At 38.8% G+C, this 72089-nt stretch overlaps 1 protein-coding gene across 1 annotated transcript; it reads right to left on the reverse strand.

Moving 5' to 3' along the window:
* Positions 1 to 38916: 38916 nt before the first annotated feature.
* Positions 38917 to 39666, reverse strand: LOC114210810 (uncharacterized). The gene is made up of 2 exons (XM_028105211.2): positions 39247 to 39666; positions 38917 to 39003 (listed from the first exon to the last, which is right to left on the reverse strand). Exons 1-2 carry the CDS (start codon positions 39526 to 39528, stop codon positions 38956 to 38958), a joined length of 330 nt encoding a protein of 109 aa, XP_027961012.1. The 5' UTR covers positions 39529 to 39666; the 3' UTR covers positions 38917 to 38955.
* Positions 39667 to 72089: the final 32423 nt, after the last annotated feature.

The raw sequence follows: 72089 nt of genomic DNA on the forward strand, positions 1-72089 counted from the left end.
CTCTCTGATTTCCTCCCCTTCATTCTTCCCCTCCTGCTATCTTCTTCTTCTTCTTCTTTTTTTTTTAACATATAATGTATTATTTGCTTCAGAGGTACAGATCTGTGATTCAACAGTCTTGCACACTTCATAGCACTCACCATAGCACATACCCTCCCCAATGTCTATCACCCAGCCACCCCATCCCTCTCAACCCCCACCACTCCAGCAACCCTCAGTTTGTTTCCTGAGATTAAGAATTCCTCATATCAGTGAGGTCATATGATACATATCTTTCTCTGACTGACTTATTTCGCTCAGCATAATACCCTCCAGTTCCATCCATGTTTTTGCAAATGGCAAGATCTCATTCTTTCTGATGGCTGCATAATATTCCATTGTGTATATATATATATATATATATATATATACCACATCTTCTTTATCCATTCATCTGTCGATGGACATCTTGGCTCTTTCCACAGTTTGGCTATTGTGGACATTGCTGCTATAAACATTGGTGTGCACATACCCCTTTGGATCCCTACATTTGTATCTTTGGGGTAAATACCCAGTAGTGCAATTGCTGTATCATAGGGTAGCTCTATTTTCAACTGTTTGAGGAACCTCCATACTGTTTTCCAGAGTGGCTGCACCAGCTTGCATTCCCACCAACAGTGGAGGAGGGTTCCCCTTTCTCCACATCCCCGCCAACAACTGTCGTTTCCTGGCTTGTTAATTTTAGCCATTCTGACTGGTGTGAGGTGATATCTCATTGAGGTTTTGATTTGGATTTCCCTGATGCCGAGCGATGTGGAGCACTTTTTCATGTGTCTGTTGGCCATTTGGGTGTCTTCTTTGGAAAAATGTCTGTTCATGTCTTCTGCCCTTTTCTTGATTGGATCATTTGTTCTTTGGGTGTTGAGTTTAAGGTGTTTTTTATAGATTTTGGATACTAGCCCTTTATCTGATATGTCATTTGCAAATATCTTCTCCCATTCTGTTGGTTGTCTTTTGGTTTTGTTGACTGTTTCCTTTGCTGTGCAAAAGCTTTTTATCTTGATGAGGTCCCAACAGTTCATTTTTGCCCTTGCTTCCCTTGCCTTTCGTGATGTTTCTAGGAAGAAGTTGCTGCGGCTGAGGTCGAAGAGGTTGCTGCCTGTGTTCTCCTTTAGGATGTTGATGGACTCCTGGCTCACATTTAGGTCTCTCAACCATTTGGAGTCTATTTTTGTGTGTGGTGTAAGGAAATGGTCCAGTTTCATTCTTCTGCATGTGGCTGTCCAATTTTCCCAACACCATTTGTTGAAGAGACTGTCTTTTTTCCATTGGACATTCTTTCCTGCTTTGTCAAAGATGAGTTGACCATAGAGTTGAGGGTCCATTTCTGGGCTCTCAATTCTGTTCCATTGATCTATGTGTCTGTTTTTGTGCCACTACCATACTGTCTTGATGATGACAGCTTTGTAATAGAGCTTGAAGTTCGGAATTGTGATGCCGCCAGCTTTGCTTTTCTTTTTAACATTCCTCTGGCTATTTGGGGTCTTTTCTGGTTCCATACAAATTTTAGAATTATTTGTTCCATTTCTTTGAAAAAAGTGGATGGTATTTTGATGGGGATTGCATTAAATGTGTAGATTGCTCTAGGTAGCATTGACATCTTCACAATATTTGTTCTTTCAATCTATGACCATGGAGCGTTTTTCCATTTCTTTGTGTCTTCCTCAATTTCTTTCATGAGTATTTTATAGTTTTCTGAGTACAAATTCTTTGCCTCTTTGGTTAGATTTATTCCTAGGTATCTTATGGTTTTGGGTGCAATTGTAAATGGGATCAACTCCTTAATTTCTCTTTCTTCTATCTTGTTGTTGGTGTACAGAAAGGCAACCAATTTCTGTGCATTGATTTTATATCCTGCCACTTTACTGAATTCCTGTATGAGTTCTACCAGTTTTGGGGTGGAGTCTTTTGGGTTTTCCACATAAAGTATCATATCATCTGCAAAGAGTGAGAGTTTGACTTCCTCTTTGCCGAATTGGATGCCTTTGATTTCTTTTGTTGTCTGATTGCTGTGGCTAGGACTTCTAATACTATGTCGAATAGCAGTGGTGATACTCCTAGTTTCGTTGATCTGTTCTACTGTTCTTTTGGTTTCTATTTCATTGATTTCTGCTCTGATCTTTATTATTTCTCTTCTCTTGCTGGGTTTAGGCTTTATTTGCTGTTTTTCTCTAGCTCCTTTGGGTGTAGGGTTAGGTTGTGTATTTGAGACCTTTCTTGTTTCTTGAGAAAGGCTGGTATTGCTATAAACTTTCCTGTCAGGACTGCCTTTGCTGGATCCCAAAGATTTTGAACAGTTGTGTTTTCATTTTCATTTGTTTCCATGAATTTTTTTAATTTCCTGGTTGATCCATTCATTCTTTAGGAGCATGCTCTTTAGCCTCCATGTATTTGAGTTCTTTTTGACTTTCCTCTTGTGATTGAGTTCTAGTTTCAAAGCATTGTGGTCTGAAAATATTCAGGGAATGATCCCAATCTTTTGGTAATGGTTGAGACCTGATTTGTGCCTTGGATGTGATCTATTCTGGAGAATGTTTCATGGGCACTAGAGAAGAATGTGTGTGTATTCTGTTGTTTTGGGATGGAATGTTCTGAATATATCTGTGAAGTCCATTTGGTCCAGTGTGTCATTTAAAGTCTTTATTTCCTTGTTGATGTTTTGCTTAGATGATCTGTCCATTTCAGTGAGGGGGGTGTTAAAATCCCCCACTATTATTGTATTGTTGATGTGTTTCTTTGCTTTTGTTATTAATTGCCTCATATAATTGGCTGCTCCCATGTTCGGGGCATAGATATGTACAATTGTTAGATCTTCTTGTTGGATAGATCCTTTAAGTAGGATATAGTGTCCTTCCTCATCTCTTATTACAGTCTTTGGTTTAAAATCTAATTTGTCTGATATAAGGATTGCCACCCCAGCTTTCTTTTGGTGTCCATTAGTATGGTAAATAGTTTTCCACCCCTTCACTTTCAATCTGGGTGTGTCTTTGGGTCTAAAATGAGTCTCTTGGTGACAGCATACTGATGGGTCTTGTTTTTTTATCCAATCTGATAGCCTGTGTCTTTCGATTGGGGCATTGAGCCCATTTACATTCAGGGTAACTATTGAAAGGTATGAATTTAGTGCCATTGTATTGCCTGTCAGGTGACTGTTACTGTATATTGTCTGTGTTCCTTTCTGATCTATGTTGCTTTTAGGCTCTCTCTTTGCTTAAAGGACCCCTTTCAATATTTCTTGTAGGGCTGGTTTTGTGTTTGTATATTCTTTTAGTTTTTGTTTGTCCTGGAAGCTTTTTATCTCTCCTTCTATTTTCAATGACAGCCTAGCTAGATATAGTATTCTTGGCTGCATATTTTTCTCATTTAGTGCTCTGAATATATCATGCCAGTCCTTTCTGGCCTGCTAGGTCTCTGTGGATAGGTCTGTTGCCAATCTAATATTTCTACCATTGTAGGTTACATATCTCTTCTCCTGAGCTGCTTTCAGGCTTTTCTCTTTGTCTCTGAGACTCGTAAGTTTTACTATTAGATGTCGGGGTGCTTACCTATTTTTATTGATTTTGAGAGGGGTTCTCTGTGACTCCTGGATTTTGATGCCCGTTTCTTTCCCCAAATTAGGGAAGTTCTCTGCTATAATTTGCTCCAGTATACCATCTGGCCCTCTCTCTCTTTCTTCTTCTGGGATCCCAATTATTTTATTGTTGTTTTGTCTTATGGTATTGCTTATCTCTCGAATTCTGCCCTCATGATCCTGTAGTTGTTTATCTCTCTTTTTCTCAGCTTCTTTATTTTCCATCATTTGGTCTTCTATATCACTAATTCTCTCTTCTGCCTCATTTATCCTAGCAGTTAGAGCCCCCATTTTTTATTGCACCTCATTAATAGCCTTTTTGATTTCGACTTGGTTAGATTTTAGTTCTTTTATTTCTCCAGAAAGGATTTCTCTAGTAACTTCCATGCTTTTTTCAAGCCCAGCTAGTATCTTTAAAGTCATCATTCTGAACTTTAGTTCCGACAACATGCTAATGTCTGTATTGAGTAGGTCCCTGGCAGTTGGTACTGCCTCTTGTTCTTTTGGTTAAGGTGATTTTTTCCTGTCTTGTCATTTTGTCCAGAGGAGAATAGATGAATGAGAGAACAAAATGCTAAGAGGGTAAAAATGTCTCCAGAAAATATACTCTAAACAAATCAGAAAAGACCTGAAACTGGGGGAAAAGAAAGGGAAAGAAAGAAAAATATAAAAAAACAACAACACAACACAACAAAACAAAAAAAACCAGAATATGATCAAATATGATCAGGATGGTGCATAGATCAGTGCCACACATTAGATTTTGGGTGTATTTTGGTCTGTTAGAAGAAAGTGTCTCCCAAAATTTTAAAGAAAGAAAAACTTATATATGTACAAAAATAAGAGTTAATACAATGAAGGGATGGAATATGACTGTAAAGATGAAAATTATAAAAGATTTTGTAAAAGGAATTTAGGATAAGAAGTTGTTTGAAAAACGAAAGAAGAGGATTAAAAATAAAGGAAAAAAAGGGAGAGAATGTGATCAGGCAGGAGACTAGAAGAAAGCCATACACTAGAGATTTAGGGTATATTTTGATCTGTTAGAAGAAACTGTATCTCAAAATTTTAAAGAGAGAACAACTTATATATATATGCCAAAAATAAGGGTAACTACTATGAAGGGATACAATGACTCTAAAAATGAAAAATAAAAATGTTTTTTAAGAAAGGGATTGATAAGATTTTGGTTGAAAAAGGGAAAAAGAAAAATTAAAAAAAATTAACTTTGAAAGACTAAAGAATCATGGTAAAAAAGCCATGAATCTATGAGCAGTATTCCCCTAGCTCTGGAGTTCTCCCGTTCTCATTGATTGGTAAACTTGGTCTTGGCAGGCTGTTTGTGCTGATCTTCTGGGGCAGGGGCCTGTTGCCGTGGTTCCCAAACGTCTTTGCTGGAGGTGGAATTGCCCCGCCCTTGTCGGTCCAGGCTAAGTAATCTGCTCGGGTTTGCTCTTGGGATCTTTTGTTCCCTGCAAGCTCTCGGTACAGCTTTGGAGGAGGAGAGTGAAAATGGTGGCCTCCCAATCTCCGCCCAGAGGAGCCGAGAACTTGGGGCCCTACTCGTCAGTGTGCCCCCAGAGAAAATTAGTCAGTCATTCCTGTCTCCCCGGTCTCCGGCTGCACTCGGCGCTCACCCGGCCTGTGACTGAGCATTTCTATCTCTGGCACCCGACCCCGTGTGGAGTCTCCAAACCCAGCAGATCCCTGCGGTGCACTCCTGTGCCGCTCCTCCCGGGGGGCGGAAGGGGAGTCTCCCTGGATCTGCCACTTGTTGGGTCCCTGCTGGAGGAGCAGTGGCCCGACTGGGCCGCAGATCACAGTTTATGGCAACCACGAGCTGAGAGCCCGCGCCTCGGCTCCGTCTCTGCAGCCGGCTTCCATGCTCCAATACCTGGGAGCTCTGCCGCACTCAGGCACCCCCGGTCTTTCTGTGACCCCAAGGGTCCTGAGACCACACTGTCCCGGGAGGATTCCACCCCCCGCTTAGCCACCGGAGCGATGTCCTTCAGCGGAGCCGACTTCTAAAAGTTCCGATTTTGTGCTCCGCTGCTCTATCATTTGCCAGAAGCGGCCATCGGAGGCCCCCTCCCCCGCCGTCTATCCTCCCGAATATCACCTCAGATTCACTCTTCTGCATGTCTTACCTTCCAGAAAATGGTCGCTTTTGTGTTCAGAGAGTTGCTGCTATTCTTTTCTTCGAACTCCTGTTGAGTTCATATGTGTTCAGAATGGTTTGATCCCTATCCAGCTGAATTCCTGGGACCAGACAAAATCCAGGTCTCCTACTCCTTCACCATCTTGCTCCGCCCCCCCTTTCTGTTTCTCTTGAAATTAAAATTGTTGCTTCGGTTTTTGTTGTTGGTTTTGCTTTGTTTTGTTTTTCATTTACTAGGCTATGTTTGTTCTAAGGACAATTCTTTCAACCTTCTAATAGCTTCACAGGACAATTTTCCATAAGGTCAACAATATCAATCTACTAGAGTTTTCTTTCTTCATGAATCCCAGGATCTGCAGGAAAGCCTGGACACATTGCTGTCTTCTCCAGGCTGGTTTTGCCCCAGGTCTGCTGTACTCTGCTGTCAGGTTACTTCTCTGAGCTGTAGTCCTTGGAATTTACAAATCTGGAGTTGGATTGTCTGTTCTCTATATGTCATGCCTTTCCTTTTTTCGGTTCACTAAATTGGGTAGAGCTTATCCTCCAGTAGTTCCATCAGGAAAGGTGGCGCCCCTGCAGAGGGCACAGACCTGTTGTACCTGCTTCCTGTCTGACACTGCAGCAGTGATGTCGATTTCAGGGGCATAGTTGTTTCCTTGAGATCTCCCTCCACCCATTACCTTGAAGGCACTCATCACTTCCCTCCTCTGTTCTCAATCTCGCATCATCTCTTTTTCTTGGTCTGCTCTCTCTTAAGGTAGAAACTAGTAGCTCCTTTAGAAAGGGGACATTGGAGGTAAATTTTTGAGAACTTCAAATAAGAAAATATCTTTTAATCTACTCTGGCAGGTGGTAGATAGTTCGAAGATAAAATACTAAGTTGGGATTAATTTTTCTTTGACATTGTAAAAGCCTTGTTCCATCGTCTTGTTCCTTTGTTACTATTGAGGAAGGTTTTTGAATCCCTGATTCTTTGTATAATTTGATTTTTTATTTTCTTCTCTGGAAGATTGTAGAATTGTCTTTGTCCCTGCCAATCTGAAATTTCACAACTGTGTTCTTTTACGTGGATAAATTTCATTCTATCATGCTGTCACATTTCCATCTGGCTTTTCAAGTTCCATTATGATAATTGTTCTAAAATATTTAATTGGGATATCTGCTCTTTAATTTTTTGGGTTCTTACTTTTTAGAACACCCATTTCTCAGATATTTGATATCTTGGATTGCTCCTCTAATTTTCTATCTATTCTATGTCCACCTTTTTTTTCTTCCATGCTTTGCTTTCTGGGAGATTTCCTCAATATATTTTGTAGGCCTTTTTAAATAGATGGCTTAAAAATTTTTCTCCTATCATGTTCTCAATTTCTAAGAACTATTTGCAGTTCTCTAGATGTCCTATTTTATAGCATCCTATTCTTGTTTCATGAATGTAATGTAATGTCTTCTCTTACTGCTCTGCATATGTTCATTAATACTTTTTACTATGTTTCCTTCACCATGCATAGTGTCAGTGTCCTTCAGGTTTTTGTTCTGTTTTGTTTCTCTTTGTCCAATGGCAATGGTTGTCTGCTAATGACTAAATAGCAAACTGAGAAGTTGACTCTGTGATAGAATTTATCAACTTTAGATTTCCCTGGAAGGGGATCCCAGTAAACTATCTGTAGGGATGGTCAGATTCCTGCATGAAAGATAAGGGTCTGGTTGCCAAAGATACCAGAGCCCAGTGAGGATCAAGGGCCAAGGATTTCAGCATTAGATATTCATTATGTAAGCCACTTCTTCATCCTTCTTTTTTTTTGTGTTGTTGTTGTTTTTTTTTTCTGATAACTGCGCTCTACCCTGTGCTTGTAACCCCCATCAGGGTCTCTCTGTTTTACTTTCTTTTTTTTTTTTTTAAAGATTTTATTTATTCATTTGAGAGAGAGAATGAGAGAGAGAGTACATGAGAGGGGGGAAGGTCAGAGGGAGAAGCAGGGAGCCCGATGCGGGACTCAATCCTGGGACTCCAGGATCATGACCTGAGCCAAAGGCAGTCGCTCAACCAACTGAGCCACCCAGGCGCCCTCTCAGTTTTACTTTCTCCCCAAAACAAACTTCCAGGTTTTGTTGAAAGTGTAAAAAGGAAGATATGCAAATGCATGTAGTCATGGGGGATGAGGTAGGGTCTGACTGCTTCTCAAGAGGTTCTCACTAATTCTCATCTCTGTCCTCACTCTTCAGCTCCAGCCCCAGGAGTTCCCAGTGATTCCTGTTCATGTGCCTTTCAAGGATTATTCTATCTCAGCTTACCACTATTCATTTCTTGGTCTGCCAAATCAGATACCACATGCATGATCAGTTCCAAGCTTCCAGTTGTTGCCATTGTCTCTAATCTGTTCTTCTGCCCTTGTACCTTAAGATTTGGGGCATTGTTGTTGTAGTGAGAATTTGGGGAAGAAAACTATTTGCATGGCCATCATCAGTAACGAGACAAGCTGAAACAGGATGCAATGGAGAAAACACCCATAGTTTTTCTAATACTATGGCTAAAGATGTATAACCTGAATCTAATATCGGTAAATTATCTAATAAACTGAAATTGAGCACTGTTCTACAAAATAACTATCTTGTAATCTTGAAGAGTGCCAAGAACATGAAAATAAAGGTAAAACTGAGAAACTATGGTAAATATGTGGCAACTAAATGTAAAAAATATTATTCTGGACTGGATCCATTTGCTATAAGTGACATTACCAGGATAACTGGTCAAACTTGAATAGACTACCAGGATTAGGTAGTAGCATTTTACTGATGTTAATTTCCTGATTTTGATGGTGGTATTGTCATTATGCAACAGAGTGTCCTAGTTTGTAGGAAATACACACTTCAGTATTTGAAAGTAATTGACATCAGGTCAGCAACTTATTTCTTAATAATTCAGGGGAAAAAAGAGATCTTTGTATTATACTTAAATTTTTCTATAAGTTCAATATTGACTGATAACAGAAATAATAAAAATACATATATGTATATTTAACCTATTGTTTAATCTGGAAATCCAAGCTGAAGCTTTCCTCATTACTGGATTTTGTACACAATGATAATCTGCAGTTGTTCTAAATGTAATTTATTATCAGGGAGTGTAATTGTCAAGCTTTCCTTGTCTTTCATCTCTTAGAGCTTAACATTATTCTATTACATTTCTCTCTCTCTCTGGAGGAGCCTTATCCTGCTAAGTTTCCTGGCTTCAAAGTGCCATAGGAAGTCTATCTTCGGAACAATAACATCATGTCCTATATTATTTTGAGATCAGTTTCTTGGTGATGCCTTATTAAAACATTATCATACATCTTTATTTCTTCAAGGATCTGACATTTCACTTTTTTATGGTGAAAATCAATTTTGTATACATTAAGTAGAGAGAGCAAACAATGGCCCAAAATAAGAGAGAAGTTTATTTTAGGAAAAAAAAATGTTTTGTTGTTGTTGTTGTTAATGATGTTGTCATTGTTTTGGGGGGCAAATTGTGTTCTATATTTGGAGGTGCAGGTCTAAGTTGGCAAGTATGTGTTGACTTAGTTCTCAAAGATCCATTAGAATTGTTTCAGTCTAAGAAATTTAAAAATGGATTAAGATCATAAAAAAAAAGGCCAAACAGACATGTAGCTGGCTGATCTCCAGGGTGTAAGGAATTAGGAAGAGAATATGTTTATTGGGTAAAAACTATGTGCTGATCATCATATAGAATGTCAAACAACCTTGTAAATATTACCATCTCCATCTTAAAAGTGGAGAAACAAATTCAGAGAAGTTAAGTAACTTACTTGAGTTCTTTTTTAGCTGGTACAGGATAAAGGGGTAATTGAAACTTAGGTTTATGAGTCTCCACTTTGTGTTATTTTCAGTATACCTTGAAATTGTCCTGGACTGAAGGAAATGAAATTTTACCGTACAGTATAAGTTCCACACAATACCTGGTAGCGAGTGGGATATGTTCCCCAACAGTGGAAACAAATCCCTTGATATGTAATTGAAGCCATACACTTTGAAAAATGGAGAGAAAACAGTAGAGTTAGCCACTTAAAACAAAAAGCATTCATTTAACTGAATAACTTAGTGAACCTTAATTGACTATTTGGAATGGGTAAAAGGCAATGTAATGAAGATTTGTTTCCTTTCTTTTTAGTAAGATAAGTGTTCAAAATGCAAGAATACAAACATTAAAGATAGATATATTTTAAACTTTATATTGATATTATATATTACTTGAATCCTAAAAACACTGGGCACCAAAAGGGGATGTAAACTCCAGTATGAAAGGAATTTCTTGATATGTAAACCAAAATTAAATCTCAAAGTCCTATTTAGTTTACAAAAACTTAACTCTTTTTTTTTTTTTTTTTAATCCTTGGCTTTCTTAAGCTAAATAATACAATTTTTTGTTTGGTGTTTTCTTGCACTGCTGTAATTGAATTGAGGTATCCAAGTATTATCTCCTGACTACTTACAAAGACTCTGGATAGCCTTCATTTTCTTCAAACTTTGAAAATAATTATAAAAATAGATAAAATCAAAACTTTTACAAGTTATGGTTGTAGCAGAAATTATGAAACAGAGCTTGTCACACATTAGACAACATATAATTTTATTTGAATGACTGAATAATCACTGTAGGACAGATCTGACTTCTACTGAACAAACAACATTTCATCCTTAGTTCATGTAAGCAATGGTGGAAGAATAAAGCCATACTCAATCCCAGTTGGCCTATAACTGGTATTTTCATTTCTAGGAGGACTATGCTCTTACATTCTTGGCTCTGAAGCCAGCATAAATCATGCTCCCTGTGATGGAAAGATGATTTTGGCTATTTCACCCAGTCTTGGGGCCACCTTGTCTGGGCTAAAAGCTTATCCTCCTTCTCATTAACATGTTACCATCACCAACAGACTTCATCTTCTCAGGAGAAAAATAGGCATCAATTTCCCTTCCAGGTCAAAAGATAGTTGTGGATTTCAGTGTTTCTTTATTTAAACACTCTTGAACTTTTTATTAGAGAATTCCTATGGTTTGGGTTTGCAATGAGGTAGGATAGTTTTTACTTTTGGTTGGTGTACTATCTAGGTTATCTAGGGCTGTCATTACAAATACCACAGACTGAGTGGCTGGAACAACAGTTTTGTTTCTCACAGTTCAGAAGGCTTGAGGTCCAAGATCAAGGTATCTGCAGGTTTCATTTCTTCTGAGGCTTTTCTCGTTGACTTTCCGATATCACCTTCTTGCTATGTCTTCTCGTGGTCTTTTCTTTTTGTGCATGTCCTTCTGATGTATTTCTCTCTGTGTGTCCAAATCTTTCCTTACAAAGACACCAGTCAGATTGGACTAAGGCCCACCCTGAAGAGCTCATTTTAACTTAATCATATCTTTAAAACTTACTTCCAAATACAGTTACATTTTGAGGTACTAGGGGTTATGATGTCAACATATGTGTTTTAGGGAACACTAAAAAGGGGATCTTGCATCACACACAAGAGTGGTATTTAATCTAGAGGTTGACCGAAACTAATCCATCTCCTCCTAGCTCCAATTCTGATAGGATTAAAGAAAGGAGCCCATCAGAAGGCAGTGTGGAGAAATCAGGAGTTGGGCTATAAGGAAAAGAGAGATTTATATAATCTCATTTAAAACCAGATATACACTGAAATGAATTAAAGTTATGGCCCATGATGGCATCTAGATGATCAGCCTCCACCCTTGCTGCCTAGCAGAGAAAAGTGTAAATTCTCTTTGGGAAAAACAAAATAATACAAAAATACATTATCTGCTTTAGTCTCTATTGTTCCTTTATACAAAGTATTTTACATAAATTAAAAAATTATAAGATTTACAAACAATCAAGAGAAGAGACCATCAATTGAGGCAGGCTTGTGGATTACCTTGATTTTGGAATAAACAGATAATGAATTTTAAAATAATTATTATGAAGTAGTTAAAACATTTACAGGAAAGATGGATAACATGGATGAATAGAAGGAGAATTTGAGCAGAGAAATGACAACTCTAATATTAAGCCAAATGGAAAGTCTAGAACTGAAAATTAAAATCTATGAAAGGAAGAATTCATTGGATAGAATTTAATATGATTCTGGACAGCAGAAGAAAAAAACAGAAACTCAGAGACAGGTCAATAGAAAGTCAGAATAAATATAGAGAGACTACAACTAGCCACATTGAAGCAAAACTCCTGAAAACTGAAGAAAGAGAGAAAAATTATAAAATTATCTACAACAAGAAGTGACATCATATCTAGATGAACAATAATAAGAATGTCGGCTGGCTTCTGACAAGAAAACTATGGAAGCCAGAAGACAGAAAAAAAAAATCGTCAACTTGTAATACATCTAATGAAGGTAGGTAAAATAGAAACATTTTCACACCGAAAAAACCTAAGACAAGTTCTTGCCAAGAGATGTGCATTACAGGAAATGCTAAAAGAAGATAACTAGAATAAAAGTATATAGCACCAGAAGAAAACCAAGATCTCCAGGAAGAAATGAAGAGTGTCAGAAATGGTGACTATGTTGGTAAATAGTTAAACTTTTAAAATAGACCACTGATTGTTTAAAGGTAAAATAATAAAGTGATGTGGAGTTTTAAAGAAGTGTAGAAATAAAATATAGGACAGTGATGCCAGAAAGAATGAAGAGTGTCAAGGAAAAGATATTATTCTGAAGGTCTTAGATAATACATAGTGTTATAATTAAGGTAGAATGTGACAATGTAAGATGTTTACTGCAATCTCTAGAAAAACCATTAAAATTAGCACAACCAATAAAGCTAAAAAACCAATAATACAAACAAATACATGACTAATCTTTAATCAAAGGGGGGTGGAGGAAGAAAGGAACTGAGAATAAGTGTGAAAGATAATGAACAAATAAATTGTAAGTTGAAGAACACATGAAATGTAAATGAACAAGCACTCCAATTAGAAGGCATAGATTCCAGGGGTGGATTTTAAAATACCCAGAAATATGTGTTTTATAATAGGAACATTTTAAATGTAAAGACATAAACATTGAAGGTAAATTATGGAAAAAGATAAACCATGGACACACTAATCATAAGAAAGCTATTTTAATATTAGGCAAAATAGACTTTGAATAAGTAATACTATCATAAAAATTAACTTCCATAATGATAAAAGGGAAATATACCAAGAAAATACAAGAATTCTAAGGCTGTATGAATCGAATAACATATTTTTATAATAAATAAGTCAGTATTTGATAGAACTAAAGAAGAAATATGCAAATTCACAGTCCTACTTGAAACACTCATAACTCAATAATAGGCAGGCAAAAAATCTTGGTCACATAGCACTTTTAACCAAGTTGACCTAACTGACATTAGTAGAACACTTGACATCCAGAATCCACAGTCTTTTCAATCACTCACGGAACATGCGACAAAGTAAACTTATGCTGGGTCATAAAGCAGATCTCAAATATCAAAGAATTGAAGCATGCAGAAATGTATTCTGGGACCAATGAAATTAAATTAAAAATCAGTAACAAAAAGAGAACTAGAAAGTTCCCAAATACTTGGAAATTAAAAACCTCACTTCTAAATAATCCATGGGTCAAAGAAGAAATCTTAAGAAGAATTAGAAAAAAAATTTAGACAGATGGTAATGAAAACACAACATTTTATAATTTGTTTCATATAGTTAAACCAGTGCTTGGTAAAAAGTTTGTAACTTTAAGTATGTATATTAGAGAAGAATATAAATCCAAAATCAGTGACCTGAGCTTTTACTTCATGGGTCTAGAAAAAAAGCAAGTTAAATGCAAATAAGTAGCGAGAAGAAAATAATAAGAGCAAAAAACATTATGTTTAAATAAAAATAGAGATGAACAAGAGAGAAAATTAAAAACAACAAAAACAAAGCTGAGTCTTTGAAAAGATGAATAGTATTGATAAACCTCCAGTAGAAGCGATCAAGAAAGAGAGGGGAAGAAAGTGAGAACATAAGTACCATTTTCCAGACTGGAAGAGCGAATATAGATGGTCCAGATTTTTAAAAGATAATAAGGAGTGATTATGAACAACTTCATAACAATAACCTCAATGATTAGATTAAATGAGAAAATTCTTTGGATCCATTATATCAACTGAACACTAAAAGAAATGGAAACTTTGAATAGAGTTATATGTTGTAAAGATAATTGCATTTGCCAAGAACCAATCATTCACTGAATCTCTTCTCCAGGTCTAGGTAACTTGTTAGTGAAGTCTTTACCCAACATTAAAAAATAATAATAATAAAATATCACCAATAAACATTTTCAGAGATAAAAGTGGAAATACTTTCCATCTGTGAGACCAGAATAACCCTGACACCAAAACCTGAGTAGAATATATAAGAAAAGAACATTATAGGTCAATAACTTTATGATCATAGATGCAAAAATCCCTTAAAAATCCAGCAACATAAAAAGGGTACTGCCTTATGAACAAGTGAAATTTATTTCGTACAAGAAAGATTTTTTTGTTGTTTTGGTTTTTCCCAATTTTTCTTTTTAATGTTCCAAAATCAATTGGTTCAAATCACAACACACACATACTCCCACATACACCAGAATAAATGAGGATAAATGTTCAGTTCAATAAATGCAAAAGATATTTTACAAATTTTAACACCCATTTATGATGAAAAATTCTCAGTACAGTGTAAATACATGGGAACACCCTTACTCTGATAAGGTGTACCTACAAAACCTATAGCTAGTATCACACTTAATATGGAAATACTGAACATGTTTTTCCCTAAGATCTTGAACAAGTCAAAGGTGTCTACTTTCACTGGTTGTGTTAAAATTGGGCTAGAGGTATAAGCCAGTTTAATAAAGAAAGTAAAATAATAGGCACAGAAATTAAAGAGGATGAAATAAAATTGTATTTATTTGCAGACTATATAGTTGGATATGTATAAAATCATCAAAAGTAATCCTCTAACAAAACACTATAATAAGTGAACTTCACAAAGTTCTAGGCTACAAGTTCAATAGAAAACATGTTTCTATATATTATCAATAATCCACTGGAAAATGAATGTTTGAATACAAAACCATTTACTATAGCAAAAAAAATCAGATTCTAGGAAAAATACAATGAGAGATATTACATTTCTACACTGAAAACTATAAAATATTACTGAGAAAAATTAATGAAGAGTTAAATATTGCGACCATGTCAGTTTGACTCAACATAATTTCCAAAAAATCCCAGCAGTCCCTGTAGAAATTGATTTATTGATTTTTAAAACTTATGTATAATTCCAAAGGATCTAGGTAGACAAGAAAACTTTAAAGATAAAGAACAAAGTTGGATTTGTTCCACTTTATTTACTGTATGATTCCATTTAAAAATGGGGGAAAAAGTAAGAAAGAAGAATGGTTGCTTAGAGGGAGAATTTTCTGGAAAGAAAAAGAAGGACTATTGGGGGATGAACCACACCCATTTTCAGTCTAGTCCAACCGAAATCAACCTTTTATTCCTGTCTTGGATTAATCCAATAATTTAAAATGAACCAAGGAAATATTGAACAATCACAAGGTATTAATCAAAAGACAGGTTTTGAATGGAATCCTTGTTCAAAACATATTCCTTGATTATTTTCTCTTTGCACTGACTTGACCCTTTTGAATCTTCTTTCAAGATGAAGGAGTAATGTTTCTCTAACTTTCTGATCCTCTTCTTCAGCTGATAGCTTCTAAAGCAAAAAAGGCCTTGGTGAATTTTCCTGATGAAGTCTCAAGTGAAGATGCATTTCATATTGAGCTGAGTGCTGCTAGCGACCAATTGTCACTGAATGCAGTATCTAGAATAGTTATTATTCAGTATCCCCTCAAAGGTCAAATTAACTTACTAAATGTTTACAAATAGCTACATGTACCTCCTTAGCAAATAGTGGGGAGGAACATGAAGACTTTCTGAAAGAGAAGGTGGTTTTAAGGTTGAGAGGGTCCTGGCAGATCACAGGTAGAACCATTAGACTTAAGAGTAAGGGCAGGGAAGTAGACATTTATTTTGAGCAAAAATTATATTTGATATTAATAGCTAACCAAAACTTGTGGAGTGTCCTAAAGGACCTTTATAAATGTTTTGTTTTTATAAAAGAGTTTAACAGAGTTCAAATTTTATATTGGCCTACAGAGACAGAAAACTTCCTTGGTAACCTTCCATTATTTGATATGTCTCATTGGTGGTGGTCAGACGCTATACATCACCGCTGACACTCATGCCTGGCCTGAGCCTATTTGTAGCGACATCTCTAAATCATAGCAATTGGGTTCTTTGTGTTTTCCATCACAAATCTTGTATGAGAGGAACAGAATTCTCTTACTTTCCACTCATGTCTTCCTTTTGGCCATTCTTCTTTCACATTAGACTAGATAACTGTCTCAAGACATTGTTTGGAAATTATATATATTTTTTGGTCAGGAAATATTTACTTGTGTCATAGGCAATCAGCTCTTTTATTCCTTCCCTGTTGCTCTTCTTTTTAAAAGCTATCCAGGCCTATGTTTTAAATTAAGGATCATGTCTAAATATCGTGATCAGCTCTCTGTTTCATTTTTTTTCATGGAGAATTAACATTGCTGATATGAATTCTAGTGATAAAGTTAAAGGAAATAACTAAATGAAAAGCCTCAAACACTCCTTATCTTGGATTCTGAATAATAAAATCGTTTGACAAATCCCATCTAATAAATTCATGTCCTGATTATGTGCTCAGTGAATTCCAAGAAGTATAATCCATTATAATAGATGCCAAATGAGTGTTAGAGATGGTATGTGCTGTAGTATGATTTCAATTTTGCATTTTAAATGCCTCCCAATTTGTGTTCCCGAGTACTTTTCTCTGTCAGTACCTTGTCTATAATCAAGACTAGGAAAAGTCCCTGTCAGACAAGAGTCAAGGTGGGGAAAATTCAACCCTTTTCTTGGACGTCATGTAAGAAGAGGGACAGAGGTAGGGCAGAAAAGTCAAATAATAATGCCTCCAGGAGAAGCCCCTAAAGGCCATGTGCAGTATGGCACAGGAACTAATTCAGGGTCAGGATGTGGTTGCCTCTGAGCCTGAGACAGGGCTGCTGATTTCTTCATGGCCTATGCAGAGAAGTCATGGAACTTAAAATTTACTGACTCCCTGGTGAGAAGGTGCAGAGAGCTACAGACTACAGACCAATAAGAGCCTAGGTTAAGGACAGAGAAAGTTCTACTTGTAAGAATTTGCAAGTGGACAATCAATTGGCCAGGACCACAGAATCCATCAATGGCCGCCAAAAAAGACCTCAAAAGCCAGTCCCGACCAGTTACCTCCCAGTGCTCACCATTCCAAAGAGTAAGCTAGACCGGTAGCTGCACAGTATCCTTCAGAGAGGATCCAGAGAAGGCCAATGGGAGCAAAATCTATGTCTACGTTTCACTCCCTGCCACATGTAACCTTAACCCTACCTCCCCCACATAGCCAGACATCATCTGGAGAGGACAGGGGGAAAAGACTGAAAGAGAGGCACAGATTAGCCAGAAGACATTGAAATACTACACACTGGCAAGTCTTAACTTTTTTATTATTCGGTGGGCTAGGGACTATTGAGAGATCAGGACAGTTCTATGAAATAAACAAAACTACATTTTCTTTGGACAGCTAAGTGTAGCATGAGGGAATTTAATGGCATATCTGTATATAAAGAGAAAACAAAAAACATACCCAAACTGGAAAGCAATTGTTTGTGTTATGAGTATTTGGCCTGAGACTATGAGTATTTGGCCTGCAGGTCAGTAGGGTTTTCCTTAAATTTTTTTTCTAGTGAGAAGCAGTGCAGCATGTAGTTAGGGATGGCATGGGCTCTGGAGCTTCCTCATCTGTAAAGTGAGGGTGAAAATGGTGTCTGCTTCATAGTGTTGTTTTGAAAATTAGAGAAGTTAAGGTGTATGGAATACGAAATGCAGAAGCTCATAGTAAGCTATTGTCAATAAATGTTAGCTATTGTCACTTAGACACATAAACAAAATAAGTGCTCTAGAAGTTTAGGTGACCATGGGATCACTACAGAGTAGAATGATCTAGGAGGAAGACTTCCTCAGGAAGCTGGAGCTGTACTTTATGGAGAAGAAGATCCATAGGAGAGGAGGTCCTTCCACTCAGTTGAGAGCTAAGACATGAGCTGCAGTAAACAAACGGTCTTTAAAAAAAGAAAAAAAAAAAAAGCCATCATAGTTGCCTAGGTCTTCAGCTACTTGGGGACACACTAGCTTCTGGAAGAATATTGTTTTTTTTTTTTTTCCACCCATTTGTTCCGAGAGGCTCCCAAAGTATAATTCCCATGATATTCCACCCAATCAACAGGGGGTCTGGGAAATTATACCTCTGAATGGTAAGAGTCAGGCTGGATTTGTCCTATGTCATCCTAGGCCTTGTGGTAACAGCCAGTTTCCCCATCTCTAGATTTTGTGGTTTTCACTGTATCCCCCCAACCTGGAATCCTATCCTCGTGTGTATGCCAACAGGGCATGTCCACAGGCAACCACAAGATCATCTTTTCTGACAATTCAAGGCATGCATAAAACGATTAGGAACAAAAATGGAATAAATACATTAAAAATAAGGTTAGGAAGAAAGGGATCTCTGTTGTCTCATGTTTTTTCTGCATCATTTTTAGTCCTTCAAATTATATGCTGGCACATCATAATGAATGTTTATTGAAGGAGTGGATGAAGGCGTAGAGAAAAAGGAAACAGAGTTCTTGTGAAAATAGTATATTAAGTAGTCTTTATATTCTGTGCAGCTTACCTTCATGAATACATACAGTGGGCAAGGTTAATAAGGTACACAGAGTTCTGAACTTCAAAGGTCTTTCAGTTTGCTCTGCTTTGATCTTGCCCCTTTAAATGGAGGTCATCCGCACTTGCAGTGAGCTCTCTTTCTCTGGGATTCAAGCAGATGACCTTGCCATTAACTCTCCTGTTCTGCTGCTCCTTGAGTTCATCATTCCATCTGTCCAGGAATCTTTGGGGCATACTCTGGCTCCTGATTCACACCTGTTTCATGATCTTTTGGGACCTATTCACCTCAAATATTGACCTTATTTCCCCTGTGCTCAACTGCTGACTTTCAATGAACACCTCTATTGAACTAATGAGGAGAGAATGGAGGTAGTCATGAAAGACAATTTTGCATCAGTGCAGCCTTCTGAAGCCTTATTGACAAGAGGATTTTGGGAAAAGCAGAGAAAAGTGTTTAGAGACAGGAAGAGATGGTGAGTTATAAAGAGAGAGAGAAAAAATAATGGCATGATTTCTCCCCTCTTGTCATATTTCGTGAATCTTCTGATATGCATTAACTCATTTCACAGTATTTGTGTGAATTAAGCACTGTCATAACTACTTTATAAAGGAAGACACTTAGGTTCAGTGAGCTTAAATGATTGTCTAAGATTCCAGGACAACCACATAGTAGATGCAGATTTTATTTCTGCATTTGAGTTGAGTTGACCAGTTGGCTCTAAGTCAGCTACTCTACCAGGCATACAAAGGGAGTGAGCGGCTTGTATTCCTATTCCAGACTTAATTTGGATATACTCTCTACCAACTCAGAGACGAATAGGGATGTATTGGAAAGAGTTAGGGAACCTGATTTCCTCTTTAGGCTCCCCGCCTCTAGAATACTTAGTCTTATCACTTTACTTTTTCCTTTTAGTAGGAGAATTCTGTAGTCTGTGACATGACTGCCCTGGACTTTCTTATCTCCAAAACCTCTTCCTGTTCTAACAATCCAACATTCATTAAACATGATGTCCAATAAAAGTTGTATGTGAAAGAGCCAATAGACAAAGCAGGGGAAGGGCTCATCTCCAGGGCTGTGAAAGACTTCCTTGTAGTTCTAACATCGTCAAGATGCTAATAAACATCAGAAATCCTTAAATAATAATGAAACCCATGAGAGGCGAGTGACTTGTCCCAGATGACACTCCAAATCAAAGGAATGACTTGGCATACAACCCAAGTCGGAATTCAGAATCCTGCTGTAACCGCTGGAACTTACTACCACTGATATATTAGCCATCAAAATAAAGCAGCTGGAATCTATTGATATTTGGACTCTGTTTGGAATTCCTTTGTTTCTGATGTATTCTAAAAGTATTTTTTGAAAGCTCTCTTAATAATGCAGGACATAGAAAATGTTTTCTGTGGGCTGTTTGTAAATGTGGGTTATACGATACACATCTGTAAGCTGCACGATGAAGTATTTTGTATTGTATGCTCCATATTTATCATCTTCTCAATCTGTTTTGGAAAAAAGGACTGTGCATTAGGGTCTCGTGCGTTTGCTTGGTGGTGTTCAGCTTGTTTAAATTATTAGATGTTTTTACTAAATTATAATTATCTCTTATTAAGGCCAAAGCAAAATTTGGCTTGCAGCAAGCATCATCTGGCTGGTGAATCATGAGGACATGATTTTGATTCAACAGATTACAGAGAAGACATTCATTTATGGTCATCATAACTAACTAACACTTTTGGGATTTCATAATCGCATTGATAAGTTAAGATTTGCAACAACTAATGAGGTGTTGATTTAACCAAACTTTATGTAAAAGACTTATTCTAACTCCAAGATATACTTGCTTAAAAATCTAATGGTTTTAGAGATCCTAGCAGGGGAATGAATTCACTCACATCCTCAGCTGAGGAACAGTTCTTTAACTGAGGGTTGTTTGTTTGTTCAATGAAGAGCAGCTTTGTGGTATATAAATAGTATAGTGAGGAAGAGAGACAAAATCCCCTCAGGTGAGCTCAACTAGCCAACTCAGTCCTGGCAGTGAATGGAGAATTGATTCCTTGCCTTTGAGTCAACTCTCGTGCAAACGTGTACATGAGAAGGACTTTGGTCTTGTTATGTTGTCTTTAGCTCATGCATTCAGTAGATACATCCCGGGAACAAACTCAGGGTAAGGTATGGCAGTAGAGACATGAAAGAAGATCGTGCCCTGTTTCCAGGAGGTAAGATGACCACGACTCCAGTGGGAAGCAAGAATGAAAAGGGCCAAATGAGATAGAGGAGAAGTCTCAGGACCCCAGTCATCACAAGTCAGAAGTGTCAAGCAAAATGTTTTTCAATTAGCTCACAGATCTCTATTCCTTTACAAGCACCTAGTCTAGCTCAAAAATAAAACACTTATGGGACATAATCGCAGGTAAAAATTCAATTTCAAGATCCTGTTTTTCCCAGTCTGGAATCAGTCCACTCACTGCTCGATTCCCAGCTCTCTCAATCTTGTGCTGTATTTCCCGGGGGCCCGCAGGCACTGTAGTCCATCTCGCATGGCCCAGAAGGCCCTTGATTTTCACCTTTGGCACGGGGCATGTTAATGACCTTCTGGCACTCAGCCGTACTCCTATCAGCCTCCTGGGTAAGCGCTGCTTCAGAGGATGAATTGCTTCCATTTCTCATCCGCAGCAGAGTCAACATGACACCGATCCTCTTATCCTTCTAATGCAGTCCTTCTCCATCTTGATAGTGGGGGTGGGCACTCAGCCTCCCCCCACCACCCCAGGGTTTGGGCTTTTCACAAAAGGAGACCAAAGTCTCCTTTATGGAGAGTTGCAAGTTGGGTTTAGGAGGGGGACTGAAGTTGGAAATGACCTGTATCTCTATCCTCAAGGCATCACCTTAATGTAGGTTCAGTCAATTTCAGCCTTTGACCCAGGATTTTGCATCAGAATCTAGTGAAGAAAACACATAAATCTGAGGAAGCAGGAGCTCTAGTAACATTTGTGGCCAAGAGCCATTGTGACAGTGGTGCCCATGGGGGAGGCCATGCTCAGTGCCTGCAGCATGGTGAGGCTCAGGGTGGTAGCCATGGTGACCAAACAGGCTGGTTGCATGGAGTGAATGAGGCTGTGCTTGGTCTGCCTGCTCTTCCTTTGCTCTTGCTCATTTTCCAAACCCATTTCTTTAGCTCTCCCAGTGATTCTAGGTTTTCACACAGTCTTATTGCTTCAATTGACCAGTTATTTCCTATTACTTGCAAAAAATGGTCAGTAAATTTCCGCACTCATTCTTTTGAGATTTGTACTGATATTTTATTCCATTATTTTTATGATTTATCTGTTTACTTTTTAAACTTTTAAGTTTTAGAATGATTTGGAGTTTATTTGGAAATGACAAATGAGGTAGGGACTCCAGCTTCTTTTTTTCCTTTTTTAAATCCTAAATAGCTAGACATTGTCCCAGCTTCCCTTACCAAACATTCTATTTTTTTCCCACTGATTTTAAATGCAAATTTAAACATATAAAATCCCAGATGTGCTTCTCTACTCAATTCTGTTTTGCTGATTGCTCTGTGTATTCTTGTAAAAATATCTAAATTTTAATTTCTATAGCTTTCTAATTCATTTTAATAAAGATTAGTACCAGGTACCCCCTCAATCACTCACTTTTTAGAATTCTTCGTTATTCTTCTCAACTTACTTTTCTCAATAAACCTCAATATCATGTTCCTAAATCCTTTATGAATTCATGTAGCTATTTGTATTGAATTGCATTCTTTTCATAGATTAAAATAATGAAGATTTGAAGAATTGACATCTTTATAAATGCTGAGTCTTTCTATTTAAGAACAAGATAAGCCTTTTCATATTCTTTTGTAAAGGAAAACATTCTTCTCCCTTTCTTTCTCTACCCTCCCTTTTTCTGATTATAACAATGGACTCATGGATTTAAAAAAAAAAAAAATTTGTGTTGTTGTAATCCATCACTGTCATTCTGTTTGATGCTCATCTCTTCCTCCATTTGGCCAGTAAGAGCCCCTACTAGCCAGTTTCTGTGTCCTTTTGACATGGTTCCATTAATCTCTGAACATTGACCCCATTAATCCTTCAGGCTGCATTCTTACTATGGGTGGGAAGTTGAATTATGTATGATTACATTGTTGAATGGGATAAAATGAAATTGGCTCCTCATGTCACCTTACCTTATATAATACTAATCTAATACCTATGCACATCTCTCAAAATTATTTTATTCTATTCTGCCCCAAGAGCTCCACCCTATTATGGGCTCGGGTTTAGTTCTCTCTTACTATGATTCACTATATCTGAAACATTCAACCATAATACTAACCGTCCACTTTAAAGAGCTTTATGACTCCTTCTCCAAACCCTGAAGTGACTATTGTTTCTGGTTCATTTTAAAAATTAAAGAATGCACACCATGATTTAAAAATCTATTCATGTAGAAAGACTTTTGATGAAAAGCAGCCATAAACTGCCCCATTCTTTCCCACCCCCAGTTCTGTCCAAAGCAAATTAATAGAGTCTCTTTCTAATAATTAAGAAAGTTACTCCCATCTCTAAATATGTGTTTAATGCTGCTTCTTTATCAATTTTAGAAGTTCTCTCTTTGCTTTTTGCTTTGAGAGAAAGGATCAAGCGAATGTGAACCACTCTCTCCTCCTCCTTCCTTTTCTCAGGGTAGGGGTAGAACTAATCCAAATCTCCGTTGGATAAATGTGTAACTTTAAGCAGTATATTTGCATTAGTTTGCTAGGACTTCCATAACAAAGTACTACAAACTGGATGACTTAAGCAACAGCAGTGTATTGTCAGGAGTTCTGGAGACTAGAAGTCCAAAATCATGGTGTCGGCAGGGCTGGTTCCTCCTGAGGACTGTGAGGGAAGGAGGGTCTGTTCTAGGCATGACTCTTTGGCTTAGAGATGACCCTCTTTTCCCTGTGTTTTTTCACTTTATCTTCCCTCTCTCCATATCTGTCTTTGTGTTGAAATAACCCCCTTTTATAAGGGCACTGGTCATATTGGATTAGGCCCACCCCAATGGTCCCATTTTAATTTAATTATTTCAGTAAAAACCCTACCTCCAAATAAGGTCACATTCTAAGGTCCTGAGGGTGGTGGGGGGGGCACAATTCAACTCTTAACAATGATTATATCTTTATTTTCCATTCCATCAAGATTAGAAATTCTCTCTGGACTTTCCACTCCAAGATGACACTATTAACATCCCCGCCCTTCTCTTGAATTGATCTAAACCTCCCATATCTCACCATCTGTGCTCTGTACTCTGCTTTTAAATTGCCAAGGGTGATCAAATTTATACCTTGTTCTATAAACATATTTAAGCCTTCCATGTTATGTCTATAACTGCACTCCAAAATTTGGAATTCCATAAACAGTATTTTTATTATGATGATTGTATACATGTTACTCACTGTGGAACTAGGTAATGTACTATAATTACATTTCTTTTGGGGGCTTTTTAATTTTTTAATTGATTTTGTATTATCTGCCTTTACTACCTTCTGATGTATTCTAGAAGTCTTTCAGTATAATATCACTAAGAGTACACAGGGATTAAGCTGCCCGGGTTAAACTCTCAGCTTTACCATATACTAACTATGCAATCTTGGGCTATTTGTTTAACTTTTTATTTCAATACAACAATGACAGTAGTCACTGACTTCATCGGATTGAATGTGTTAATGCTTATACAGCTGTAAGTGCAGTATCTGGCATGCATGACACTCTTAATATGTTTTAGCTGGTATTATTATTAAAATAACCTTGCCCAGAGAGTATCAAATCTTAAAAATCTCCCTATTCTGGGCTGAATTGTGTCCCCCAAAATTTATATATTGAAGCCCTAACCTTCAATGGGACTATATTTTGAGATAGGGCCCATACAGAGGTAATAAAAGTTAAATTAGATCATAAGGGTAGGGCCATCATTCCTTATAAGAAGAGGAAGAGATACCAGAGATTTCTCTCTCTACACACCCACAGAGAAGAAGCCATATGAGATGTACAGTAAGAAGGCAGTTATCTACAAGTCAGAAAGAGTGCCCTCAAAAGAAACCAAATCTGCATGGCAGCTTGATCAAGTATATCTAGACTCTAGAGTGTGAGAAAAGACATTTGGTCTGTGGTGTTTTGTTAGGGCAGCCCCAGCTGACTGATACATTCCCTTTCCCTAGATTTCTGCCCATGGGAAGCCTCTAGCTCCCAGCTCCATGCTGGACACATTGTCCTCCCTGCTGGTGGCACAAGTGACATGGTGATATTTCTTGTCTTTGCCACATTGGAGCTATTGTTTCCCAGATCCCATCTTCCTTCTTTTTGGCTTCCTCTATAATTTTGCTGATGTATGACCCCATAGAGCTTCTTGAAGAAGGGTATTTTCAGGAAAAATTTTCTGAATCTTGAATGCTGAATATCTATTTTTTCCTTTATACTTTATTCGTAGTTGGATGGATGAAGAATTTAAGATTGAAAATCATTTTTCCCTCAGAAAATTTCCTCAAATATTATTGATAAAATGTCTATTTCCCATTATTTGATGGGAAATTTTGTTTCTTGTTCATTTATTTGTTTGTTTTTGTTTCTTACTCTGGAAGCATTTAGACTCTCTTTTCAGTGCTCTTTTCTCACAATAATGTACATAGATTTCTGTATTTTTCATTTACTTTCTAGCCACTTAATATGTTCTATTAACCTAAAGGCATGTCATTCACAGGAGTCAGCTTATAGAGGCTCCTAGAGGTCAGATTTCAGGAAAAAAAATGAGTATATAAAGTAAATATAATAATAATGAAGGGCACCTGGGTGGCTCAGTCAGTTAAGCATCCAACACTTGATTTTGGCTCAGTTCATGATCTCAGGGCTGTGAGATAGAGCCCCATGTCGGGCTCTGGGCTCAGTGTGGAGTCTGCTTATCCCCCTCCCTCCCCTCTGCCCTTCCTCTCACTTGAGCTGCTTTCTCTCTCTCTGTCTCTCTCTTTCTCTAAAATAAATAAATCTTTAAAAAATAATAATGGATAACAATGTGACTAAAAAGTAATAAAGATCCACGAGTCCTTGATGATACCTGAAGAGAGAGAGAGAATGACAGACAATAAATGTAAAAGGAATGATAGGATTTGAAAACAACATTTTGCTACTCTCCATATGATGATTGATTCAGGCAAGCATTGTCAATGGATGCTAAAACCACTCACCGGATGGAAGGCAATTGTGAAACAGGATAGTCATAGTCTCAAAATGCCACCCCATTCATAATTATATCAGGGAAGATATATCTTCCCAATAGATATATCCAGTGTTCACCAGCTTCATCAAATACTCAGACTCAGCATCACCAATATTGGGAACAATATTTTGGATTTCTGAGACTTTGTATTATTGTCTGATCTTTCTTTTTCCTTGACACTGTTGTGTTTTTTTTTTTTAATTTTTATAAATGTAGCCTTTCCTCCAATATCTCTGTGAACACTAATTAGAGTTATGTTACATTTCTCTTCTATACATGAATAATCTCTTTCTCCAAGGGTATGCCTTTTCCATAATAACATTGGTCTTTTTCTTGCTTCTCTTGCAGGTTTTACTCTAGTATCTTTTGGTAGCCAAGAATGGGTCGATAGCAAACCTTGAGCATTGTATTCAAAAAGAGGCTTCTTAACCAAGTGAGCTTGTTTAGTGTGAGTAGTGGAAGGGGAGATTAGTAGCTCATAGACTTTGAGAATCCTCCATATCTAGGGTCCAAGTTTTCTGCCAGGTTCTGCAAGGCAGGTTGCTTACCAACCTGGTTATAGCGTCCCTGCCTATTGTGTAAGCTATGGTTCCACCTAAACTACAAGTCAACACTCTTTCAGCAACTTTCCGCCTTCCAGAAAGTTTTGAGTCTTTTTATCTGCAGATGGCCTCTCTCTGGTGCTTTTTATTGTTATGGGTTTATTACAGCTTCTTTTCCTTCTCCACTGATATTTTTCAGTCAGTTTTTGTTGCTGTAACCACCAACCACATTAACCAAGTGGCTTGCAACATAGATTTACTTTCCAGTTAGTTTGTCTGAGTGCTCCGGGTCAGCCACTGTTCTGCTTGACAATGCTGGTTTGGTTGGGTCCCCATGTCTTCTCATTATGGCACCCAGGGTGAAGGAGGAGCTTGTACCTAGGATATACTGTTCTTATAGAGAATAGGAACACAAGAGAGGCATTGTCAAACCACATAGGTCTACTGAAAGTCTCTGCTTGGAATGTGGCATTAAAACTTTGACTCGGGTACCATTGGCCAAAGGCAATCACACGGCCAAGCTGAAAGTCACAAGGGCAGTTAAACATACACCATCTGGAGGGAAGCATGGCCACAATGGGGCAGGGATAAATAATTGTGAACATATAAAATATAGCCTTTTACCATTGTGCTAGTGGAGGGAGGTAAAGAGTACTCAACCCATGATTCATATGATATTAGTCAAGTTACTTAATCTCTCTATGCCTCAGTTTCTTCATATGTAGAATGAGGATGAAAATACCATTTACATTAAAGAGTGGTCGCAAAGCTCAAATGGGCAATGAGGTAGAGTGCTTGGTTCGGTGCTGAGCACACAGTAAGCAATTAATAAGTGTTAGTGTTCGTGATTTAGACTGTGACCATGATTGTCGTGAACAGGAAAGTCTTTTGGGGGACCTTTAAATATTTCTTTGTAAGAGATGTTCTGCCAAAAGACCATGAATACATTTCAGTAGTGGAAAGCTATACTACTTGAAAAATGTATAAGGCATGTATGCATACCCACACTTATAAAACCACTCCACTTTTCATCACCCCTGCAATGACAGTGAGGAACACTCAAAAGATCTGGGAAATATGGAGATTTATGTCTTTTTTCAGAACTTACAGTGATCAGCCTAAAATGATTCAAATTCAGAACCCCCAGCACTAGCAATAATTTTGCTTTTTTTGTTGATGTTGTATGGAACTTAAATATTAAACAAACTTGACAGTTTGGCAAGGAAGCAAAGCTTCATTCTGCATCTGGTTTCTCTGAACAAAAGTATGTAAAGGAAAAGGAATGTGATTATTTTTGCTCCATTGTTCTTGGAAAGATAATATCAAATAAATATTTGAGAGTTTAAAATGATTTTTCCCAGCTTGAGGATATATTTGTTCCTTTTCATTTCTTGCTTGCTTTTGTCAAGTAAAATTTATCTGTGGTATTCTAACAAGTTTACCATTTTTGGCATTTTTTTAATGTTATGTACCCAGATTATCTGAGTTTGAGATAAGTGTCTGAGAAAAGGTGTGTTCTTACCAATGCCTACTGCAAAATTCAAAAAAATCATGAACTTTACAAACTAAAGCTTCACACTTTCTCTAATTCCTGCTACAAAAGGAACAATGTGTTAATATTTTAAAATATTTAAAATATTTTATTAATTATAAATTTGGAATACAAAAATACTTTTATGTAATAATAGTAAGAAATTTAAATGTGGAGTCACCCCAGGTTTGCTCATTCCTGACAAATGCTATTTTCTCTTGGTAAAGCATGGTAAATTATTTGTAAATATTCTAAAATAATAATGAAACCAAATATTATTAGTCCTTAGCTTTGGAAGTCATTGTAGGCAAGGCTAAAATTGACATTCTTGGTATTTAAAACCCAGTAGATATTTCCCTAGGTTTGGAGAAAAGGGGATCTGAATAAACATATTCACTTCTAGCACGGGGGGAGAGAGAGTAGGCAATTTGAAAGAAACAAAAACCATAACCTAATTTAGAAATTCAACAAGTCCAGAAATTGTTTCATTCACTAAATATCCCCGGGGAAATGGCTATGAACATTTAATAATAGCAGAAACTACTTGCACTCTGCAAATCATCAGGTCAAATCACAAATTCTGTGAACTTTGAATTTTCCTTGGAAATGATCAAGGGACCGGAGGCTCAGTGGCAATGAGCACCAGAACTTTCTGTCCATAAACACGAAAGTGGGGGAGAGGTCAAGGATTATGCTTGGCCAGGGGCAACCCAACCATTTCTGGTCTTCATTGTGAACTGTCTTACTAAGTGACTTTCACACTTCATACCTCAGCTCCTGTGTCAAAGATGATCATTAATGATGGTTTAAATGATTGTAATGGTGATTTCAAATGTCCTGTGTGCTATGTAGTTTAATTTTTCTTGACAGATTTGAATTTTGTTTTATAAGAAAATCACAAAGGCATGTGACTCAAGAGTTTTACTGCATTCATAGGAATAGCTAGTGTGTGTCATCCCACACTGTCCATTGATATCTCTAGTATGTACTTCTTGACATAAAATGTGCACATGGTTGCAAGCTTAGTCTGTCACAGGTATTTAAGCAAAGCTGAGTTACAACAGTGCTCTCATCACATTTTCTCATACACACATCCACTACTTCCCTCAAATGAGAAGATCCAGAGTTGGAGTAACCACAGTCAAGGAGATAACCAATTTTTACATTTTCCCTCAGCTTATAGGGACAGGGAAACACATTGGAGGTGGTTGTCGACATCTGGTAATTTGTAGGATCTTGAAACAATCACATTAGGCCCACAGCAGTATAATTGAATACAGACAGTGGCCTCTCAGTACATCACCATGCATCCTACTGCAGAGTATGCTTTGCAGAAGAGGATTCTGGCAGCTTCTGTCCAGCCTGAAGCATTTTAGCTGCACTTGTCTCAGGGCTTTGGTAATGGTGACCAACAGGACGGGTGCTCTGGCTAAGGATGCGGGCAAAGAAGATAGAGCTACTGTACTTGAAGAATGTGAAATACAAAGTACTTCTTGGAATGGAAGAAAACAAAAGAAGCTTCTGGGTTTGTTTTACACCCTGCTGAGTCTACTTGAGAAATAGCCTGCTAGTCCATTGCATGGATCGTGGAGGACAAGGAAAGAGGCAGTGTGCTATGCTTGTAAAACACTTTCACATCCAACAGCCCAAGCCTCAGGTTAGCGCTGCTTCAGGTCACAAGCATTTGCTAAGGTCCGCTCTACTCGAACACAGTGCTAGGCTCAGAAGGGCACAATAAAGCATAGACAGAACTTGACAATATCAAGTATGAAGCAAAAGGCCCTCTCACACACTGGTGGTGGGAACACGCATGGGTACACACTGTTGAGAGCGACTACAGCTGGCACAAAAGAAAAGGGCCAGATACCCCATTTTTAAGATTTTAATCTAGAATACTTACTGCATAAATAACTGAGGAAACATGAACACAGATACTCATTTAAGCATTATTGGAATGTGTGTCCATTTGGGAACCGTTTATACATCTACTACTAGAAAATGAAAAAAAAAAAAAGACATAGCATTACTAGGTTTATAAGAAGCAGAATGGATAGACCTCAAAAACAGGAATCTGAGTTAAAAAGGAGTAAGATGCATAAAACAATATTTATGTAAAGAAAACTCTGACAAATCAACATTGAATAAATATTTGGGCAAAAGCATAAAAACTTGCTCTAAAAATGTCTATATTCATTTTTCTGGTTGTCTCTGAGGGTGGGAAGAAGTTGAATGGGATAAAATTTAAAAGCTTAGATTATTTTGGAAGGTTGTATTTATTTAAAAAATAATAGAACTTTAATACTTGATAATCCAGGGTCATAGTTCTGTGGTCGTATTTATAGCAGGCTTTGCACTCTTCTGTATTTTGTAAGCATTCATTGCTCCTGCCCTCACAGTACTTACAATTTAGGTTGGAAACTGCATTTAATATGCATGAAACAATTGGAGAATAATCAAATGGTAAACTCTGCTACAGAATTTCCCTATGCCGAAGCATTTCAGAGAAGAAAGAAGGGGACCCTGAGAGTCCCCATGATCCTTTCAGGGGTGCACAAATTCAAAACAATTTCCATAATAACACCGATGGCATTTTCTGTTTTTACTCTTATATCCTCACAAGTATACAGTGGAGATCTTTGGAAGATATATGATGTGGGATTTTGCAACAAATTGAATGCAGAATCAGATAAGAAAATCCAGCTGTCTTCTATTAAGCCAGACATTAAAGAGATTTGTGAAAATGTAAAACAATGCCATTCTCAGTAAAAATGGTTTTGATTTGGAAATATAGTCTTCTTTAATAAAAACATATAATGTTTACATTCACTTGTAATGATTTATTATTGTTATTTTAAAGGAAACATAAATATGTATTTTAAGATTTTCCCAGTTTTTATTTTCAAAAACAATAAATGAAAATGACTACAATCTATGTAAATGAACGCTCTTTGGATTGTCAATAATTCTTTTTTTTTTTAAGATTTTATTTATTTATTTGAGAGAGAGAGAATGAGAGACAGAGAGCACGAGAGGGAAGAGGGTCAGAGGGAGAAGCAGACTCCCTGCCGAGCAGGGAGCCCGATGTGGGACCTGATCCCGGGACTCCAGGATCATGACTTGAGCCGAAGGCAGTCACTCAACCGACTGAGCCACCCAGGCGCCCTGGATTGTCAATAATTCTTAAGAGTGTAAAGTGGTCCTGAGTAATAAGGTTTGAGAACTGCTTGGGCCAGATTATGGCTAGAAGTGATTCTGGAGGAAGTGGTATTAAATTTGTCAGAGGAAAGTAAAGAGTGCATTCAAATGGGGAGGGCAGCATCAGTAAAACGTTCTACATTGAGGAATCCAAGAATGAAATCAGATCAAATTTGAAAGTTAAGATAAGGAAAATATCAATAAAAAGAATTTTGCACCCGAAGGGGTAGCCTAGAACAAGAATTTTTGTAGTAATTATTCAGTAAATATTTGTTTTTGTTTTTTTTTAAGTTCTCTGATAGGCGCTGGGACATCTGCAAAGAAGAAGTCTCATTCTCTGTCCTGCAAAAACTCATGGTTTAATGCATATATACAAAGTGATTAAAAAAAGATTTATTTATTTATTTGAAAGAGAGAGGGTGTGCATGTGCGTGTAGGGAGAGGGGCAGAGAGAGAGAATCCTCAAGCAGAGTCCCTGGGAGCACGGAGCCCAACACGAGGCTCCATGTGGGGCTCCACTCCGGGCCTATCCCACAACCCATGAGATCATGACCTGAGCTGAAACCGAGTCAGAGGCTCAACTGACTGAGCCACCCAGGAGCCCCTAATTACAAAGTGCTTTAATAGAAATAGCTACATTGTGAAATGAACGAATCAAACACATTATAGATTGTTCCTTGATTTCTCTAGTAGTGTTTTGTTACTTAAGAAATATTTACAGAGGGGCGCCTGGCTGGCTCAGACGTTAAGTGTCTGCCTTCGGCTCAGGTCATGATCCCAGGGTCCTAGATCGAGCCCCTCATTTGGCTCCCTGCTTGGCGGGAAGCCTGCTTCTCCCTCTCCCACTCCCCCTGCTTGTGTTCCCTCTCTCGCTGTCTCTCTCTCTCTGTCAAATAAATAAATAAATAAAATATTAAAAAAATATTTATAGAAAAATAAAATCCTGTGCTATAGCTTTGGAAGAATAAATGAATATAAAATTACAAGTTTCTTGCAGTCTGTTTGTTGTAATGCTTCAACCAGGTCTGTTGTATTCATACCAGTGGATGTGAGCAATGCATCAGTCAGGATAGACCAGGTTGGCTGTGGTAACAGACAAACTCCAAATTTCAGTGGCTTAAGACAACAAATGTTTATTTTTCCCTTATTCTATTTGTCTATGCTATGTGTCTGTCCATCACAGGTTGGTAGGATGCTCTGTTCTATTTATTTATTAGACACCAGTTTGTGTCACTGCAGTCTCACATGCATCATAAGAATTCCTTGTGATGGAGGAGACAGGTTGGGAAGTCAAGTTCTATCAGTTATACAAAGCATTACTGAAAGAAACATATAGCTTCTACTCATATTTCATTGGCCAGAGCTAGCTTCATGGCCTTGCCTACCTACTGAGAGCAAGGGGCAGGGAGAGTTGTGGAGAAGTAATATTTCATTAAGCTGGAGATAGAAATGGACCAGGTATCAGGGAAGTCTAGAATTGCCCACTGCAAGCACTGCTTGAGAAAAATAAATTACAGCAAATGTCTAGTTCTAGACCAGGGAATTTCTCCAGCTGAATCAAACTCAATAAGGGTATTCCTCCAGCTGAATTAAATTTATTTCAATTCATAAATTCATAATTGGTCAATTGGTATTCACAATTGGTCAATTGGTCAATAAATTGGTATTGGTGTTCAGCTTGGTATTCAAGCTGAATCAAACTTCCTGTGGTGTCAGTTTCTCCTCCTTCCTAACCCCTCTAGCTTCATTTCTTGGCTCCCTCTTAAAGACAGAGATCTCAAGGTTTGTGGTAAATATTGATTAGTACCTATTTTCAGAGTTGAGTTGACAGGCTGAGAAATCTTATTTCCATTGCTGAACCTTAGCCAGTCTTGCACGGCAGTGGACAAATACATCTGGAAAGTGTGGCAGAGTCAGAGAGACTTGGGTTTGGCCCCTGGATCTTCTTGTCAAAAGTAAGACAGCCACATAATACTGACCATCTCTGATGAACTTATTTACGTTGGCAGGAGACAAGAGCTGCTTTCCTTTGCATCATCCAGATTCATAGGCTGTGCCTATCAGGAGGGTTGACTCATGACCTTTTTAGGGCATTTGGGCAGAGAGTACAAGTTACTGTTTTTTTCATGTTTTATTCATTCTAGGGAAGAAGATGAAATAAAATCTTCATCCAGGAAGATGGTATGAGACATGAATAACAGGCCAACATTGTAGAATTAAAGAAGAGATCTTGAAAGTCAATTGGTCCAACCACGCATCTGATGCTTGGATCTTTTCTGCAACATTCCATCCAAATGATCAGAAGCTTCAAACCCTGCAGTGGCGGCAACCACAACTGCCCAGTGTCATTCATTCTATCTTGGAAACCTCTAACTGCTAGAATTACATTTTATATTGTGCCAATGTCTATGATTTAGTAATAGAGATATGCTTGTGTACTTGAAAGGAACTATGTATGTTATTATGATTCCTGGAAAGATGTGTTTTATCCCATTTGCTTCTCACACCAACTCCAGGAAGTAGTATTATTATCAGACAGATACAAAACTGAGGTTCAGTGAGGCTAAGTGACCTGGTGAAGGTGGGAGTACTGAATTGTAAACTGGGAACGAATGAATGATTGTGCTTTCCAATATCACTGTGACAGAAGGAAAGAAAAAATCATCCATCTACTCTGCTTGAATACCAACACATATATAAGTGATATTTATTTCATTGGTGATAAGGTATTTTTTCAAGAATGTCTGACAATTGGGCGCCTGGGTGGCTCAGTTGGTTAAGTGACTGCCTTTGGCTCAGGTCATGATCCTGGAGTCCCAGGATTTGAGCCCCACATCAGGCTCCTTGCTCAGCGGGGAGTCTGCTTCTCTCTCTGACCCTCCCCTGTCTCGTGCTCTCTCTCTCAAATAAATAAATAAAATCTTAAAAAAAATAAAAGAGGGTGGGGGGATGGGTTAGCCTGGTGATGGGTATTAAAGAGGGCACGTTCTGCGTGGAGCGCTGGGTGTTATGCACAAACAATGAATCATGGAACACTATATCAAAAACTAATGATGTAATGTATGGTGATTAACATAACAATAAACAAATTAAAAAAATAAAACAAAACAAAAAAGAATGTGTGACAATGATCTCAAGCAGACCATCTATTGTCACTACCATCCCTGTCTCATCTTCCATGCTGGCCTTCAGATTTTCTATGGATAATTGTTGTCTTTCCAATATTTTAGTAGAGCTCAGTGCTGACCATATAAGTACTCAAGGCAAAAACTGATGAATGGATATATGCATTAAATATTCTTCCAATAAACCTTAACACATAAGCTATGATTTTTGCAGTTTAATTTTTGGCTTTAATTAAAATCAGAGCCTACACTTTGTCTGGGGACCATGTGTCTAGCAGAGCCGCCATTTTCAACGATGGAGGAAATCATCAAAAGAGACAGCCAACTCACCTCTCAAGGGTCATTTCTCCAACACAACATATCTAACAAACCAATCAACCAATAATCAACCAGCCAAAAAACAAAACAAAACCCAAACCAAACTCTGAGTCACAAGTGATGCATTAGTAAATCAATCTATGAACATATTAACCAACTTTCCTGTGCTGCCTGCATAGGATAGTAGCCTTTTGCTTTCCCCGAGCCACTCTACTAAATCAATATTCCTATATCAAAGATGTTTTGAAAAAAGAAGAATGATGGAAAATGTGAAACTTGGCTTCCTGTTCCTGGGACAGAATAATTTCTCCCCACTTAAGGCTTAGAAATTGGATCACTTTTGGCTAATTCCCTAGGAAAGCAACAACAGGTGTGGAAGGGACCCACAAAAGGAAAGAATATAATACACGTCTACTTTATTCTGGCATGCAAGGAAGGCTCTGGGATTCTCACTTCATTTCTTCTTGTTTTTAATACTTCTAACATTCCTCTTTTGCAAATTCAAGTTTCTGCCATGAATTACACACTCCTAGATGCTTATATTCAGAAAGGGTTAGGTTTGCATTTAATTGTGACCCAATGTTTCAATTTTATCCAGCACAAATGAGCCTGGTGAATACTTAAATTGTCTGGAGGCTTCCGAGTCCATGAACTTCTAAGCAGAAACAGTCAAGTTTTTCTATTGTTCTGGAACAGAAGCACTGTATCCAGTAAGTATATGAGGCCACAACTAACCTCTTTAAACATGTCCTTTTGCCCTTTGAATGACTCAAATTCAATATCCTCAAAGTCTTAGGGCTGTGGGGTTTAAATAAATGCCAAGTGAACTAAGAAAGTACACAACATTCTAGTTCTTATCAGACTAACATGGCTTTTAAAAGAGGATGTATGGGGGCGCAGAAAACTGTAATCAATAACAATAGAGAAATTCCATTAAATACTCATTCAAACACAATTAGAAGACAAAGTGGATTCCAGCGCTCATTTGATCTATGTGTAAATTAGTGTTTTTTCCTTTTTTCATTATTTTAATGAATATTTTTAAAAGTCATGTAAACAATTGTTTTCTTTCTTAAGAGGACAATCTTTAAATAGCAACTAGGCATTTACTACTTTTACATCCTTCCGTTTCTCTAATTCTTACTGTCAGATCACTTTGAAATGCAATCCTTGGTTCCTCCTCTGAATGCAAATTCAATTTATTTGCCTCTATTTTTATTCTTTAGAGATTTTTCTCATTTTCCCCCTTTCTCTATCATTATGTGCCAAAAGAATTCTGCGAGACCTCCAGGATTCATCGATTTGTCCATTAGAGAAAAGAACGCAGTTCAAATGCAGAGATTTGTTTTTGCATAGGCAAATTACTTCTCCTCTTTATGCTTTGATTCCTAGTCTGTAATTAGACTAATAATAGTCTCTATCTCAAGGGGTTGTGAAGCTTACATGATTCCTATCAAGTGGTTTCCACAATGCAGCTGCATAGTAAATTCAATAAACATCAGGCTTATTACTAACATTATTTTTGTCTTTGTTACTCAATAAATGCTGTACAATGTATTGAGCTAGGTGCCATTAAGAATACAAAAGATGAATAAAACTTGGTCCTTGCTTTTTAAGAAAAGACAATATTAATAAAGGCAAGTCTGTCTACCTGCAGACAGGATGAACAGTAAAAAACGTTACCACAGTGGTATCAATTGGGGGGATTTGGCTTGGGGGCTCGGGAGAAGGGTTAGGGTTCCTTCCCTTCAACAGAATCATTGAAAATTCTAATAAAGTGATGGCATTATTTAACTGAAACTTGACAGAGCTTTAAAAAAACAAAAACCAAAACAAAACAAAAAAGCCAAAAACAAAACTGTGCTGTAACATTATATATTATCTATTATTTTAGTAAGTTAAAAAGAGTATTTGTTTTAATTTACATAATCTTTGTTTATCAAATGAGGCTATACCTTTATCCATTGCTTATTTGTATTTGTGCATCTGTGTGACTTGTCACTTTATGTCCTTAGCCTGTTCCTCATGAGATTCTGTGATTTTCTATTATCGTGTAAAAGCACTCTACATTTTATGAGTCACAAATATTATGTTAATAGATTTCTAAATATCTACCCATCTTTGCATTTCTAAAATTAACTCCACTAAATTTGGCTATACTCGTCTGTGATGTCGGACTCTACTTTCTAATTAATGAAATGTTTATAAGAAACTGTCTCCATTCCAGCAGTCCGTCCCCTGGAAAAGGGTGAAAAAATTATGCATCCTCAAACTTACAGGGGCCAGGCACTTTCCATAGCATTTGCAAATAAAGTAAAGATCTGTTTTGCCTCCTTACCCAACTCCCACCTTAAAGGTGGAAAAGGGCTGCATTGGAAGTGAAAGGGAAGAGGGAATTTCTTTGGAGGGTATTTCTGGCATTTGCACAATTTCTTTTTCTTTTCTTTTCTTTTTTTTTTTTTTTTGCTCCCTCTACTCCCCACATGGAAGAGAAGATTGGAAGTGTTTTTCTTTACCTCAAGCTGAGTAAGGTCTTGGGTATATGACACGTGTCTCTAGCAGGTTGGGGGGAGAAAAAGAACTTTTTGGCATATTGTATTTTCCAAAAAAAGGCCAGAGTAATATACTCTTCCAGAACATGACCACTTGCAAGAAAAGGAGGAGTCTCTTTGCCTCCCTTTGAACATGGGTGAGAAGGGACTACTCTATCAAGAGCACAGAATGATGCTGTGTGATTTCCAAGGCTAGATCATAACATGACATAACTTCTGCCTGACTCCTTTTCCTTGGGTTGCCCGTTCTGGACAAAGCGGGCCCCCTGGCTGTGAGGAAGCCCCTACATAGCCCACATAGACACGCTATCTGGAGAGGAACTGAGACCCCAGCCAACAGCCCACGTTAGCCACTGACATACACATGGACTACATTTAGACTCTTACAGACGGCAGGCACACTGGCAGCAAGCCAAGGATGTGGGAACTCTTCAATGGGAGGAGGTGAAGAGGCCAGCCTAGAAGAGATTCCACTGGAGAGAGATGCCTTGAGAGGCAAAGTGACCTAGCTGAGGGGGGCTGACATTAAACAGAGGTTGAGTGAGACAGCTAGAGTAAGGAGAGACATTAGATCACCCAAGGCAGAATATCGAAGAAGCTCCAGAAAGAAACCTTTCTTTCTCTTTCTTTGTCTTTGAAGTCTTAAGGCACCAGTGCCAAATTCCAAGTATAGCCTTCCAGTTTTACTGTATTCTTCACCACCTTGTGCATAATTGTAAACCGAAACTGTAGCTAGCAAGGAGAAAGCTATGAGCTTTATCAGGAGCTGGTTTTGAACAGAGTAGAGAGAAAAAAATGAAGGGTCATTTACTTTACTATTTACTTCATGCTACCAAGTCTGTCTCATTTATTTAAAAGGTCTGTAACTTTTTTTCTTTTTTGACAGTGTCATGAAGTATTGATGTGAATATTTTAACTATTTCTTACAAAAACTTGGATGACATTAAAAGCACTGTGTTGACATCACTGACGTTTTGATAGAATTCACCTGTAAAAATGACTCATCTTGATATTTTCTTTGGGAGAGGAACCGGAGGCAATTTTTGGCAAATTTATCCATAGTAATTAGTGTCTGTAGATTTTCTATATTTCTCTGAGGTCAATTTTTTGTTGTTGTTGTTGGAACAACTCAGCAAAATAAAATTCCGGTTTATTGTTGGACAACATTGTTTCACACATACATCAAACAGGCCAAAAAAAATAAACAGCAACTTCATAGACAAAAAAGGAAAGAAAGAAACCTTTTATCTTTGGCCTTTTTAACCATCTCATACAAACCAACTACTTACAGTACAGCTAAGCACATACACAAAAAAAGTTACTGGAATGCTCGGAGTAAGATTGTTTTTTTGTTGTTGTTTTTGCTTTTTTTTTTACAAGGTTTTTTTTCTCCTTTGAGATTATAATGAACATGGTCACACCACAAGTAAAGTCAGAAGTAGGACAGAGAACGCTCCAAAGGCTGGTTTGGTCATCCGAGATCATTAAAAATGGCTGACCCCTAACAATATGTACAAAAATATAAAATGTAAATAAAAACTACAAACAAATTTTCCTTTTTAAAGTACTTTTAAGAAAAAAAGCAGGGCCTTGGAAGTTTTGGTTCTTTTTTCCTCCCCTGTTGCAAATTCACGTTGTGGTTTTGGCTGGGTGGCGGAGAGCGTGTGTCATCTGCGGGTGGCGCTGCCCGCGTTGGGCAGGCGGGCGGGACTCTCTACTCGAAGGTGACCACGTTTAGATTCTGAGACGGGAAGTGGAGGGTGAATAGGTCACGGTGGCCTTTTTTTTTTTTTTTTTTTTGTTAAGTTTAACTTTTCCTTTTTTGCTGTCTAGTCATCCTCATCGGTCTTCTGTTTCTTGGTGTCGACATCGTCATCCTGCGCAGAGAAAGACGGTCAAGGCCCCTGCAGCCCCCTGGGCCCACCCCCACTCCTGCGGGCAGAGGCAAGGGGCCAGGCACTGGCTGCTCCGGACGCTTCCAGAGCTCTGGGAAGGCAGGCCTACGTTCCTTCCTGTTCCTGCTCAAGGTACGGAAGCCTTTCGGGACCACGCCACGGAAATCAGCCCCTCTGGCTGCTACTGTGCCTGACATCCCAGCCCCCACCGAAGCCCAGACGCACCTCATCGTCTTCAGCTGCCCGTTTGCCCGTAGCTGCCTCGGCCTCCTCGTCTTCGTCTCTGTCCTCTTCCTCACCATCGCCTTCCTCCTCCTCCTCCTCTTCCTCCCCCCCTTCCTCTTCTTCATCTACCTCATTGTCGGCCTCCTGCTCCCCATTTTCCTCATTAGCGTTCCCATCAGCAGGCGCGTCTCTTCCATTCTCTGCCTTCTCCACAACTTCCTTCTTCTCCTTTAAGTCTTTGGTGGTGATCTCGGAGCTGGTGTCCACGGCCGCGTCTGACATGACGGGGCACGCCGGTGATCCGATGCAGCGGATTAAAGAGAAAGCAAGAGTTCAAGGACTCTGGCGAGAAAGCTGCCTGAGTCCGCGGTGGCGGAGGAGGCGCGCGGCGGAGGTGGTTGCGGCGAACCGGAAGCCAGACACGGGAACAATGCAAAGGTGGCTTTTCAGAGCAGCCAGTGGGGTGTCTGAGGTCAATTTTTGACAAACTCCATTTTTCTAGAAGATTGTCATTTTTATCTGCATTTTAGTTGAGTCCAACTGATTATTTGCTCATGATGGTCACTTATTCTTAGCTGGATTCCTAAGAACCATGGGTATCTGGCTGACTATAACTCTTTTCCTTGTTTGCAGTTAATTTTTTTCACAATCTCCATATTTTAGATTTATGATGGTCATTCTTTGCTAGTTTACTGCCATAACATAAAACTTTCACATCTGTGTGTGAACGAGTGTGTGCACGCACGTGTGTGTGTGTGCGCGCGCGCGTGTGTGTGGGGTCCTGTTCAGAGCTCTGTTCCTGGCTTGCAGAAGGGCGCTTTCTTGCTGTGTCCTCCCATGGTGGATAGAAAGAAAGTGAGCTCTCTGGTATCTCTTCTTAGATGAGTATGAATCCCATCAGAGCAAAGCCCCATCTTCATGACTTCATCTAACCTCCCTTAACACCCCGAAAGCCCCATCTCCAAATACTATCACATTGGAGGTTGGGTCTTCAACATATGAATTCTGGGGTCACACAAACAATCGGTCCATAGCATGTACACAGATACACACACATCAACGGTGGCTTGCAGATATAGTGGTGTTTGATTGGAGGGCTGAAAGAAGAGATAGTGAGTCACATGGCTATCTAGAGGAAGAGCATTCCAAGGAGAAGAGAGAGACAGGCTCAAAGACCAGTGTGGAGGCCAGTGTGGCTGGGTGGAGGGAGAGAGCAAAGGAGGGAAGAACACCAGATGATGAGATTAAACAGCAAATTAGGGCCTAGATTGTGGTAAGATGCCAAGTGGGAAAGAAAGTGTGGGAGCCTCTGAAGCCAAGGAGTGATACAGCACAAAAGGTAATGTTTGTACAAAGTGATGTTGTGCTTTAGGAGCATATGGTATTATGATATGCTGGTATTTCTGAAGCATTTTAAAACAGAGAAATTAAGGAGTTGCATGGGAATCGAAATGTTTATGGAGTCACAGCTCATCGATGCTGAGTTTAGTGATTGTTCTCTTTGTTAAAAAAATGCATCCCGCAATAACAATCCCTCTCCATTATTGTGAAACCTCATTATTTAAATGTAATTTGTCAGAGGTTCCATTTTAGATGTTCAGTTTTTAATTAAAGTGAATGATTAACATTTTGATATTAATTTTATATATTGGTTCAAGTGTAAAGATGTAAATATTTAACTTAATAATGTGTTGCTTATGTATTATTATAAGGAAAAACAGAAGAATATTATGTGCAAGAACCTGCTGACCTTGACCATGCTCTGGAACGAAACCATGCTCTTCAGTTTTCTGTGTACTTTTTGCATCAATTGTTGTGCTGCTCTTGCAATGTCCACCTCTTGAAATATTTCGAAAGCGAGAAGTTAAAGAGGCAGACTAACAAAGCAACCTTCTGTGATTGGATATAAGTTTGCCACCTGAGATCCACGAGGTGGATGGAATGGTGGGCTGGCGCTACCATTGTGCCAGGTAGCACTAGCTCATAATGAAACGTGAAGGCCCCTGTTGCTGCTTCTCTCCCCTCTCTATCCAGGGTCCACATGCATCACCAGTGATGCAATTTTTCTTGTCATATGAAGCAAGGAGAATCTGAAGGAAAACGTCTGTTGACATAAAAGGAAAGAAAAAGAAAAGATGATTTCCTGAATTATGTAATAAGAAATAAGAGATAGATCGGGGCACCTACGTGGCTCAGTCGGTTGAGTGTCCGACTCTTGGTTTCGACTCAGGTCATGATCTCAGGGTTGTGGAATTGAGTCCTGTGTTCGGTCCATGCTCAGCAGGGAGTCTGCTGGAGAATCTCTCTCCCTCTGCCCCTCCCCCCTAAAATAAATAAATAAATCTTTAAAAAAGAAATGAGATATATCAGCCAACATATTGTATTTTTGATGTGTATATTGCATTTCACCAGTTTATAGCAAGTTGCAACAATGTCTGATACCTGTTTTTTTTTTCTTGAATAACAGTTTGAATGGTATCATTCTAAGAAAAGGTTTATAAAATTTAAGATCATTCCTCCACTAAAACAGCACTGACTAGGTTAACCAAATCATTCTGGTAGCTATGTAGCTAAAAATCAGATAGACCTTCATTCCATAGTCTATTATTTTTTATGAAAGAAAAACAGTGGCAGGGTTTTAACAATGCAATAAAACAGTCCAAAGAGCAATCCAAAATAAAAGAATCTTTGTCCTCTGTTAGGAGGTGGCATCATCCCTTAAGACAGTTGTCTCCAAATCTACTCATATCCTACTTCTCTGTTAATGATGCCTTCACTGTTCTGTGGAGAAATGGGTTAAAACCAATGCAGTTTGTTTCGTTTTTCGAAGTAGTAAATATAATCAATTTAAAGAACTGTCTTTCATTTTCCTATTTTATCTTTCTTACATTTATGGTGTTAAAATGCTTGCTCCTTTAGAAAATAGGGGTGCCTGGGTGGCTCAGTCAGTTGAGGGTCCAACTGTTGATTTCGGCTCTGGTCGTGATCTCAGGGTCGTGAGATCGAGGCCACATGGGGCTGTGCCCTGGGTGTGGAGCCTGCTCGAGATTCTGTCTCCTTCTCCCTGTGCCACCCCCTGACTCCCCCCAACCCCCCCAAAACAAAAAAGAACAACAAAAAAAGAAAATAGTTAATAATGATTTTGTTTTCTGGAAATTTCTCTCGGCTGACTTTCTCCAAGTTCTCAACATCGCTAAGATTGTTAATGAAGACAGTGTCATTAGTAAGGTGCCGTTTGGGCTTCCATTTTTATTTCCAATCTCCCTTGTTTTGCTTCCCAACTGACCCTGTTTCAGATCAGTAGCCGGCAGAAGCTAAGAAAAGGTAACATTCTTATGTCTTGTCACTCTAGATTTCTCTTTGGAAGATTATATTTCTCTTGGTAAAATACTGCCTTTTCTCTCCTTCCATTACCCTTTCTGCAGGCGGGTTAAACATTCCTACCCTATTGAATTCAGAAAAGCCATGTGATTTACTTGCAGCAATAAAATGTGAGTGGAAGTCACATTTGTCATTAGGAGCCATTTTTTAGTTCATGGTCTCTCATCACAGTCTAGTGCATCATATTCTCTTCTCTCCCATTTAAGAAGTCTTTGCCTGAGTTAAAGTGGCAAAGATACTATCCTATGCTTTCTTCTAGAAATTTTAATTGTATGCTTAGGTCTATGAGATATCTCAAAATTTAAGATTTAAATTTAATTTAATGTTGTATATGGTGTGATGTAGATATCAAGGCTCATTTTTCCCCCCCCATGGGCATATTTACTTATTCTAATACCGTTGATTAGATATCATTCAGGCTTTGAGTTTTCCTTGCCTGAGCAGACAAGAATACTACAAAAATCTTCACATATTTTGGAGCAATAGCATTTTCCTATGGTTATATAAATTAATACTACACAGTTCAGCATTATTGGATCTCTCTTCACTATGATGGCAGTCTGCAGGGGAGAAAGAATTTCAGAAGAAAACTTAGAAATCGTACCAAAATAAATTGGTTACTTAGCTAAGTATAGGGGAAGGGCTGAAGAAAAAGTTTGGGAAGGGAATTGTATGAGGGAGCTAGGGGTTCATCTCTAATAATGGGAAGTTGGTAGATAATATCTAAGTTGAATACATGAAAAATAGTGGTATAAATGTATGGTTTAGGAAAATAGAGTTAAATGGCAGGACATATAACTAAAATTTCACTTAAAATTTTTTTTTAGAGATTTTATTTATTTATTTGTCAGAGAGAGAGAGAGCAAGTGAGCACAAGCAGGGGGAGCAGCAGAGGGAGGAGAAGCAAGCCTCTCGCTGAGCAGGGAGCCCGATGTGGGACTCAATTCCAGGACCCTGGGATTATGATCCAAGTTGAAGGCAGAGGCTTAACTGACTGAGCCACCCAGGTGCCACATAACTAAAACTTTAAAGATCCTCCTGTTGCTTAGGGAAATTAGAGGCAGAGTTTTACTCTTTTGCAATGGAAATCTTACAATTCGTTGACATTTCTACAGGTATTTGCATATATTAGTTAAATTATTTTTCAAATGTTTCCAAAAACAAGGAGAAATCATCTGCAGGGATGCACCCCAAGTGATGTTCTGTAGGGAGAGAGGTTGAGGGACCATACTTCGACCCCATTATATGTGTGTTGGTAGGTACTGAACTGAGTTTCCCCCAAATTTGTACATTGGAGTCCTACACCCCAGTGTGTAGACAGGTCCTGTGAGGAGATGAAAATGGTTGTATGAGATCATAAGATTAGGACCTAATCCAATAGAGCCGGTGCCCTTATAAGAAGAGACACCAGAGCTTTCTCTCCACCCTGTCAGGGCAGCAGTGAGAAGGTGGTTGTCTGCAAACTAGGGAGAGAGCTGTCCCCAGAAATCGACACTGCTGGATCTTGATGTGAGACTTCCATTCCACAGAGTTGTGAGAAAATAAATTTCCTATCGTTTAAGCCACCCAGTCTGTGGTATTTTGTTATGGCAGCCTGAGCCAATTTGTACACATGTTGTAATTTTATATTTTTCTCATAATAAGCACATATCATTTCATGATGAAAATATTTAACTGTAGGGAAAAGAATTATGTTATAAAAGTAGCATCTCCATATTTCAGAAAATTTGAAAAATTGTAAAAATGGAGAAGAAATCCTGTATTTCTTTTTACTCTTTTGTCTTGCAAATTTATATCTGTACACATTTTATAGCTGTAAATATATACTGTGTTTAAATTTGATCTAATATTCTGCATTTCCTGTGGTAAGGTAAATATTAATATGCTTACCAATGTTTATAACTATAATTTAAAGGATTACAAAATATTTTTTTGTGTTGATATATTTTATCAATATTTTATTTAACCAATTTGTTTATGGCTGAACATTTTTGTTATTTATACTTTTTGGCTATTATGAAAAACAGTGTACTAGATATAGCCAGGCATATGGCTTTTTAAAGTTGGACTTCTTTCCTTAGGATAGATTCCCAGAATTGCGATTACTGAGTCAAAAAGTACAAACATTTTTGAAATTCTTGATATATTTTGCCAAATTGCAAATCTGACAGTATTCACAATTCTAACAGCAAATTATGGAGAAGTTGATTATACTTTACTTTGGGCAGCATTAGGCAGTATTTATTTAACTTTATCCCTATTTTTTTAACTTTATTATGTTATGTTAATCACCATACATTACATCATTTGTTTTTGATGTAGTGTTCCGTGATTCATTGTTTGTGCATAACACCCAGTGCTCCACGCAGAACGTGCCCTCCTTAATACCCATCACCAAGCTAACCCATCCCCCCACCCCCCTCCCCTCTAGAACCCTCAGTTTGTTTCTCAGAGTCCATAGTTTCTCATGGTTCGTCTCCCCCTCCGATTTCCCCCCCTTCATTTTTCCCTTCCTACTATCTTCTTTTTTTTTTTTAACATATAATGTATTATTTGTTTCAGAGGTACAGTTCTGTGATTCAACGGTTTTACACAATTCACAGCACTATCCCTGTTCTTATAGAGAAAATCAGATTTCATTTTTAAGATGTGCATTTCTTTTATTACTGTTCCAGTACAGTTAAAGGTTGAGGGGAGTTAAGGGGGTTGAAGCCTTGAGGTGTGGTGAGCCCCTTGGTGCCCCTCAGACAGTCAGCTACCAGCAACATTTGGACACAAAGTCACATCCCCCCACACCTTTGCTTTGAAGGAGTCTCTGCCATGAAATCTATGTTCCTGCTGAATGAACTGAGCTCAAAGACATGAAGGCGAACTCAAGGGCAAGATGTAAAGGTAAATGTCACCAACAGTGGAATGGGACCCAGTCAGTCATTTATGGAGTGCCCATACGCCACCAGAGTGTTGTGACACCGGAAGAATATTTTTGTGGTGCACAGAAGCAGTTCAAGGACTACTAGTCCTCAGTATCCAATGCAGGAGGGAATGGGGTGACCTAGTCCTCAGGTATTAGGCGCATCCTGGTTTGCCTGGGACTTTCTTAGCGTTAGCACTGAAAATCCCATGTCCTGGGAAATCCCTCAATCCCTGGGCAACTGGGAGGGCTGGCCATCCTAGCTGGGCCATCGTCCCATCTGTCATTTGCCAGTTGTGAATCCTTGCACACATGGGTTCAACTGTCTGAGCCTCCCCTCTTCCTCTGTGAGTTCAGCAACTTTGGAAAAGCTGGTCCCTAGATCCACTTCCAATTCTGAGATCCTGTACTTCCTTCAAGGCTTGCTTCATCTATTAGATTTGACAGATTTAGACTCATCACAATCCCTTTGTTCTAAACATCTTAATTTACAGACAAAGAGACTGAGGCTTGGGAAGTAAAGTGCCTTTCTCAAAGTCATTAGGCCAACGGAATGACTGAGCCTCGGTTTCCCCACCCTCAAGCTAGTATCGTCTTGACTCCAAGCTCTTGTGTCCTCATATCATATGAAGGTTCAAAGAGTTGAATGATTATTCCTGTAACAAAAACCCAGGAACCTGATAGGTTATTCAGCTGAGCAGAACACCTCTGCATTTACCCTTGACTCCTCAGACACATCTCTCCAGGCTGTTCTGTGTGTGCTCACTGATCACTGCTCACTACCTTCTATATGACACTATCTTGACCCTCTATGTGGGCACAAACCAACTGAAGGCAATCTTGTGTCTCTGCAAAGAACTATTTCCCCTCTCTCCAGGCCTTTTGTAGCTGTCATTTTCGATAATCGCAGTAAAAACACCTCCTTTAATATTATGGTGTTCACCTCCTCTGAATCCCTATGGGCACCACATACTTCTGAAAGGTTTGATGTGCTGATGCTTTGTTATACTTCATGATTTCCTATTTCCTTGGATAAATATCACAAATAAAATGCATTGTCCTTTGTGCATTTTGCATTAAAAAGCATTATTCGTCATGAAGTACCTCAGAAATGGAAAAAGAAATCTCTGTCTTAGTTGTTGCCAGTTTAACTGCAGAGGAAAAGATATTTTTATTTGCTCTTAAGCATTCTTACTATGAATCGGGCACTGAACGAGGCCACATCTGTAATCTATAGCACATCTCCTGTTTCTCTGCTTCCTGCATGTCCACGTATTTCCCACAGTTCGCTGTGTCCGTGAGCAGTGACATTCTGGGGGTGCAAGGCTTTATTCTGTCTGTTATGTGAGTTTCCCAGCCACGCAGTCTTGCTTTATATTTAATCTGCACTCCAACACGACTTTTGAAGGGCTAACATGAATCACATGAAACTTTAATTTCCACGTATTCTATATCTTATAATAAAATCAATACAACTTTAGATTTTTTTTCCCCCTTCTATTTATCACATAGAGTTTTGGTAATGGCCTGTGAATATTATTCTTTATGTATGGTAACAGCAAAACACATTTGGTTGTGGGGAACAGAGTACCTGACAGGCGTGGCTTAAATAACAGGTATTCAATGTCAAGTAACGGGTTGTGGGGAAGTCAGCCACTGCAGGCATCCATGACCCAGGCTCCTCTTGTCATCCTGTTCTGCAACCTTCAGTGGCTTATCACCTTCATGACCTCGGATGGCAAGCATTGCATTCTCTTGGACAGTGTCCCAAGCAGATAGGAAGGTGGCAGCAATAAGAGAGGCTTTTTCTCTTCTTGCTTTCTTTTGTATCAGGAGGAAAACACTTCCTAGCAAGCTCAAGCAGACTTTCTCATACATATTTGCCAGAACTCGGTCCCTTATCCAAAGCTAGACCAAAGGGAAATCGACTCTCCACCAGTGTGCTTGACTACATGCAATTATGGTGAATATTCCTACTGACAGAGAATTGGGATCTGTAGGCAAGGGAGAATATAGCAATGGACAGCTATGCCCCTTTCGTTTCCATTATTCAACCTGGAACTGGCTTTCTGATCTTAAGCCTTCCCATGTGACCTAAGCAGATGAGCAGCGGTTAGGTTTTTTTTTTTTTTTTTTAATGTGTTTATTTTTTTAAGAGTTTGTTTGAGAGAGAGAGAGAGAGAGGGAAAGAGAGAGAGCACACAAGCAGGGAGGAGGGGCAGAGGGAGAAGGTGAAGCCGACTCCCCGCTGAGCAGGAAGCCCGCCACTGGATCCCAAGACCCTGGGATCAATCATGACCCCAGCTGAAGGCAGACACTGAACCAACTGAGCCACCCAGGTGTCCCTTAAGTGTGTTTAATAAAAATAAAATGCTTAAACTTTTTCTTTTCACGACGGAAACCATCAAGTATTTTATGTGCAAAATGTGTTGTGGTTCAGGAGCGGAGATGGTAAACAAAGAAGAGCTCCTATATCAGCTCCTCCCGGCCCTGTTGGCTGCTTCAGAAACACACTTGACTGGGATTCTTTACCAGGAAAATAGGATGGGCCATTCTTTTTATCACACTGAAGGAAGGCCTAATGGTTCAGAAGTGCCATGTAAATGCTAATAGGATGGAGAATAGGAGAGAAGCTTAAGCTTCCAAAGGTGCTTGCAAACTCGAGTCAAGAAAACACAGGGTGAGGGTTCCAACGTTTTACCCGGTCTGTAGAGCGAAGCCGGTCGCCTCACGGGAATGGCTTTCTTCCCCACACCATCCCTCTTCAAGTGTGTATCTCATCTGTCTCATTTGCATTTGAGCACCAGGGCCAGATGGATTTCCAAACCCGTGTTCAGAATAATGCTCAGGGTTTTTTGCGGTTATTCGTAAGTGATCAATAACAGCAATAATAAAAAACACAGCGGGATGCTCTTCTCTGGCAGTCGTTCCTTACAATTTCAGGATGAGTGCTCAGCTGTTGATGATACAAGGCTGTTTCGTTTTGGGAAAATGCAACCCAGGTAAAATATGATCTCAAAATGGAGGAATTGAGGCTCTTCAATGTTTCTTAAATTAATAACTTCAGGCTTAGCGTCTTTGGACTCACAAGTGTCAAATTCTTAGCAGCCTTGTCTTAAAGACTAGCCAAACCAGACATGTTTTAAAAAATACATCCAGCACGAATTATAACTGTATTCAGAACACTTCACTTGAAAAGCCCTGCCTCTGGCAGGATATCATTTCCCGAGATGTTCTGGCAATTACTGAATCTTAATACCAGATTTCCTTATGCAAAGTGTTCCTCAGCTATACATATTTATTAATTACCGAATTCCCAGAACAAAGGTAAATCAGCGCCCCCCCCGCCCCCGGACCTTTATTCCTTTGGAGATGGCATTATTTTTCTGACAGCCTGCTCTAATTTGGAAGACAGAAAAGTCTCAGGAGAATGACAACAGTTTTGTACCTCTAAGTTCTCTTCGCTTCCCAAATGCTGGTGCGTATCACCTGGAGACCGTGTTTCCTAGGTTCTGTCTCCCCAGATTCTGCTTTAGTAGGCCTGGCATGAAGTCTGAGACTCTGAATTCCCAACAGATCCTCACTGATGCTGATAGGAACTGTCCATGAACAGTCATGGAGGACACGGAACTCTTTCTATCTTGGGCCTGCAGTGATAGGAGACAAATGAACCCTTATCCTGAGGGTGGGTGAAAGCTGGTCCAAGTAGTATGCCCTGGCACCTGGACCAGTACTGCTGCACTGTTCTTCTTTCTGTAACATTCTGTACTGCGGGAGGCAGGAGCCAGCAGTGTTAACATATATCTAGTTCCCCGTGACCTTGGTCAGATAAGTCCCAAACTCACCGTGAATCATGGGGACCTCTGAGCTCATACTCGGAATCAAGGTTATATTTTTGCTTCATTAGTTGGTAAGTCAAGGCAATAGCCAAGTACAGGAAGAGGGTGAGAGACTGCTGGTGCATGCATTACAAAATAAAACTGTTTATTACACATATATACATATGCAAACATATATAGAATATATATACACATACATATATAATCATGTCTGAACACATAAACATGTACCGTCATATATACATATACAATCACATATAAAATGTATATATATATACACATACAATCATGTAATCATATACAATTATATATAAATATATACATGTACAATCCTACATATATGCAGATACAATTATATGTGTGTGTGCATGCAAGTATGGTAATGGGTTGATTGTATACACACCACACACCAAATATACAATTCTGTGTGTGTGTACATGTCCCCAGCCCCCCCCCACAATCAACCCATTAGTATACCTTCACACATGTACATCTTTGAGTGGATGGACATTTTCTCTTTTTCTTCCCGTGTTTCTCAGAATGCTCATTAGCGTCTTCATTTCCTCTTCAGGGTTGCCTTGATAAATCACCCTTAAAAGTATTTCTCAAATACAAAGATTTTGAGGAGTTGGGGGCTAACGATTTCACAGAAGTGATTTTTTCTGGCTGGACTCTCTCTTTTGGGACACAACACTCTCCGGGGATGGATGCCATGATCCCTCTCCAAGCGAGAGGAAGCTGGAGAGAAGAATCTGTTCTCTGAATTCTGAATGTTGCCTCTCTGCCCGGACCCCCAGGAAAGATTATCTCCATCAAAGCGAGAGTTCTGATGAGAAAAGAGATGCCCTTCTCTCTAGGATCTCATCACAGGTGGAACGAGAAACCCCTTACTTATCCATTGCTCAGGAATATGTACAAAGGGACGTTTTTCCTGAGGGCCTCGGTCAGAGCTACGACTTTTCTCAACAGCGCTGTTTTCAACAATTTTCTTAGAGTGTACGAAGGGTCATTTTTTTGGTTCTCAGTGTACGCGCACCATAAGGCCAAAGTGGAATTTAGTGAAAGCAGTTCTACGGAGGAAAGGATTAAATAGAGAATTTCTGAGATTACTGTTCTTCTGTCTGTTTCCCTTTTCTTTGCGAAAGGTTCATTTCAGCAACAAAAATGAAGCCGCGGGTGGGATAGCCCTGTTTTTTTCTTGGCACTTATGAAGTTGGGCTGCTTTGAGTGGAGGTCAGACGGCCTCCTATTCAGGTATATATTCTCAGCTTTTATAAGAGGATGCTGAACCAAGGCTTAGTCCTGTGATTTTCCAGAAGTTTCTCCTGGTTGAAGACCCCAAAGACCTGACTCTCGAACTTCAGTTCCGGGAATCTTATTTGAGGAGACTTTCGGAAGAATAGGTTTTTGTGTTTTTCTCTTGACTCTTGAAAATCAATCTTTGATTCAGTTACACCAACAGAGAGCTGTTATTATTAGAGCAAGATGCCGATAGAACTTTTTTAACACAACACTTGTCATTTACCAGGCATTATTATTGTCTAATTTGGGATATTGTACCAATAAGAGCAGAAGGGGTCTATTGATCCTATGAGTTGTATCAGCACCAACAAGAATAAAATTCTGAATGGCATTTTGGGAACTCAGCAATCCAATATGTTCTCAGGATTCTCTCTTTTTGAGTGAATCTTTGACTTAATGAGACTTCATTTGTGACTTGAATTTCTAAGTCCCTCAAATAAACTTGAAGGCAAATAACCTTATGGTAATGAAAGAGGAATTTAACCAAGAGTATTTTTATTATGTAACTCACATGAAACCCAGGGCTCTGCATGTCCCTGTCCTGTTCGGGAATTTTATTCACTGAAACTCTAATGTCGTATAATACCTATAGTTGTAGCAATGCAAATCTTTTAAGTTTTCAGGGGAAAAATGCTAAAAGGGAAGTTTACTTTTTGTGCATAGTAGACTCTCTTCCTAGCTCCTTTCTGTCTCCATTTTCCCAGTCTTTTGGAGGAAACCACAATAGCAACAACCAGCTCTCTCCACTGTCATCCTCTCTTGGCTTCCCCAAATCTCTGCATCCCAGCCATGAGGCTCCTTCCCTCTCTTTCCCAAGCAGACCTCTTCCCATCACACTGCTCCCCATTCTCCTTCTCAATATGGGGCTCATGACCTTTTCCACTGGGCACAGCCACCTGGAAATTATAGTTCGCCCCTGGGTCCAATGATGTTTCAGAAAAGAAACCCAGTCTGGAATTCTGGAATAACATTTTCCTATGTAATGCTTTGCACTTCTGGGGGGCTTCAGGAGGGTGCAACTATGCAAGTACACAAGTGCACAGGGCTGGGCACTCAGAAGGCCCTGGTACCTGGTTTAAGACTCTGTTGTTGCCATCTTGAAATTCTTAAAAATTGTGAAAACGTCCTGCATATTCATTTTTCACCGTGCCTGGCAAATTATGTAGCTGGCTTTGCCAGCATGGCAGCCCTGGATCTTGATGTGTATGAACAGGGAGTTAGCAACAGGGTGTTTCTGAAAGAGGGAAGAGAACTGGGCTGAAATGTCACCAGGTTCAGGTCAGGTCCAAGGGGAGAGGGAGGGTGGACAGGAGGGATTTCAGAACCTCTCCTCCATGGGCCGCCTGGGTTTATTTTACGGGGCTGCAGGACTTCTCCTTCTGCATCTGAGGCTGAACATTTAGACTTCTATCGAGAATTATTAGGATGTAAGGGGGACTTGGGAGACTTTGTAGCTCTGATGAAAGGCCTGAGGAAATGCTGGTTTGAATTCATACTGAAAAGGCGACAGAAATCTTGCCACTTTCAGTACCTATTCTTCGGCTCACATTTCAAAGCACTTATAGATCATCATAAATTCTCTGGAAGGTTCCTTTGCTGGGAAAAAAAAAAAAAACAACCAAGGATTTTCTTTATCCCCAAATTAACTTATAGTATATCTGTGAGTTGAAGTTTTTGTTCTTGTTTTTTTAAAGGAAGTTTTATACACACATACACATTTCTATTTTTACATTCTTTGTCTTTCATTTTTATAGAAGTGATTGGAAACCTTGTGCAGAACTGCTGGACTTAAGCTAGTGTCCTTAGTTATTACTTCTAGATCATTCCACTGGATTCATGTTGAAGGAGAATCTGTTACCTGAACAGAGCTCACACAAGATCAATATTCATTGGGAACAGGCCCTTGTTTATTCCTCCTTATGGCTCCACTATAACACAAGACTTGACACTTAAAAACACTCAATAAGAATTTACTAAAAGCATGATATTTAAATTTTTTTCTAAATTCCCCCAAAATATACATTAAAGAAAGTTTTAGCTTCCACTTCTGAGTACTTACGCAAAGAAAATGAAAACACTAACTTGGAAAGACATAAGCACCCCTATGTTTATTGCAGCATTATTTACAATAGCCAAGATGTGGAAGCAACCTAAGTGTCCACTGATAGAAGAACAGAGAATATGGGGTATATATATATGTGTATATAATATATGTATATGTACACACACACACACACACACACACACACACACACACACACACACACACAATGGAATATTACTCAGCCATAAAAAATGAAATCTTGAATTCATGACAACATGGATGGACTTAGAAGTTATTATGCTGAGTGAAATAAGCCAGGCAAACACAAATACCATACAATTTCTTTTACATACGGATCTAAAAAACAAATTACAAACAAACAGACAAAACCCAGAAATGGATTCATTAATACAGAGAACTTGTGGTTGCCAGAGGGAAGGGGGAGAAGAGGATGAGTGCAACAGGTGAAGGGGATTAAGAGATATAAATTTCTAGTTATAAAATAAATAAGTCACAGGGATGAAAAATATAGCATTGGGGATACTCTCAGTAATACTGCAATAATTTTGTATGGTGACAGATGGTAACTGCACTTATGGTGGTGGACACTCTGTAAAGCATAGACTTATCAAATCACTATGTTTGCCCCTGAAACAAATATAAGATCATATGCCAACTATATTGCCATAAAAAAACATTGTTTTATAGTAATATGTAGTACTTATTGGTATGAATCAAGCACTTTAAATAAATCACTTGTACTACCTCTCTATATAGCACTATATATAGAGATATATATATTATATACTATAATAATTTATTAGTATTAACTCTATTTCATAGATGAAGAAACTGAGGCCAAGAGAGTTCAAGAATCTTTGCCAGATCCACCTAGATTAGAAAAAAAAGTTTCTTAATAGACTTTGTTTAATAAGTACACAGCCTAACCGTGAAAAGTGTTTTTCAATCTGACTCAGCCTGTGGGCTAATAAAACATTTTGCACTCAACAGTAGAAAATTAAAAGCCCTGTAAACAGAAAAAAAACTGCAACAGTCCAAGACAAGCTCATCCAAAGAAGAGCAAATGGAAAGAGAATAAAATAGAGAGAACACATTCCTCCAAGGTGTTCAATGAGTTCAGAGTCAACTCAGACCCACAGGAACATTGCTGTGGCCTCAATCTTCCAGGTATGTAAGGAGTTAAATAATTTTGGACCCAAAACAGTAATAAATGGCAGTTTAAGATGTATAATGACTCCATTTTGAAGTCATTACCAACTTTCATTTTAAATATTAAGTGAGAGACACAGATTAAAACAAAAGTCAATCTGCCCGAGAGACGAATCCCAAATAGCCTATGTAGATACCCCATCTTCAGGAAGGTGAACCCAAACTCCCCACACAAGTGTGGCTGTGGGTAGTGACTTTTTCCCAAAGAGGACAATATGGAAACAGCAGGAAAATAGAGTAACTTTACAGTGGAGAAACCTGACACACACCACCTCAGCCAAGTGATCAAGGCCAACGTCAACAGTGATAAATCATGTTGACAGTATCCACTCTTGATATGATGTGTGAAGAATGGCACTTTATCTCTCTGGTTTTCCTCCCCAAAAGCTACAACCTTGCTCTGGCCATGAGAAAAACATCCAACAAACCCCAGTTGAAGGACATTCTACAAGACACCTAAGAGTACTCCTCAAAACTGTCAAAATAAGGATGCTGTCATCAAATGTAAGGACTGTGAGAAACTCACAGTCAAGAGGAATCTAAGGAGACATGACAACCAAATGTGACATGATATTCTGGATGGGATCCTGAAACGGAAAAAGGACATAAGGTAAAAACTAAGGAAATCTGAAAAAGTTAATAATAATATATCAGCGTTGGTTCATTAACTGTGACAAATGTAAGATGTTAAAAGGGATACCTGCTTATGTGATATGTAGGAACTTTCTGTACTATCTTTATAGTATTTTTTCTGTAGATCTAAAACTATTCTAAAATAAAAAGCTTACTTTTAAAAAAAGTAAAAGTAAGCTTTACCATATACTTAGTCATATTAAATTACTGGAAAGCTCTCTTGATTGAGTCATTTTTGCTGAGAAACAGAAAGACATGCTTGGTGAATGATTCATAACCAATTTAATGATGATTACCTTCTATAAAACGGGAGAAACCATGCTGTCCTGTAATGAACCCGCTTGCCTCTAGCACGCGCTCACTTCGGATTGGAGGCGGGAAGCCAGAGGCAGTTGGAATGAGCAGATGGTGTCTGATGGCCAGACTGTGACTTCAAGCCTCTGGAGCACCCAGCTAGTTCACTCCTACGTACCTACCTTTCCCGAAGCAAGGGCTGAAGAACCCAGTGGAGTCTGATTCTGTGTCTTCTGAATGAGTTAACAGGTGACAGATATCAGTGAGTATATTCTCTCACATTAATTTTAATGTTTTCTGTGTCTGATGTGAAACACTCAAAATGACCTCCCTTTGTTCCTTATTAGTGTTCTCAGTATAACTGCTTTATCATTTCTTAGAAACAGCTTTTGTTTCCAATTTTAGCGAATATTACAATTTATAATTTTTACATGTATATTTGGGGAATTGAACAAGGAGATATCTAGGTGGAATCACCATTAGTGAAGTAGTCCATTGAGGTAATATAGTATGAGAAAAGGTTTTATGTGACTTTCTGGAACACATGTGAGCCACAAATCTGTGACAGATGCATAGGTACGTATCTTACTGGTCAGTGATTGAGAGATCTATGTAAAATGCAAGACAAGAAAGCTACCCGTGTTTTTAACATCAAAATGCAAAATTAACTGTAGGTATAAATCAATAATCTAAATCCTGAAAACAAGTCAAAGATTGCATTTTTTTTAAAGATTTTATTCACCTATTTGACACAGCGAGAGAGAGAGAGAGAGAGAGAGAGAGCACAGGCAGGGGTAGTGGGAGAGGGAGAAGCAGGCTACCCGCTGAGCAGGGAGCCCGATGCGGGGCTCGATCCCAGGACCCTGGGATCATGACCTGAGCTGCAGGCAGATGCTTAACCGACTGAGCCCCCCAGGCACCCTGCAAAGATTACATTTTTATCTGATATTTAAACATTTTTAAAAATTTGCCAGTGACATCTTAATTCTCATATTGTCATGCATTGGATTTCTTTCCAAACTGTTGGAAATTGGTTTTCACTACATTTCTTGTGGCTGAGAGAACACATGTTCTGAAAATCCGGATTTGATTGTCAATATCAGCAAAAATGCGTGGTGTGGTGGTAATTCAACTCTTAGAAAACTGGCCTGACATTTTCCATTTTTTTTCAAATTCTTAATAGCAAAGTACAGATATAGAGAAAATTCTCAAAGGTTATGTACTTCAACACCTTGATGGTGATTGCATGTAGGTTACATGGTTAAGAATTATTTTAACTTTACTTTTTATATATCTCCTTTCTTAATGTCACCTTAATATTTTTTTACCCTGAATACACATTACTTTTAATAATTGGAAAAATGGGGCTAGTTCCATAAATCATAAAGCAAATCACAACTAAAATCTGTTCAATTAAACATGTACCATTTAGTATATTTGCAATGAGATATACTGTAAAATTATTAGTTTAATCATAATAAGTTATATTACTGATACAATAATTATTATGATACAATACAACCTTATTAACTCTGGGTCCAATAATTTTCATGTTAGCAAGAAGATTATCTTTGCCTTATTTTTAATAAAGGAAAGGATTTTCTAAGTAATCTGATAGGATTCCCACGCTTATCAGAGTACATTAACATACTCATAAGATGCTCTTGAGGAGGAATATTGGGCTTGTTGAAATCCTTAATAATCCTCATTTGCATACAATTATTTTATATACATTTATTTCACATACTGAAGACTATGCCAAAACACTAACCCAAATCCTATTTTTCTCATGACGTGCTTGTGACTAAAGAAATGTGACTGATTATTTGCTGATTCTGCACATATTGTAATTGAAGAGTAAAAGGTCACACTGCCTCTGTGTATACGCCAGGGGGTGATTTTTAGGCAGCCAGAAAATTCCCCTTGCCTTCAGCATTATTCTCCACCTCTGCCTGATGACTAGGATTTTTTTTTTCCTACATGAGAACTGTCTTTCATTTAGAACTACAACTAGAGTTTCTTTAAATTTTTTATTGTTATGTTAATCGCCATACATTACATCATTAGTTTTTGATGTAGTGTTCCATGATTCATTGTTTGTGCATAACACCCAGTGCTCCACGCAGAATGTGCCCTCCTCAATACCCATCACCAGGCTAACCCATCCCCCCACCCCCCTCCCCTCTAGAACCCTCAGTTTGTTTTTCAGAGTCCATCATCCCTCATGGTTCGTCTCTCCCTCCGATTTACTCCCCTTCATCCTTCCCCTCCTGCTATCTTCTTCTTCTTTTTTTTTTCTTAACATATATTGCATTATTTGTTTCAGAGGTACAGATCTGTGATTCGACAGTCTTGCACAATTCACAGCCCTCACCATAGCACACACCCTTCCCAGTGTCTATCACCCAGCCACCCCATCCCTCCCAACCCCCACCACTCCAGCAACCCTCAGTTTGTTTCCTGAGATTAAGAATTCCTCATATCAGTGAGGTCATATGATACATGTCTTTCTCTGATTGACTTATTTCACTCAGCATAACACCCTCCAGTTCCATCCACGTCGTTGCAAATGGCAAGATCTCATTCCTTTTGATGGCTGCATAATATTCCATTGTGTATATATACCACTTCTTCTTTATCCATTCATCTGTCAATGGACATCTTGGCTCTTTCCACAGTTTGGCTATTGTGGGCATTGCTGCTATAAACATTGGGGTGCACGTACCCCTTCAGATCCCTACATTTGTATCTTTGTGGTAAATACCCAGTAGTGCAATTGCTGGATCATAGGGTAGCTCTAATTTCAACTGTTTGAGGAACCTCCATACTGTTTTCCAGAGGGGTTGCACCAGCTTGCATTCCCACCAACAGTGTAGGAGGGTTCCCCTTTCTCCGCATCCCTGCCAACATCTGTCGTTTCCTGACTTGTTAATTTTAGCCATTCTGACGGGTGTGAGGTGGTATCTCATTGAGGTTTTCATCTGGATTTCCCTGATGCCGAGCGATGTTGACACACTTTTTCATATGTCTGTTGGCCATTTGGGTGTCTTCTTTGGAAAAATGTCTGTTCATATCTTCTGCCCTTTTCTTGATTGGATTATTTGTTCATTGGGTGTTGATTTTGATAAGTTCTTTATAGATTTTGGATACTAGCCCTTTATCTGATATGTCATTTGCAAATATTTTCTCCCATTCTGTCGGTTGTCTTTTAGTTTTGTTGACTGTTTCTTTTGCTGTGCAAAAGCTTTTTATCTTGATGAAATTCCAATAGTTCATTTTTGCCATTGCTTCCCTTGCCTTTGGCAATGTTTCTAGGAAGAAGTTACTGCGGCTGAGGTCGAATAGGTTGCTGCCTGTTAGAACTAGAGTTTCAAATATAAATACCTCAGGGACAGGATCCCATTGAATTAATCACATTAAAGTAGAACTTACTGATGAAAGATTTTGTGAGAATAGTATTTGCTTGTTTGTTTCTTTGTTTATTAGAATCAGGAGTGTATCAGGGGTGGGTAGGGGTGTGGTCCCTGAGGTAAATGAATAGGAAGCACTGCAGGGGGAAAAATAAAATTAGAGAGAAACACAAAAGAAAATTGGCAATTAGCATGAAGGTGGTTTCTGCACAAATTTACTTGGGCCTTGTTGATAAACTTGCTCAAGAATTCAAAGCAACACCTAATTAAAGATGGTGGAGTAAATGCATGCTTATTCTTATTCTTAAGCTAACCCCAAATAACAAACAATGGAAAGTAGAAAAATACCATCCTCAATGAAATAAGGAAATGGTCATAACCCAAAGTCATACCTTCTTTGAAGCCTATCTTCTAAGAAATGGGAATTCTATCCTTAAACAAAGAAACTCAGGGCTACATAAAATATCCTCAGATCTTGAGCTTGAAACAGATTTAAATTCAGCAGTCATTATTGCCCTATCTCAGAACCTTGATTTAGACCTTTGAGCTCTAAAGCATTGTCACCCTTTGGAAGAATTGAGAAGTATCCTTCTAGAAACCACAAAATTTCAGGAAGCTGCAACACTGATAATGCCATTTCTACTTGATTATGACCCAACCACCCAGCATAGGGTGAATGATGGGGGAGGTGAGACGAGCAGGGAACAGGTAGAACCTGTCACTTCAAAGATCTTCCTGGCTCTTAGAAGCCACAAACTGAGGGAACATGTGCTCCTAGAGCAAAGGAAGAAAAGTGAGGGAAGGTGTGCTAACCATGTCTGATTTGAGATGTTTAGAACAACCAAGTCCAGTAAGAGTACAGACTTCCAGTTCAATCCCCCTCTCCATGACATGGAAGGAATCAGCACAGGACCCATGCACAGATACTGGGAGTAAAAATACAAAGGAAATAAACATAATAAAGTAGACTAAAACCTGAAATATGCATAAAAAAGGAGGATTACTCTTTTAAAAACCCAAGGAAAAGTTTTCAAATGGCATTTCAAAGTCTCAAAGTAATCACTGGCAATGTGGTTTATTACTCTATTTTCTTTTTTAAGGAAAGCTCAACAAAGAAACTCAAGGATTCAAAGACGAGGTTACAGGACAACACCAGGAGACAAAAAGCAAGCTGGCTGTGCTCAGAAAAGCCAAGAAGCACCAAGCAAAAAAATATTAAGGAGATGAAAAAGCTCACTAGAAGCAACAGAAAATAGAACAAATATAACTAAAACCTCTCCTCTGGGCCTCTCAGTGCAAATTCAAATTGAATAAAGAACAAAGACATACCAATCATTAAGGGGAATATATAGGCATATGACCCAGGGATACAACATATAAACAGAGCAATGAACCTGAAAAAAGAGGCTGAAAGATGTAATAGGAGAAAAATGCAAATTGAAAGTGCACAGTGTCTGGGAGAAAAATAATTGAAATGGAATGATCAACAATGAAGCATATCCTGAAATTCAATATGAATAAAGGAAAGAATTATATAGGTATGCAGGTTGAAAATAAAAACATCACTGACAAAAATTAAAAAAAAATAAAAACAACTATACTCCCTGCTGGAAAATCATGAGTTGATATTTACTAAAACAAAAAACGAACAAACAAAAAACCAACCAAATAAAAAAAAAACCCAACTCTGACAGTTGGAGGGGAGCAGGGTAGCCTGGAAAGTATAACCTAGAATTTTATACCCAGCAAAGCTTTCCTTCTTCAAGTATAAAGGCAAAGGACCAGTCCTCAAGCATGTAAGACTTCAGGGTTCAGGACTAGAACAACAAAGATCTCTTGAAAAGGAGCTCTGGTAGATGCATTCCAGTCAGAAGAGGTACATCAAAGTAAGTTATTCAGAAATGGAAAAGAGAAAGTAAACAGCGAGCATGAGCATTTGGTTAACACAGCATTATGTTCAAATCACTTTGGGAATTACAATTACAAAACAGAATTTAAATGCTATTAATAGTAATAATAGAAGTAATAATAATATAAGCCTAAAAATCAGGATGAGAAGGGAGAGAAGCCAAGTATGTCTATTGCCTCTTCCTTCATAACAGGGAGTCAACTGATACATATTAAAATAATAAATACATGACAACCTTTTACTATTATATGAACTCCTTTTTACTTAAATTTTGCGGACACTTTCAGGAATTCTTTTCTCTTCTGATGGAGAAGGTTGTATCGCATTTTAAAAATTCCTTCACTTTTACTGCCATTCATTTTGCTTCTGTTAAATTTAAGCACAAGTAGGGGTGTCTGGGTGACTCAGGTCATGGTTCTTGGGGTCCCAGGGTCTTGGGGTCCTGGGATTGAGCCCTGTGTCTGAGCTCCCTGTTCAGCGAGGAGCCTGTTTCTCCATCTCTCTCTGCCTTTCCCCCCCTACTTCATGTGTGTATGCTCTCTCTCAAGTAATAAATAAAATCTTAAAAAAAAAAATTCAAGCACAATTACAAGTAAACGTGGAAAAGTAAAAATAGCAGAGTTAGTTTGATCTGATTTGCTGACTAGTCTTTCTACCCTTAGACAAGAGGCTGTGGAGTGTAGTGGTTAATGGCACAGCCTCTGGAGACAGGTTTCAGGTTGTGAACTCACCTACCATTTATACATATACAAGCTGCCTCACTTTGCTCTCCATTTCTTCCTTAGAAAAGTGAGAATAAAGATAATATTTACTTCATAGGATTCTTCAAAATATGAAATGTCCAAGTGCTATCATAGTGCCCGGCATATTGTACGTGCTAAATATGTCATTTGCATGTGCCATTTTATCTTTGTTACTTTTAGTTTAGCTAATATGTTTTTAGCATATTAATATTTAGCAAATTATATATATAATTTATATATATATAGTTGTTCATAAAAAGTAAACATTTTTAAGCCAGTGAGAGGCAAAACCAGGACATAACCAAGTTTCCTGGCATTCAGTCTCCTGTTCTATTCATTGAACCATGTCATCATGACCCTTCAAGAAAATTTGCTCCACTATTTATTGGTGTATAGCAGTTCAGCATGGCTGAGAGGTTAAAAATCCATCAGTTCCATAAGTACTTCCTTTGGTCAATTATGTTTTTTCCATCTACCTACATGGTTGGAAATTTAATGGAAAATCGATGCTGAGTTTAGGGTAGCTTACCCTTGTATGTGATATTTCATTTTATATGTTCTTCCTCATGTCACCCACTGAACTGATCCCCAGTGTATTTCAAATATGAGAGGTAAACTTTTAGACGACAAAGTTAATGGGAATATTAACTACCTTTAACTACATGGTGGGTGTTTGAAAAGAAAATAATTCAAAAATAACTTAAAATCCATGCATAGCTCAAGTAACGCAATTTGTTAAATGACACTGAGATCAATTCTAACATTGAGAAACTTCCCTCTGTTCCTCTAAATTAATAAATATTTATGACTACTGCATTTCAAGAACAGTTCTTGAAATTAATTTGGTGTCATCATTATGTTGCTAATCAGATATGAAACAACCCCAAAGTGTCTGGCATCTGCAGATAATCTGCCCATCTCATGGGAAATTCTAGAACTTATAACTGGTTAAGCTTGGAACAGTATATTCACATGAGCTAATGGTATAAATACATGCTGCTATGGGGATGTAAGCTTGCTAGCTCAGCAATAAAACTATGAAGTTCTGAAATAAATTGAATTTTTAAAAGATTTTATTTCTTTATTTGAGAGAGAGAGAGAGAGAGAGAGAGAGAACGCCAGTGCAGGGAGAAGGGGAGGGGGAGGGGGAAGAAAGGGAGAGAATCTCAAGCAGATTCCACCCTGATAGAGGAGTCAGACATAAGGCTTGATCTCATGACACGGATCATAACCTGAGCTGAAGCCAAGAGTTGGATGCTTGAGACTGAGCCACCCAGGCACCCCTGAAATAAATTGAAATTTGAATGAGCATGCCAAGAACTGAGACATGGAATGAACATACCACAGAACTTACTACTCCATCCCCTTCAACTTTGTATGCTCTGAAATGCAAGGTCTTGGCTACATCGATATAGTCCAGTCGTACAAAGGGACAAAATTTGAAGATGTAGCGTTAATGAAAGGAGAGATTGTAGTGGAAGGAAAGAAGACAGAAAACAAATAAAAGACGCAGTTTGGGGAACTGCAACTGCTTCTCGTCTCCTCCACTTCCCCACCTTGATAGAAATATAGGTGGGAAGATCAGAATGCAGGGTACACAAGGACCTCTCTGTTTTACAGGGAAATCAACAGTGGAGAAAGCTGGCCTTAAAACAAACAGTGGAAGGCTCAAACAAGCCAACAAAACCTTGGGTGTTTGAGCCTTTCACAGAAGGTGTATAGACTTCTGGGCTGATTTTATTATTTATGATTTTTTAAAAAACTTTGAAATGGATGAACTGATTTTTATTTTCCAGAACTCTAAAAACCTGAGTACTTTATTCAATGGGCATCGAGACCCATATCTTTCGGTATCATTCTAAGAAGGCCTGTTAATTAGTGAGAAAATAGTCAATGTTCATTTAACTTGGCATAGTTCGTGAAGGAGTCGAACTGTTGTCTGCCTAGATCTGGAGGTTTGCGCTTCTCTCAGACTGTCTAGAAATGTCTATATTTTGCTTTCCATCAGGTAGCTTCCTCTAATATCTTTCATGCCCATATGGTATAATAACAACAAAATAAACCAGACACCATTGCCGTGGAAACAAGCACAGATGTTATGAGATATGTCTACAAAAAGTGCCCACCAATGAACAACTCTGTATTTCTTTAATTAATTCAAATATTTTGCTGTCAGCTCTTTCTCTTTGAAGCCACAGATAGTTTTTCATCCTCAGACTCACTTTCTTCCTAATAATAGAAACAGATATGTCGTTTGGTTCCACTGTCTCAAGATCCAGAAACAAGATTCCTTTTGAAAATCCCCAGCTATGGAATAAGTCATCTGTAATCACCATTTGGTGCCTTTTATCCTCTCAATAAAGGTCACGTCATAGTCATATGAATGCCATAGCTCTTCTTTTTCTATATCAAGCATGTTCTTCTGGAAGCCTTTCTCCTGGATGGGCCAAAATATATATTTCCATTTAATAACTGTTCAGAATCTTACACAGCTCTGTTCTAACAATTATGCAAACACTGCCTAACATTTTTCTTACATTCATCCAATATGCATGTTTCTCTCCAAATATTACTGTGAATCAGAAGACTGCAAACCTTTTTTTTCCCTCTCTTCATTTTAGTGTTCATGTGGATATGGTGTCCAAATTGTGATATGGGAAATAGATTTTACCTGCCTGGATTCTGGTTTGGGAATGGATTGCATTTTCTCTCCCAACCCTTAGCCTGTGCTAAAGGAATATCAATCAGGACATAGGACATAAGGCAAAGTTTAACCCTGAAAGAACGACCATGTGGATCTAGTTGATGGCATAAGGAAATTATTTTAGAGAGAGTATAGTTTTATTAATAACTTTACTTTAAAATTAATTTAAGTTACATACTCAGTGACCACCTGCCGTGTCCTGGGCTAAATAAGAAACTTGTCTTGAAGAGCTTAAATACCTCTCCTCTTGCCTGTACTCTCCAGTCAATTCACGGCAACAAGAGAGATTCTTTCAAAACAGAAGTCAGATCTGGTCAATTCTCTGCTCAAAACCTACAATGACTCCTCTTTCACTCAGAGTGAACATCAAAGTATTTTTGTGCCACAACCTTCTCTGAGGGTTTATTTAAAATATTACTTTAAATATTATAAATTTATTATAAATTTATTTATTTATTTGAGAGTGAGAGAGAGAGCATGAGAGTGGGGAGGCTCAGAGGGAGAAGCAGATTCCCTGCTGAGCAGGGAGCCCAATGCAGGGCTAGATTCTAAGACTCTGGGATCATGATCTGAGCCAAAGGCAGACGCTTAACCAACTGAGCCCCACCCAGGCGCTAGAGAATGAGGCTTAATAGTGCTCTTCTCTGGGCCAAATGGCAGCTCTCTAGAGAACTCAGAAGATAAACTGCTCACACACAGGTGCTGAGAACACCTTATCACCCCCTGGAAGCCCCCAGGTGAGTTGAGCCCTAAATAGGAGAAGATAAAATTGTTACCGTATCTTCCCTGTGTGGCTGGTTTCTGTGCTCTGGAAAGAAAAACCAAATCAAGAAGCAGAAGACACAATTCTAGGCTTTATGGATTTTGTCATGTGGTAGGGAATTTGAAATCTAATCACATGAATCAGCCTCATAATGCTGTTTAAGCTCTGTATCAACAAATGTTGATTTTGACCATTAGTGGGGCTAAAGTGAGATTATTTATTCATAAGAGATAGAGAGAGAGGCAGAAGGAGATTAGAGAAACTTGTTATGAATTATAACCCATTAACCATATAATAATTCTTAACATGCTTAGAATTTAGTGTTACAGTTACTAAATTCTTATGAGATGCAAATTCACAGTTCTTAAGGAAATTTGTAGCTTAAATTATTATTTCACTAGAAGGAATCTTATTTTCAAAGTATGTAAACAATGGTTTCAGCTTAGGTGGGATAAAATGCTGATGTGTGTTTACGGAATTCTATTAGTGTATCTTGTGTATAACTCAGAAACCAGAGTAAGTGTTATTTAGGAAAGATGAGACATAATGTGTTCTTTATGGAAATTTTGCCCCAGAATTTCAATGCTGTCATGATCAAGGAATTCACAAGTTTCTGTCTTCTGGGACATCTGGAGCTACACATCATGCCTCTGGATTTGATTTCTTAACTAATGTCTGAAACTCGTAAAGGTCATTGTATGACATCCACCCAGAATTCTTAAATATCTTGTCCCCCAAATTTCTATATACTAATATTATACCGAATCAATGGCAAACAAAGCAGACCCTGGGAATTCTATGAGATCAGGCAAAGATGAAACACTGCTATTAGAATTGTAATCTTTTGGACTCTTCTCATTTATAGAGAAAAGGGTATAGATCATGTTTAATGTCAAAAGAATCATTTCACAATGCTGATACAATTAATAATTAAGAGTTAACACTAGAAGATTCTATATGGTCACATGACCTATCAAGACGTTAGCAATCACCATTCACTCTGGGCTTGGGGACTGAACTGAGAAGAGAAAAATGGATCATTGCTAGCTAATAACGTGTGAGCAGATGGAAAGCAGTGCAACCTTGGGCATGGTAAAGACAGCTGGATAAGGTTGCCTGGGTGAAGGAACTGCAAAACTGGGCTTCTTGGGGGAAAGAAAATTCATCTAATCTGGCCAGTGTGGTCTGTGGTGGTGGGGGGTGGATCATAAGAGACAGAGCTTGTCTATGACCCTGACTATCAGTCAAGGAGCAAGAATCTAGTTTGTGAGCTCCTTCAGAGAAGGTTGTGGCACATAGTCACGCTGACTGGGGCTGGTGTCATCCACCAGACCAAACAGAAATTTGGGGGTATTCAGGAAAAGAGAATCTGAAGATCAAGCCAATTCATAACACCATCTGCAAAGAATGATTCCTGCAGTGGAAGCTATTGAAAGCCACGAGATCCCTACCCTGGTGCAGAAACAAAAGCATACTCAGTGACCACCTGCCGTGTCCTGGGCTAAATGAGAAACTTGTCTTGAAGAGCTTAAATACATCTCCTCTTGCCTGTACTCTCCAGTCTATTCATGGCAACAAGAGAGATTCTTTCAAAACCGAAGTCAGATCTGGTCAATCCTCTGCTCAAAACCTACAATGACTCGTCTTTCACTCAGAGTGAACATCAAAGTCCTCACAGTGTCTCCAAGCCCTCCGTGGCCTGGCTGTTGTCTCCTCCTGCCCAGCTCAGCCTGCTTCTGCCACTCTTGCTGTTGCCATGGGTTACCCATGCAGAACCTTTGCAAGGTCTTTCTCTCTGACCAGACTGTTCTTCCAGATGCCTGTTGGCTACATCTGTCAACCTTCTGTGTCTCTGCCTAGTGGGTACCTTCTCAATCGCATCTAACTTACTCTCATGTTTTGAAATTACAAGCTGTATGCCCTTTTCCCCTTGCTTCTGTTACCTATTACCTACTCTGGTTTTTCTTTTATTCCCCAGCTTCTGCCATCTTCTTACAAACCATGTAATCCACATATTATGTTTCTTGTTCCTCTCTGCTCCCCTAAAATGTAAGCTCCAGGAAGATAGAAATCTCTGCTTGTTTTATTCAGTAACATATCTCAAGTACCTGGAGCTTAGTAACAAAGGAACATGGTACATGTTGGATACATAAATGGAATGCGTAGATGAATGAATGGGCTGATGCTCACACAGTAGGTGAGTGGTAGAGAGAGGATTTGCATTCAAGTTGTTTTCCACCATTCACTCATCACATGTGGCCCCAGGTGGGCTACAGGGCTGTGGGAAAAAAAGGAGCCAGTGCCTGAGCCACTTCTGCTGCCCATGACTACATCACTGGCTACAAAATAGCCTTGAACACTGGATTATTAGATTAAAAGTGAAGCAATTTAAAGAATGAGACCTTTGTTCTTGTCAAAGAGAAGAGTCTGATTCCCTGTGGATTGCTTGCAATCCTGTTCTTTACCGGCGTGGACTATACTTGCACCTTATCAATCAGAGGAACTTCCCCCCTGCAACTCCATGAACTAATTACATTAGTGAAAGATGCAATCATAAAACTGTCATCAACTGAAAAATCCAAGCTGCTATTCTGCGAATGCCTTCCTTCCAGGGTCGGCTGTTAACTGTGTCAGCCTCCATGTTCTCCAGCAGTGACAGGGTGGGTGGGGGGTGGACAGTGGGCTTAATTAAATCATTAACCTTCATCACCAGTTCCTTTTAAACCAAGGGAAAAAAACACTACCCAAAATGTAATGTGGTATTAGTATGAAATATGGATCTTTTAGGACTTTCTCATATTCCATTTTTAGAACACAGACATAATTATCATGCCTAGCCGAGCATGCTCTGGAAGGTGAACTAAATGATGGCATGCATAATTGGGATTAAGCCCTTGGAGGAACATGATGATGATTTTTATAATTCTACCCAAATGTAAGTCTCTCCTTATCGAGCCAGCAAGCCCAGCCTTGCGTGGCATAAATGAAATGACTGGGTCATGACGGCCCAGGATTGCTTGCCAGTAACATTGAAACCACTTAAGTCATTTCGACACACATCAGCCAAGGTCATCACTAGAGATGGACTTTCCCCTAAAGTCTAGAGCTTGGATGAGAGAGTGGAAAACAAAATGCGTGGTCACTCACCAAAAGCAGCTCTGCAGAGTTCAGGCTGTGTAACAGGCAAGGGCTCCCAACTGGGATCCTTCACCCTATTAACAAAGAGGGGTCTTCTGCACTAGGCTATCCTTCCCAAGTAATTATTCCCAGAATCTATGTTGAAGGTGGTTCATTTTCCAACAGTGTCCTGTGTCACTTCCAGTTGAAATGATACTAGGAAAATTGTTGTATGAAACAGAGAAGGCTTATTCCTCTCTTCAAACCCCATCTACAGCAACAGTTATCACCATATACAGAGTCACATACCGATGAGAGCTTTGAATGAGGGAGTCCTCTCCCATGGAATTTTTCTCCTGAGACCTGGAGTTACAAGGGCAGAAAGGAAACCAAGCTGGATAGAATACATGTTATGGCATTTAGTCCTAACAAGAACCTGGTGAGGCATATGCTGTTGGGATTTATATCTAAGTGTGTCTGAGAGCAAAGGGTTCAGAGGGGAGTTAAGAAAGTGGCCCTGAGTCACACATCTAGAAAGGACAGATCTGTATGCTAGCCCTCACCTGCAAACCCCACCTCTCTGCCTTCCTAGGGAGAACCCAGGGAGCCCTATAATCAATTCTAGTTTTAATTATTCCTTGAATTGTTCCTTTCCTCCTCGGCTTAGTTTTTATAGATACATATGTCAGGCATAAGTCAGAGAAGTGTTGCAGAACTCTGTGTTGAGAGAGTCTCTAATCCGTGATGAACTAAATTACGAAAAACGAAATGACCGGATTTCTCTGCCATAGGAACAATTGTGTGGGAAATTTTTTAATTTTTTTAATCTGTGAAATCAGGATAGAGGTTAACTATGAAGAGATGAGAGCAGTTGACAATAAACAGGAAAAGGGGCTGGCCTGATTGCCCGCCTCGTCTGCACAGCCTACATTTACTCCCAAAAGCTTCGCCCAAACTGACAGATTTCTCAGTTCAATTCTTCTATCCCCTGGGGTTTCATGAAACTGGACTTCATTTAGGCTGATAAGCATCCACATTGGTGAATGCAAGTCATTTCCAGGTGTTTTAGTGGGCTATCAATCACTGACCCATCATGAACTAATTTTAAGATTGCTTCCAGTGTCCGGTGTGAATTCATGTGCACTGGGGGAACTGGAGTCAGGTTTGGATGGAGAGGGATTTGAAACATGAAATGCATTGAGTTTAAGCAGAACTGAGTGGAACAAGAATATCCTATCTCAAGAAGGCTCTGCCTGCCAGAAGGAGAGGTGCCCAATGCCAGCAAGAGATTTGAGGTCAGAAGAAAGAGAGTCAATGCATATTGAGACTAGTGGTGGTTGATGATCTGGCGCAAGAAAAATGTGAACAGTCTTCTCCAAACAATGCAATAGAGGGCATAACCTTGGGCCTTGCATGGAGAAGTCCTATCCATGCATTGGGGAGATGATCCTTATGTATACAAGAACCTCTCCCCAAGAAGCCCTGATCCCTGGCACTGGCCCAGACTCTCCTCTTGCATTATCACCCAGCCTTCTACTCACTCCTTTGTTGTACAATCTTTGCTTTTTTTCCTCCGTAACTTCAGTCCTGTGCCTTCAGGCTCAGGTCCCTAAAGCCTACTTCCTTCTTACAAAGCTCACATAAAGTTACTACTCTGGTTTATGGATTTGGGTCAGCTCTTCTCGGATCTTGAGTTTGCATATACCCTAATTTGCTATGCACTCACTGTGCTGGGAGACAGTCCTGAGGGTAAACCTTCAGCTCTTGTCTTTCCCACCTCTCATGCCATCAGAGCTTCCCTTTTCTCCCTAAGCCCCAGCCTTCCTCATGGAGGGGGAGAAAACCCATATACCCATGCTGCAAGTTTTCTTCGCCCACATTTCCCCTTCTTCTTGCAGGGTTTGTCATCTGGCTTCTTTGTCTAGTTCCATAAGTACATTTCAGGTATAAATGTACCTTGTGGCTCACCTAGGAATCACATGTCCATGGATAATAATGTTTCTATGGGAAACTGTTTTTTGGATAGAACCAGTTGACTTAGAAATACTTTTCTGACACAACTTGACTGTAAAGTCAAGGGAAACTGTATTCATTTCCTAGGGCTGCTGTAACAAAGTACCACAAACTGTAGCTTAAACAACATAGCTTCTCATTGTTTTCAAGGCTAGAAGTCCAAAATCAAGGTGTTGGTAGGATTGGTTCCTTCTGAAATCTCTGAGGGAAGGATCTGGTCTAGGCCTCTGTCCTTAACTTGCAAATGGCTGTTGTCCTGTTCATGTAGCATTCTCCTTGTATTTGTGTCTCCATGTCCAAATCTCCCCTTTTTATAAGAATGCCAGTCATATTGAATTAGGGCTTCATCCAAATGACCTCACTTTACCTTGGTTGCCTCTGTAAAAGACCCTGTCTGCAAATAAGGTCACATTCTGAAGGTACTATGGGGTAGAATGCCAATGTATGAATTTGGGGAGGACACAATTCAACTCATAACATGGTCTGTTGATCTGCTGATGATACAGGTATCTTCACTAAAAATCATATGTTTATTGATGAAAAAGAACAAAGATTTGTGGATGACAGCTGTAGAGGCACCTTAACAATAAATCAGAGTTTCTCTAATGTCCATAAATAAGGATGAATTTGCTCTGCATTTTTACAGAAGCAAAGACCATGTAAGCATCAATGAATACCCACAAATTCGCATCCTATTAATAGGATGGCTTCTTCATCTTATTTGATATTTTCTTATTTGGGGATTCTCCCCCCAAAGTCTCAAAGGGGACAGAAAAATTCCTTTTAGCTTAGTATCTCTCAACCTGGCTGCACGTTAGAATCACCTGAGGGAGAGTTTAATAAAACATGGACCTCTGTGGAAACCTAGAGATTCTGATGGAACCAGCTGGTGGTGAGGTCCAGGTAGCAATAATTTTTTAAAAAGCTCCATAGGTGATTTTATTGTGTGGCCAGCTCAGTGAATCACTGCTTAAAACCATGTGATGCCAAGCATTAGTTATTGAGTCGAGGATCAAAAATGTTTTTAATCCACTCCCAGCATATGAACATAAAGAGTGAAACACATTTCCTTTGCTGAGGGAGGAAACATCACTGACTGTGCAGCCTGGGTAGGAGGAAAGGGTTGGTGCTTTCAGAATGCAAGAGGTGGCACTCAGCACTAACAAATTATAATGGAGGATGTTGGGGCAGATGTGCTTTAGATTAGACTGAGTTTTCTAATCATTGGGCGGAAATTGTGTTCAACAGACTGTGTCTGACTATATCAGAGGACAGAGTAGTGCGTGGAATGAATATGTGAGAAGCCTGCCTCTAGGAAAGCCAGAAAAGCTTGAGAGTTAAATTCAACACCTGGGATGAATGTGAATAGTAGACTACAAAACATACATCTATCTATCTATCTATCTATCTGTCTATCTATCTATCTATCTATCTATGCCCAGTGTTGTCCTCTGGCTGCATGCTCAGTGGGGAGTCTGTTTCTCTCTCTCCATCTGCCCTTCCCTCCTGCTCTCTCTGTCAAATAAATAAATAAAATTTAAAAAAAAGCTCCCTGAGTACTCATTATGTCTATAGATTCACCTTAAGGACATGACAAATATTAAGCACTTAATATGCATACTTACTTATGAAGTAAGTACTATTATTGTTCCTATTTTATAATTGAGAGAACTGAGATTCACATTGGTTAATGAACTGATGCAAGGTTACATAGCTACTGAGTGATGTACACAAATTTGCACCCAGGCACTCTGACCCAAACCCTATGCCCTGAATATGTGTATATATGTGTATATATACACATACATAATGTATTTATATTTATATAAAGTAACTAAATATTTCATATATATGTATATCTGTTATAACTTTAGTTATAATTTACACACACACACACACACACACACACAGTTACTAAGGCTTTACATGCCCCAAACAATGCCCTGGACCCTCCAGATATAAAAACAATTAAGGCACAGGCCATGTTGTTGGGGAATGCTCCCATTACTGATAGACAATTACACAACTATAACATAAGGTAGAAGAAAAGGGATCACGTGAAGACATCCAGAGAGAGGTGAAGGAAAGAGTAGAATTCTAAGAGAGAAAAAGTACAGAGAAGGTTTCAGAGCCAGACATACCGATGGTTTTATCTTGCCAGTTTCAGCCACTTGGTATGTATGTGGCCTTTATTAAGGCAATTAACCTCCTCTCAAACCTCAGTTTTCACATGGGGATAAGGAAAACAAGCTTAATATATTGCTGTAAGGATTAGCAGCTATGGATGTGATATGCCTAGTGCAGCGAGTAGGTACTCTGGAAATGGTAGCTTTTGGGTGAACACAGGAAAAGGGGACTATAAAGTTAGTGTGATCATGTAATTTATCACCTAAATTGGGGCAATTTCTTATTATAAAAGAGAATGCTTTAATAAGTATGCTGCAATGACAGGCTAAACTTGAATGGTCCTGGGCAGCCAGGATATATAGTCACCCTATAAGGTGGTCCTGATAAAGACCACTACCAGGTGTCATTGATGAGGGATTCAGG

This window comes from Eumetopias jubatus, unplaced genomic scaffold, assembly GCF_037043125.1.
Source record: "Eumetopias jubatus isolate StellerSeaLion01/CBP00866 unplaced genomic scaffold, mEumJub1_p1.0 scaffold_3, whole genome shotgun sequence".
In the NCBI taxonomy this organism is placed as follows: domain Eukaryota; kingdom Metazoa; phylum Chordata; class Mammalia; order Carnivora; family Otariidae; genus Eumetopias; species Eumetopias jubatus.

Excerpts from the sequence above, each read along its gene's own strand:
- LOC114210810 (XM_028105211.2), bottom strand. The coding sequence starts at position 39,528 with ATGTCAGACGCGGCCGTGGACACCAGCTCCGAGATCACCACCAAAGAC. Across the intron at positions 39,004-39,246 it reads GGGCAGCTGAAGACGATGAG|GATGACGATGTCGACACCAA; the intron begins GTGCGTCTGGGC and ends TTCTCTGCGCAG.